General features: G+C 43.6%; 2 protein-coding genes across 2 annotated transcripts; one reads left to right on the top strand and one right to left on the bottom strand.

The window, feature by feature from the left end:
• The first annotated feature begins 36,218 nt into the window (after positions 1 to 36,218).
• On the top strand, positions 36,219 to 37,473 carry LOC123440540 (agamous-like MADS-box protein AGL23). Its single transcript, XM_045117104.1, has one exon. It carries the CDS (start codon positions 36,286 to 36,288, stop codon positions 37,291 to 37,293), a length of 1,008 nt encoding a protein of 335 aa, XP_044973039.1. The 5' UTR covers positions 36,219 to 36,285; the 3' UTR covers positions 37,294 to 37,473.
• Positions 37,474 to 48,802: 11,329 nt separating this feature from the next.
• On the bottom strand, positions 48,803 to 55,023 carry LOC123444927 (transcription factor MYB3R-2-like). The gene is made up of 9 exons (XM_045121811.1): positions 54,790 to 55,023; positions 54,472 to 54,665; positions 52,942 to 52,993; positions 52,531 to 52,588; positions 51,950 to 52,044; positions 51,754 to 51,857; positions 51,459 to 51,587; positions 49,479 to 50,703; positions 48,803 to 49,351 (listed from the first exon to the last, which is right to left on the bottom strand). The coding sequence occupies exons 2-8, from the start codon at positions 54,636 to 54,638 to the stop codon at positions 49,494 to 49,496; spliced, it is 1,815 nt and encodes a 604-aa protein (XP_044977746.1). The 5' UTR covers positions 54,639 to 54,665; positions 54,790 to 55,023; the 3' UTR covers positions 48,803 to 49,351; positions 49,479 to 49,493.
• Positions 55,024 to 72,089: the final 17,066 nt, after the last annotated feature.

A 72,089-nucleotide genomic window follows, 5' to 3' on the forward strand; every position in this document is an offset into this window, starting at 1 on the left:
TCGATCCGCCCCGCGAACAATCCCGCGATCAGTCCCACGATCTAGTACCGAACGGACGGCACCTCCGCGTTCAGCACACGTACAGCTCGACGATGATCTCGGCCTTCTTGATCCAGCAAGAGAGACGGAGAGGTAGAAGAGTTCTCCGGCAGCGTGACGGCGCTCCGGAGGTTGGTGATGATCTCGTCTCAGCAGGGATCCGCCCGAGCTCCGCAGAAACACGATCTAGAGGAAAAACTATGGAGGTATGTGGTCGGGCAGCCGTGAGAAAGTCGTCTCAAATCTGCCCTAAAAGCCCCATATATATAGGAGGAGGGAGGGGGACCTTGCCTTGGGGTCCAAGGGACCCCCAAGGGGTCGGCCGAGCCAAGGGGGGGAGGACTCCCCCCCCAAACCGAGTTGGACTTGGTTTGGTGGGAGGAGTCCCCCTCCCTTCCCACTTATTCCCTCTTTTTTTTTCTTTTCCTTTGATTTTCTTATCTTGGCGCATAGGCTCCCTTGGGGCTGTCCCACCATCCCACTAAGGGCTGGTGTGTCCCCCAAAAGCCTATGGGCTTCCCCGGAGTGGGTGGCCCCCCTCCGGTGAACTCCCGGAACCAATTCCTCATTCCCGGTACATTCCCGGTAACTCCGAAAACCTTCCGGTAATCAAATGAGGTCATCCTATATATCAATCTTCGTTTCCGGACCATTCCGGAAACCCTCGTGACGTCCGTGATCTCATCCGGGACTCCGAACAACATTCGGTAACCAACCATATAACTCAAATACGCATAAAACAACGTCGAACCTTAAGTGTGCAGACCCTGCGGGTTCGAGAACTATGTAGACATGACCCGAGAGACTCCTCGGTCAATATCCAATAGCGGGACCTGGATGCCCATATTGGATCCTACATATTCTACGAAGATCTTTATCGTTTGAACCTCAGTGCCAAGGATTCGTATAATCCCGTATGTCATTCCCTTTGTCCTTCGGTATGTTACTTGCCCGAGATTCGATCGTCAGTATCCGTATACCTATTTCAATCTCGTTTACGGGCAAGTCTCTTTACTCGTTCCGTAATACAAGATCCCGCAACTTACACTAAGTTACATTGCTTGCAAGGCTTGTGTGTGATGTTGTATTACCGAGTGGGCCCCGAGATACCTCTCCGTCACACGGAGTGACAAATCCCAGTCTTGATCCATACTAACTCAACGAACACCTTCGGAGATACCTGTAGAGCATCTTTATAGTCACCCAGTTACGTTGCGACGTTTGATACACACAAAGCATTCCTCCGGTGTCAGTGAGTTATATGATCTCATGGTCATAGGAATAAATACTTGACACGCAGAAAACAGTAGCAACAAAATGACACGATCAACATGCTACGTCTATTAGTTTGGGTCTAGTCCATCACGTGATTCTCCTAATGACGTGATCCAGTTATCAAGCAACAACACTTTGTTCATAATCAGAAGACACTGACTATCATCGATCAACTGGCTAGCCAACTAGAGGCATGCTAGGGACGGTGTTTTGTCTATGTATCCACACATGTAAATGAGTCTTCATTCAATACAATTATAGCATGGATAATAAACTATTATCTTGATATAGGAATTATAATAATAACTATACATTTATTATTGCCTCTAGGGCATAATTCCAACACCTTTTGCACATGGTCTCTCAAGAAATGATACCTAATATCAATATGTTTTGTGCGAGGGTGATCAATGGGGTTCTCGGAGATCTTTATGGCACTTCCATTATCACAGAGAAGAGGAACGTGTCGATACGTGATACCATAATCCTTTAGTGTTTGCCTCATCCATAGCAGTTGGGTTGCACAGCTTGCGGCTGCAATATATTCGGCCTCGGTCGTGGAGAGAGAAACACAGTTCTACTTTTTCGAGGACCAACTTACCAAGGAGCGTCCAAGAAACTGACATGCACCGGAAGTGGATTCCCGTCCCACTTTGTCACCGGCCCAATCCGCATCGGAGTACCCAATAAGATCGAACTTTGCATCCTTGGGGTACCATAAGCCTAACTTTGGGGTGTGAACAAGGTATATAAGAATATGCTTAACCGCCGTATGACGGCTTTCCCTAGGGGAAGCTTGAAATCTATCACATATGCCTACACTTAACATGATGTCCGGTCCAGATGCGCAAAGATAAAGTAGAGAACCAATCATGGAGCGGTAAGTAGATGGGTCAAAAGGAATACCGTTTGTGTCTTCATTTAGAACCACATCTGTGGCCATGGGTGTCTTCATTGTTTTAGCATTTGTCATATCAAATTTTTCAAGAATGTCCTTGAGGTACTTAGTTTGAGACAAGAAAATCCCTTCTTGAAATTGTTGTATTTGAAACCCAAGAAAGAACTTCAAGTCCGTGTTGAGTGACATCTCAAAGGTCTTGGTCATGGAAGCCGCAAACTTCTTGCATAAATGGATGTTAGGAGAACCAAAAATGATGTCATCTACATAGATTTGGCATAAGATCAAATCACCATTTTCCCTCTTAGTAAAAAGAGTGGGATCGATCACCCCCACAACAAAGCCATCATCGAGTAGGAACTTCTTAAGATGATCGTACCAAGCACGAGGTGCTTGTTTGAGGCCATACAGAGCCTTGTGAAGTTTATATACATGGTCTTTGTGGTGTGGGTCAACAAACCCAGGTGGTTGTGATACATATACCTCTTCTTGTAGAGGACCGTTAAGAAAAGCACTTTTCACATCCATTTGATGCAAAGTAAAACCATTGAAAGCAGCATAGGTCAATAAAATGTGTATGGACTCAAGACGAGCAACAGGGGCAAAAGTTTCACCAAAGTCCAAACCTTCAACTTGGGAGTACCCCTCTGCTACTAACCTTTCCTTGTTGCGTAGGACAGTCCCATTCTCATCTTCCTTGTTCTTGAAAATCCATTTAGTTCCAATGACATTATGTTCCTCAGTTGGTCGTTCTACCAATGACCATACTTCGTTGCGTGTAAAACTGTTTAGCTCCTCTTGCATAGCAAGGAGCCAGTCATTGTCACACAATGCATCCTGAACCCTGTGTGGCACAGTACTAGAGACAAACGAAAAGTGAGCACAAAAGTTTGTTAATTGTTTACGAGTCACTCTACCTTCCGACACGCCGGTGAGGATTTGATCAATATCAACACGACCGGCCACACGTGGCATGATGGAGGTCAAGGTTTCACGAGGTTCGACTTCGTTTCCATCATCAACATCCTCAACATATGGATCATTTATGTGCAGAGGAAGATATTCCTCTTCGCGTTGCACTTGTTGAGGTTCATCATCAAACATACCCATACTTTGGTCTACCTCTTGAAGATCAACTTGTTCTTGAGTGTGATCAGGGTGAGAGACATGTTCTCCCACTTGATCCTCAACAACTGGCATGATGTGTGTGCTAGTATCTTGTGGAGGTACGGGTAGTGAACTGTCTTGAGGATGAGAAATACTCTCATCATCTTCATCATCATCATGGGGTCTTTGTTCCATGGGAAGAAGTGCACCTACTCCCATGTTTAAGATATCTTGTGGGGAGTCTTCTTCACCTGCATCATTTAGATCAACTTGCTCCCCATGGGAGCGGTTAAATTCATCAAATGTCACGTCACAGGTTTCTATAACACATCCAGTGGATTTGTGGTAGACTCTGTAGGCGTGAGAGTTTGACCCATAGCCAACAAAAATCCCTTCAGTTGTTTTGGATTGAAATTTTCCTAACCGTTCCCGTTTGTTGAGGATGAAACACTTGCATCCAAACACACGAAAGTACTTAACATTTGGCTTGTTCCCAGTTAGGAGCTCATATGGAGTCTTCTCCAATATTGATCGAAGGAAGAGCCGGTTTGATGCATGACATGCTGTGTTGACGGCCTCAGCCCAAAAACTATGTGGTGACTTGTATTCGTCTAACATGGACCTTGCCATTTCCACAAGTGTCCGGTTCTTCCTCTCTGCCACACCATTTTGCTGAGGGGTGTAAGGTGCAGAGTACTGATGTTCAATTCCCTCATCACTAAGAAATTCTTCTAGGGTGTAGTTCCTTAACTCAGAGCCATTATCACTTCTTACTGCCTTGATGTCCTTGTCAAACTTCCGTTGGGCTTGTTTGGCAAAATCAATGAAGGTGATCTTCGTCTCGTCCTTGGACTTGAGAAAGAACACCCATGTATATCTTGAGTAATCATCAACAATGACTAGGCCATACTTTTTCCCTCCAAGACTTGCCCATGAAGGAGGCCCAAACAGATCCACATGAAGGAGCTCTAACAGCCTCGAAGTGGATACAATGTTCTTGGGTGGATGTTTTGATTGATGTTGTTTCCCAGCTATGCATGCAATGCACACACGATCTTTCTTAAAAGATACATTTGTTAGTCCAAGGATGTGATTTCCGTTTAAGAGATTTTGAAGATTTTTCATGCCAACATGGGCAAGCCGGCGATGCCACAGCCATCCTATGTCGGCCTTGGCCATTAGACAAGTTGTATGGAAGGTGCTCTCTTTCGAGAAATCAACCGTGTAAAGGTTGCCATCCAACTCTCCAACAAAGGCCACTTCGAGAGTGTCTCTCTTAAAGACTTTCACATCCGTTAGTCCAAATAATGTGTCATAACCGACGGAAGCCAATTGGCGAACTGAAAGTAAATGATATTGAAGAGATTGGACAAGCATGACATTTGCAATAGACATGTCATTAGTGATTGCCACCTTGCCCAACCCAATTACCTGCCCTTTCGACCCTCCACCAAATACAATGCTCATGTATGGTCGAATGGCTTGCATGAAGTCATAGAGCAAGTTACTATCTCCGGTCATATGATTGGTGCATCCACTGTCGATCACCCATTTGGCTCCTCCGGAGAAAACAACCTGTAACGAATTAAGACTTGGTTTGAGGTACCCATTTTGTCATGGGGCCTTTCACATTAGTTACAAGAGTCTTAGGGACCCAAATAGCATAGAATCGGAATGCATTACGGGGACCAACGAATTTAGCATAAACCTCTCCTTCCTTTGATTTGCGTAGTACATAGGATGGAGGCATGAATTCGGTTGTCTTGTTGTGAGTAGGCGAACCCCTAGTGGCCGATCCACTCACAACCTTACCTTTCTCCTTGTGTCCCTCTCGTACAAATATTTCTTTAAGCGGAGTGGTACACTTGAGAGGAGATGCACTTTTCTTGGCAGTGCTTGGGTTGAACCCAAGCCCTTCCTTGGCGAAGCCTCCATTGTGTCGACTTAAGATCTCATTGAGAGTCTTCTGTCCTTGTGCACATGTCATGAGACCTCTGTCTAACTGTGCCTTTAGCGAACAGTTTTCCTCAAGGATAGATGTCAGTTCACTACTAGAGTTAGTAGTGCAGGTATCAACATTAATGATAGATGAGTAGTAGGCCTCAGCTAAAGTGTCAAGATAAGTAACCTTAAGTGCCTCAAAGCTCTTTGTAAGAACAGTGAGTTTCTCTTCCTTGTCTTTGAGAGACAACGATAGACGCTCACAGTCCTTAGAAAGGGAAGCATGAGAGTTCACAAGTCGGGTTTTTATCATTTAGTAATTCTTTGCACACAGATTCAGCCTTTTTCAAGGAGGCAAGATCATTAGCATGTTTATCAAGATTTTAACCTACTTTTGAGCATAATGCATCATTTTTTGCTTCCTCATACAGGACTTTCTGCTCAAGGATTTCATTTCTTTCCTTCTCCTCAGTGACGAGGGTTTCGAGTTCCTTGATGGTATTGGTGTGCTTACTCACCATTTCCATAAGTATGCAAAACATAGTGAGCTTCTTTCCTTTAAGAGAGCACATAAATTTGTTTATTTTAGCAAACATGGGGTGATCTAAGTCATTCTCCTCATAGTGATCTTCCGCATCAAGATACTCATCAGATGGAGTAGAAGCTAGACTGAAAGAGTTTAACCGTGTAGTTACCTTAACCTTATCATGGGAGCTTTGGTCTTCCTCATCTCCCATGGCAGTCTTTGCCATCAAACACTTGTGAGCGTTGCCCTTGTAGTCCTTCATATAGTTGTAGTGAACAACATCACCACTTTTGTTGACTAGCCTCAAGGTGTTTTGTGTATCCTGAGCTACTCCGGCAACTCCACCAACATCCTCTGGATCTAATTCTTCTTGTGCAACCATTGCTCTTCCATCTGTCCTCTTGAGCTTGGAGTTCATAGGGTTTGGCAATTTCTTCTTTACAAAGGTCTTTGGAAACCTTGGTTTGTCTTCTCTCTTCTCATAAGGACAGTCATTGGAGAAGTGGTTGGTTTCCTCACAGTTATAGCATTTCCTTACCTTCTTCTTTGGGAATCTTCCCTTGAACTTTCCTCCACTGAACTTCTTTACAAAGAGAGCAATGTCCTCATAAGATGGGCTTTCATCAGAGTCAACATCATCACCATCTTCGCAGTCATCATCACCTTCTTCTTCTTCACTTTCTTCTTCGTCACATTCATGCTTGGCTTTCAAAGCAAGATTGATCTTTGATGTTGAAGTGTCATGCATGGCAAGGTGCTTTGTTGCATTTGCCTTTGACTCTTCAAATAATTGGAAAGTGGATATGATGTCATGTGGAGTCATTTCTTTGAACCCATGGTGCTGCCTCATGTCCCATACCATTTGATGGTGATACGGAGCAAGAGTGTGAAGTAACTTGTCCACAAGAAATCTCTTGGTCAGATTGAAACCATCTTGTGTCTTGTCACAGTCACATGACTCAATGTCTGCGGCGAGAGTCATGAGCCGTTCTAGTAGTTGCTTGGGAGATTCACCCTTTTCCATACAGAAATTCTGTAATTGTCCCTTGGCAATTTCATATTGAGAAAGCCGAAGAGTGGAGGTACCGGTCTTGGTCCTTATAATGCTATCCCATAGTTCCTTGGCACTTCTGATGTGAATGTAAGGTCTCCGTTGCTTGTCATTCATTCCTTTTCTTATGCACATGATCGCAGTGTCATTGATATGCTTGTCATAAGTTTCTCTGGGAGTGAGGCACCTTGGATCTTCAGGATTGTACCCATGCTCGAGGATGTCTAACATCTCATCATTGGCGTACCTAAGATGATCCTGCATACCAACTCTCCACAAAGCAAAATCGGAATTGTCATCAAGCAAGGGAGGTTTTCCTCCAGGATTGTACTTAGGTTTCTCAATTTGAGATCTAGCATAAAGCCATGGAACACTGGTTTGGTTCCTTTCCGGAGGTTGTTGGCCAAATGAAGTACCATGCACATGTGGCCGTGAGGCCCTCGGGGACGTGGTTTTCCCTGTGGTTAGTGATGCCAGTCTCATTTGGACCATGGCCTCAAGAGAAGCATCATGCTCCTCTTTTTGCTTGGCAAGGGTCCGTTCCAGGTCCTCAGAGGTGAAAGACTTGACTTCCGTGGAAGTCCCGTCCCTCTGCACTGGAGCTATCGAAGATGGAACCTCATCCATCTCGCTCTAGGGCGGTTAAGCCACAAGAATAGAGCACGAGGCTGTGATACCAATTGAAAAGGATCGAGATGGACCTAGAGGGGGGTGAATAGGTACAAATCCAAATTTTAATAATTACTTAGCAATTTTAGGAAAAAGTGTGAAATATGAGTGTAGGCCTAATAATTGCTACCACAAGGAGTAAGCTATTTAGAGTGAAGTAAGACAAGCGGTAAACAATAATCAAATACAAGTACGTAATAAGGATTAACACAAGTAGAGAGTTAGGGTTAGGAATAACCGAAACTCCAAGAGAGACAAGGATGTATCCCGATGATCACTTCCTTGGAGGGAAACTACGTCACCGTTAGAGGGGCGGATGTTACCACGAAGGCACACCAACGCCACGAAGGCTCACCCTATTCTCCCTTTGAGATAACTCCACGAAGGCGTTTCTCAACCACTAGTGGTAAGCCTTGAGGTGGCTTCCAAACCTTCACAAACTTTCCGGGGGAAATCACAATGGTTTAATTCCTCTCCGAAGACTCCTACCGCCTAGGAGTCTCCAACCTCCAAGAGTAACAAGATCACGGGGATTGCTCAAAACTTTCTCAAATCACAAATCACTTTGTGGGAAGGAGGAGAGGGAGACGATCTATCTTTTGATTGGAACAACACTCAAAGGGACTCACAAATGCTCTTGGGATCTAGGATTTGGTGTAGACAAGAGTGAGTGAGAAGAAAGGTGTTCTTGGATGTATTCTAGCTGTGTTGAACAACCTTTCACGAGGTAGGAGAAGAGTATATATAGTGGGGAGTGAAAAACAGCCGTTGGGGACACTTTAAGTCACACAGGGTCCGGACGTCCGACAGTTGCCGGAAGTCCGGGCGTCCGCGAGGGGTCGGACGTCCGACAGGGGTCGGTCGTCCGAGGCCTGTAGATATGACTGAAAATACTGTGAATTGAACGGCGACCGGACGTCCGGAGAGGACCGGAAATCCGAGTTATTCGACTCAACTTCTTCTCGTGGGAGGTTCCGGATTTCCGAAGGGGAACGGACGTCCGGCCCTCGGACGTCCGGAGAGAGCCGGAAATCCGAGTTATAGAGCTCATGCTCCACTGGTGCAGGGCTCCGGATTTCCGAGGCTGGCCGGACGTCCAGCCCTCGGATGTCCGGAGGGAGCCGGAAATCCGAGTTATATGACTCACAAACTTCTGGTGAAGGGCTCCGGATTTCCGAAGCCTGCCGGTCGTCCGGCCCTCAGACGTCAGGAGGGAGCCGGACGTCCGAGGCAATAGACCTGTTTTGAGATAAGAACAGAGTGGAGAATATGTGGTATTGGGTATGACAGTGAAGATGTGGTATGAGCAAGTTCATCGCAAAACCTGTGATCCCCTCTTAATAGTGCGGGATCCCTATACTCAATATCAGTAAACTCATAAGTATAATCCAGATCATCTTTTCTTAATCCCGAGCCTTCTCGAAGTATAAATCCCGATCTTCTTAGACCACCTTTGGCACATAATTCTCAACCTACTAAAGTACTTGCCATCCTGAGATACACTCAACAAATAGGATTAGTTTCCTATGTATGTGTTGTCATTAACACCAAAAGTCGATTAGGGGCATAGCATGCACTTTCAGCTGCCACGGGAGGGATGTACAATAGATGTCATGCAAGTTCTTTTCCCTAAGCACGTATGACTACATACGGGATTCATGCCTACATTAGATTGACGAACTGGAGCTAGTTACTTATCTCTCCGTGTTATAACTGTTACATGATGAATAGCATCCGGCATAATCAACCATCACCGATCCAATGCCTACGAGTCTTTTCCTACTGGTCCTTGCTATGTTACTTTGCTGCTACTATTGTCACTGCTGCTACTGTTACTCTGTTGTTGCTGTTGTTACTTTGCTACTACCGCTGTCACGTTGCTACTACTGGTTACTGTTGCTACTGTTGCTATTACACTACTCTGCTATTGATACTTTGCTGCAGATACTAAATCTTTCAGGTGTGGTTGAATTGACAACTCAACTGCTAATACTTGAGAATATTCTTTGGCTTCCCCTTGAGTCGAATCAATCAATTTGGGTTGAATACTCTACCCTCGAAAACTGTTGCGATCCCCTATACTTGTGGGTTATCAAGACCTTTTTCTGGCGCCGTTGCCGGGGAGGCACATCTATATTCTCCGAGACACTTGGGATTTACGTCTGCTGATCCCTATGAGGAATCCGATATATCCAAGAACTAAAGTCTTGCCCTCCACTACGAGGACAGGTAAGGAACTGCCATCTAGCTCTGCACTTGATTCACCTTCAGTTATGGTAAGTTTGGGACACCACCTCCTGCTAGAAATCTTGATATGTCGCATGTGCTTGATGATGCTACTTCTGCTGTCCATGATACTTGTGATGATGCAATGCTTGATACTGCTTTGCCACTAGGTGCATTCCTTGATGCACAAATTGCTAGAGTTGCTGCTAGATGTGATCATACTTCTGAAACTGCTGATACTATTGAAGTAGAACCTGCTATTTTGCCTACTAGAACTAGCTCTCCTAGACATGAATTGCCTGATATGCCTGAGTGTTATGTTATGAAGGGAGAGATAGCTGATGAATTTCTTGCTTCTAAGGATAGCTATGATGTTGAGAAATTACTGCTCAAGTGGAAAGAAAAATCTGTGAACGCTAGGATGAAATACGACCCGAAGTTTGCTACTTCGCCTATCTTTGTGACCGATGAGGATTATGAATTCTCTGTCGACCCTGAGTTAATCACTCTGGTCGAATCTGATCCTTTTCACGGTTATGATTCTGAAACGGTTGTAGCCCATCTTACCAAACTGCACGATATAGCCACCCTATTCACTAGTGAGGAAAAGATCCGCCACTACTATATCCTCAAGTTGTTTCCTTTCTCGCTAAAGGATGATGCTAAGACTTGGTTCACTTTTATTGCTCCTGGTTGCGTGCGTAGCCCCCAGGATATGGTCTACTACTTCTCTGAAAAATATTTCCCTGCCCATAAGAAGCAAGGTGCCTTGCAGGAAATATACAACTTTGCTCAAGCTCGAGAAGAGAGTCTCCCACAAGCTTGGGGGAGGCTCGTCCAACTACTAAATGCTTTGCCTGATCACCCTATTGAGAAGAATGAAATACTTGATATCTTCTATAATGGACTTACCGATGCCTCTAGAAACCACCTAGATAGTTGTGCCGGTTGTGTTTTTAGGGAACGAACTGTAGAACAAGTCTATTATAGAACAATGAGAATAAAACTGTGTTTTTAGGGAACGAACTGTAGAATAAAACTTGATTTCTTCTATAATAGACTTGCCGAGCATTGTGTTTTTAGGGAATGGACTGTAGAACAAGCTGAGATTCTATTGAATAACATCTTGTGCAATGAGAATGCTTGGAATATTCCCGAACCACCTCCTAAGCCAACTCCGAAGAAAAGAGGTATTCTATTCCTTAGTCCTGAAGATACGCAAGAAGCCAAGAAATCTATGCGAGAGAAAGGCATCAAATCTGAAGATGTCAAAAATCTACCACCTATCGAAGAGATCCATGGTCTCGATAACCCGATACAGGTAGTAGAAGTAAATTCTCTGCGTAGGTTTGATGAGAGTGATATTCCTTTTGATAAACCTGCTAGCTTATGCCTGGATGAATTTGATAACTTCTTTGCCAAACAACAGAGTTTCAATGATTATGTTAGCAGACAATTGGAACACAATGCTCGTATGCTTAGTCATTTAAGTGCTTGTGTGGATAGAAATGTCAATGATCTTAAGCTCCTGAGTAAACATGCCTCTATGGTTACTACTCAAGTAGAACAAGTACTTAAATCTCAGAATGACTTGCTCAACGAGTTGAATGACAATTCCGTCAGAGTCGTTACTAGAGGCGGTAGATTGACTCAGGAACCTGTGTATCCTGAGGGTCATCCTAAGAGAATTGAACAAGATTCTCAAGGAGTTAGCACTGATGCACCTAGTCATCCTAGAAAGAAGAAGAAAGATGATAGGAACTTGCACGCTAGCAACCCTGTTGCTGCTACACCTGAGAGTCCAAATGATGCATCTGCCTCTGATGCTGAAACACAATCTGGTGATGAACATGAGCCTAATGATAATATCAATAGTGATGTTCATGATGATGCTCAGCCTAGCAATGATAAGGATGTGGAGATTGAACCTCTTGATCTTGATAACCCACAACCTAATAATAGAAGGTACGATAAGAATGACTTCACTTCTAGGAAGCATGGTAAAGAAAGGGAACCATGGGTTCAGAAACACATGCCCTTTCCTCCCAAACCATCCAAGAAAAAGGATGATGAGGATTTTGAGCGATTCATTGAAATGATCAGACCTGTCTTTCTGCACATGCGTTTGACAGATATGCTCAAAATGTCTTTGTATGCTAAGTACATGAAAGATATTGTGACTAATAAGAGGAGGATACCTGAGGTTGAGATTTCCACCATGCTTGCTAATTATACCTTTAAGGGTGGAACTCCTAAGAAACTAGGTGATCCCGGTGTGCCCACTATACCTTGCTCCATTAAAGGAAACTACGTTAGAACTGCTTTATGCGACCTTGGAGCTGGTGTTAGTGTTATGTCTCTCCCTCTTTATCGTAGACTTGAACTGGATAAGTTGATAACCACTGAAATCTCTCAGCAAATGGCCGACAAGTCAACTGCTTTCCCTATCGGCATTTGCGAGGATGTGCCTGTTGTGGTTGCGAACGTCACCATCTTAACAGACTTTGTTATCTTGGATATTCCTGAGGACGATGCCATGGCGGTCATCCTCAGAAGACTCTTTTTAACCACCGCAGGGGCTGTTATAGATTGCAACAAAGGCAATGTCACTTTCCATGTCAACGGTAATGAGCATACAGTGCACTTTCCGAAGTAACAATATCAAGTATTGCATCAATGCTATCGAAAAAACTTCATCGATTCTTATTGGGAGCTTTGAATGCCCTATTCCTCGTGTCAAGATAAAGTATGATTTGCTTGTTGGGGAGATACACATCCCCATTGAGGTGACCTAGTGACTATTCAGAAATTCTTCGTTCTCTTTTGCGATTCGAAAAGGTTTGTCAAAGAGACTTGATCAACTTCACTGACGGATTTCTTTCGATGACCATGAGATGGATGAATCGAGGAGTCACAAGCCTCTGTTCCAAGCTTTTACCTTCGGTTGCTTAGAAGAAAAATGATAGGTTTTGTTTAGTTTTCCCTGTTTTCTGTTTTAGCGTCCCGTAGAAAAGTACCCCGAAAATAAAAGTTCTCCGAACGTCCTGAAAATCAAGTATGATTTTTTCTGGAATTTTTGAAAAATTCTGAGACAAAGAGCTTGTCTGGGGGACACACCAGTGGGCCAGAAGCCCTAGGGACGCGGCCACCCCCTGGCCGCGCCACCCAGGTTTGTGGGGCCCACAGGCACCTCCTCCACTCATTCTTGCTCTCATCTGGTTCTCCTACGTCCAGAAAAAATCGTTTCGCAGCTCAAACCCGTGTTCTTGCTCCTCTTGCTGGGATTTTCGATCTCTTTGCTCAAAGCACCGTTCTCCGAACTATTTTGGGGAAATTACTCCTTGGTAACTGACTCCTCCATAGGTCCAATTAGTTTTTGCTCTAGTGCCTTATACTCCGCGTATTTTTGCTGCCTGTGTGACTATGTTCTTGAGCTTTGCATGCTGATTTTAGCCGGTCCCAAGTAGTTTTGATGCGTAATATGGCCTCTAGGCACTTGTTGGAGTAGTTGCTACGAGTTTCGTTGAGCCTTATTCACTTTTCCTTAGAATCACTAAAAAATTCAGAAATTTTGAGATATAGAAAAAGGGAAAAGATGAGGAGGTTCTTAAGAGGCTCTTCAAGTCGTGACCCCAAGATGATGGAATTGAGAAGAAGCCCAAGTATCTGGTCCCTCGAGTCATGGAAGTTCGAGCGTGCGAGTGGCCAAGCGACGTGTTCTTACGCGCCACTAGAATTTATGAGGACTTTTATCACTTGGTGGAGAACGCAGGCCTTACTACCTTCGTTGAAGATAAGTGTCTGCAATACCTCCTCCTCACTAATATCTTCGTACAATGCTTTAACTTCTATCCGAGGAAAAATCCTCCTATGGTTGAGTTCAAACTTTATGATATCCCCCAGCGCATGTCACTCCAAGATTTTTGCAATGTTTGCAAATTACCTTACGTTGGGGATATTCATGAACCTCGTCCACGGGACTTGGAAGCTATCATCGGTATAATTGTTGTAGGAGAGGAGAGAGGAGTTTCTTGCGCTAGAGCTGCTAGCATTCATTTTCTCGTGGTTCGGTACTTCTCATTATTTGTGGAAAAATGTTTGATTTGCCGTGGGAAGGCTGGGTCACTTAGTTCCCCAGATCTTGCGGTCTTGCGCGAAGCCCTTTATAACGATAAAACTTATAGCTTGGGCGCTATAGTAGCTCAATGGTTGAACCTGAACCGTTCTAAAGGTGTTGTCTATGGAGGTATCTATGTTACTCGTCTTGCCAGACACTTTGAGATACCCATTAGACTGGAGGAGGAAGAAGAGGTTCTTCTTCCCGAGAGATATCTAGATTACGATAGCATGGTTCGCCATGACTTTCTTGATAGAGGTATAAGTAGAAGGATGATTTATAACCTGGTATTTAGTCAGGGTACTCGTGAGACTATTACTTTGCCTGCTCCTTCTTTGTTCAATCTTCATGCAGGCGGTACATTATTATGCCCTCGGACATCTACGCATATTGGGGCCTAGCCCAACCACACGTGCCCGTGCCCGAGCCACCAGTCGAGTACCAGACGCCAGTTTATCAGTGGGAGTCGGAGGAGCTCACATAGCAGTGGCATCCTCGGTCCACTCCGGAGCACCCCGGAGCTGGTTATTTCCCTCCTTGGGAGTAGACCAACTTAGGCCAAAAGCCTAAGCTTGGGGGAGCACGTGTTCTCACCGACTTTACATTCTTGCTTATGCTTTCACTTTGTTAGCTGGTGTTCACACTTTGCCACTGTATCATCCATGCTAGTTTGTTTTCTTTTTCTCGTTTTCTTTTCGTGTGTCTGTCTAGTTTGAATAAAAAACTAAAAAGATTTTCTTTTTCTTCTTTTGCTTGTTGGGAGCTTTCCCGTGTAAATAGTTTTCTTTTTCTTTGGGTCAAGGTAGAATATATTGGTTACAATGTTTAGTGGCTCTTGCATGCATACCTGTTTAGCTTTCAAAGATCCATATTACTTTGTCTTCTCCTTTGTGTTTGCCTGCAGATTCCAGCGTAGTCCAATGCACGAGCGCTCTTATCATTGTTCACATCGTTCGGTCGTGCAAGTGAAAGGCAATAATGACGATATATGATGAAGTGACTAAGCCTGGAAAAGCTGGTATGAACTCGATCTATTTTGTTTTTGTAAATATGACTAGCTCATCATGCCTGATTCAGCTTTGTTGTGAGAGAAACATGTTTGCAATGACAACTTAGAGATCATAGTTGCTTATACCATGCTTACTTAGCTAGGAGCTTATAATAGTTTGTCTTGGATGCTCACATGAATTTTGAGATGACTGTGTTGTAGTATGATAGGATGGTATCCTCCTTTGAATGATTCAAGTGGTTTGACTTGGCGCATGTTCACGGATGTGGTTGAAACAAAATCAACATAGCCTCTATGATATTCTTGTTCATGGTGATTTATGTCCTACTCATGCTTGCACTCAGTTTTAGTTAATCTCAATGCATTTTGATGACTGTTGTCGCTCTCTAGTTGGTCGCTTCCTGGTCTTTTGATAGCCTTCACTTGTACTAAGCAGGAATACTGCTTGTGCATCCACTTCCATAAACCCAAAGTTGTTCCATATGTGTCCACCATACCTACCTACATGCGGTATCTACCTGCCGTTCCAAGTAAATTTGCATGTGCCACTCTCTAAACCTTTAAGAAATAATCTGTTTTGCATGCCCGAACCGCTCATGTGGTGACAGGGGGCTATCAGTATCTTCCATGCTAGGCGTGTTATCCTCGATATGTGTTTATTCACTATCATTCACGAGAAAGGGTCCGATAATTGGAATTCCCAGTTCCATGATCAAATCGAAAAGATAATTGCAAACAAAACTCCCCAAGGATTTATGTTGGTATGGACGGTACCCGAGGATTCGGCTAGCCGTGGAGTGTGATTGATTGGTGGTGGGGGAGTCAAAACTTTACTTTTCTGTTTGGGAACCGCCTATAGCATGTGTAGCATGGAAGATGTTGAGAACTCTTAGTCATTGCGTTCACAATGAGAGCATGCCACCCAAAATAATTATTTCTGTTTTAAAAGCTTGAGCTCTGGCTCCTCTGCAAATCAATGCTTCCCTCTGCGACGGGTCTGTCTATTTATGTTCCTGTTGAGTCATCCTCCTCTTACAAAAGCACCAATTAGAGAGCACCTCTGTCGTTTTTATGCTTTGCTTTTAAATGTGTTGAGTATGACTGTGACTGGATCTTCATTGCCATGAGTTACAATGTTTAGTCAGTCCTTGGTCTTTGAAGGTGCTCTGCATTTATGTTGTCTGGTCTCAGAAAGAGCTAGCGAGATACCATCTATTCGTACTGCTTCACATTGTTTTGATTGAAGTGTTGACATTTGAGGCTTATTATTATTTGCTCGCTAGTTGATTATGCCATTGATATGAGTTTACCGTGAGACCTAGATGTCATTTGCTTATGTGGTTTGCTTGTGATCTTGTTGAAATTCTGGTTATGAGTTAGACATAGTTGCAACAACAAGATCAAACAGAGTTCGTCAAAGTTTTTCGAACTCTTTTGCCCTTGTTTTGGACTCTAACTTGCATGATTTCAAGGGAACTAACCCGTACTAACGCTGTTTTCAGCAGAATTGCCATGGTGTTGTCTTTGTGCAGAAATAAAGTTCTCGGAATGACCTGAAAATTTACGGAGAATTTTTCTGGAATTAATGAAAAATACATGCGCAAAGATCCACCGGAGGATGTGTGCCAGTGGGGCACAAGCCCGTGGGCCGCGGGCACCCCCCTTGCCGCGTCGTGAGGGCTTGTGGGGCCCACGTGGCGCCACCTCCTCCAAACTCAGCTCTATTTATTCCGTCTCGCCCGGAAAAAAAATCAGAGAGAAGGTTTCATCGCGTTTTATGATACGGAGGCGCCGCCACCTCCTGTTCTTCATCTGGAGGGCAGATCCGGAGTCCGTTTCGGGCTCCGGAGAGGGGAAATCGTCGCCATCGTCATTATCAACCTTCCTCCATCGACAATTCCATGATGCTCTTCATCGTTCATGAGTAATCTCATCATAGGCTTGCTGGACGGTGATGAGTTGGATGAGATCTATCATGTAATCGAGTTAGTTTTGACGGGGATTGATCCCTAGTATCCACTATGTTCTAGATTGATGTTGCTACTACTTGGCTATGCTTAATGCTTGTCACTAGGGCCCGAGTGGCATGATTTAGGATCTGAACCTATTATGTGTTCGTCAATATGTGTGTGTTTTAGATCGTATCTTGCAAGTTGTAGTCACCTACTATGTGTTATGACCCGGCAACCCCGGAGTGATAATAGCCGAAACTACTCCCGGAGATGACCATAGTATGAGGAGTTCATGTATTCACCGCGTGTTAATGTGTTGGTCCGGTTCTTTATTAAAAGGAGAACCTTAATATCCCGTAGTTTCCATTAGGACCCCGCTGCCACGGGAGGGATGGACAATAGATGTCATGCAAGTTCTTTTCCCTAAGCACGTATGACTACATATGGAATACATGCCTACATTAGATTGACGAACGGGAGCTAGTTACTTATCTCTCCGTGTTATAGCTGTTACATGATGAATCACATCCGGCACACTCATCCATCACCGATCCACTGCCTACGAGTCTTTTACTACTGGTCCTTGCTATGTTACTTTGTCTAGGCTTGTCCCTTAATACAAAAGGGATTGGGCCACTTTGTTACTACTGTTGTTGTTGCTGTTATTCTGTTGCTACTGCTGTTACTCTGCTGCTACTGATGTTCCTTGCTACTTCGCTGTTACTTGTTGCAAGACCTTTTTCGTCTACGTTGCCGGGGAAGAATAGTTCCCCGTCCACGTGCAATTTACCGACGCCATTGATACAACAGTTAGGAATAGTCTGCCGTCAACAGTTCTCTTTCTGACACCGTTGCTAGCATACTACTTTGCTACTGATAGTTTGCTTACACACACTAATCTTTCAGGTGTGGTTGAATCTGACAAACTCAGATGCTAATACTTGAGAATATTCTTTCGTTTCCCCTTGAGGCGAATCAACAAATTTGGGTCGAATACTCTACCCTCGAAAACTGTTGCGATCCCCTACACTTGTGGGTTATCAACTGGCTCGTTGATCAAAGATGGTCAAGGTTTCCTGGCCATAGACAAGTATTGTCACTTGATAACGGGGTCACATCATTAGGAGAATGATGTGATGTGATGGACAAGACCCAAACTATAAACGTAGCATATGGTCGTGTCAGTTCATTGCTACTGTTTTCTGCATGTCAATGTATCTGTTCCTATGACCATGAGATCATGCAACTCCCGGACACCGTAGGAATACCTTGTGTGTATCAAACGTCGCAACGTAGCTGGGTGTCTATAAAGGTGCTCTACAGGTATCTCCTAAGGTGTCTATTGGGTTGGTGTGAATCGAGACTGGGATTTGTCACTCTGTATGACGGAGAGGTATCTCGGGGCCCACTCGGTAATACAACATCACAATAAGCCTTGAAAGCAATGTGACTAAGGAGTTAGTAACGGGATATTGTATTACGGCACGAGGAAAGAGACTTGCCGGTAATGTGATTGAACTAGGTATGGAGATACCGACGGTCGAATCTCGGGCAAGTAACATACTCATGGACAAAGGGAACAACATACAAGATTAAATGAATCCTTCACATGGAGGTTCATCCAATGAAGATCTTCGTAGAATATGTAGGAACCAATATGGACATCCAGGTCCTGCTATTGGTTATTGACCGGCGAGTGTCTCAGTCATGTCTACATAGTTCTCGAATCCGCAGGATCTGCACAATTAAGATCCGGTGATGATATAAGTGTAGTTGAGTTGTTATGTTGGTGACCGAAGGTTGTACGGAGTTCCGGATGAGATCACAGACATGACGAGGTGCTCCGGAATAGTCCGGAGGTAAAGATTGAGATATGGGATAATAGTGTTTGGTCTCCGGAATGGTTTTGGAATTCAACGGAAGGGGTTTCAGATGTTTCCCGAAATGTTCAGGTACGAGAACACATTTATTTGGGCCAAGGGGTAAAGCCCACGAGGCTTTAGGAAGGTGCAAAAGGAGTTTTTCGAAGGCCACGGGCCAGAGGCCAGGGACCCTGGCGTTTGGGGCCGGACGTCGAGGACCATTGCGTTTGGTCCTGGAGTCCGAGGAGGACTCTTGCCTTGCGTGCCAAACCGACTTTGAGGAGGCTATTTGTCCAAGAAACGACCCCAGGTCTCAACATATAAATAGAGGGGCAGGGCTAGCACCCGGGAAACATAAAGATTACCCCAAGCCGTGTGTCGGCAACCCTGCCCCTCTACTTCATCCTCCGTCATAGTTTCCGTTGTGCTTAGCAAAGCCCTGCGGAAATATTTTCACCACCACCGCCACAACGTCGTCGTGCTGCCGGAACTCATCTACTACTTCGCCCCTCTTGCTGGATCAAGTAAGCAAGGACGTCATCGAGCCGTACGTGTGCTGAACGCGGATGTGTCGTCCGTTTGACACTAGATCGGGATGGATTGTGATGGGATCGCGGGACGGATCATGATGAGATCGCGGGATGGACTGCGATTTGGATCGTGGAGATGTTCGACTACATCAACCGCATTATATACACTTCCTCTTAGCGATCTACAAGGGTATGTGGATCCGAACTCTCCTCTCGTAGAGCATCATCACCATGGATAGGTCTTGTGTGTGCGTAGGATAGAAAATTACATGCAACATTCCCCAACAGTGGCATCATGAGCTAGGTTTATGCGTAGATGACATCTCGAGTAGAACACAAAAGATTTTGTGGGCGTTGATATTCAGATTTCTGCCCTCCTTAGTCTTTTCTTGATTAGGTGGTATTGTTGGATGAAGCGGTCCGCACCAACATTACTCGTACGCTTATGAGAGATCGGTTTCATCGAACGACATGCAACTTGTTGCATAAATATGACTGGCGGGTGTCCATTTCTTCAACTTTATTTGAATCAGATTTGACCGACGCGGTCCTTGGAGAAGGTTAAATAGCAATTTGCATATCACAGTTGTGGCTTTGCGTAAGTAAGATGCGATCATACTAGATACCCATAGCAACCACGTAAAATTTACAACAACAAATTAGAGGACGTCTAACTTGTTTTTGTAGGGTATGCATATGATGTGATATGGCCAAAGACATGATATGATATATTGTATGTATGAGATGATCATGTTATAATAGTTAAATGTCGACTTGCACGTCGATGCTACGGCAACTGGCAGGAGCCATAGGGTTGTCTTTAATTATTTTGCGCTTGGTGATGCTTTGCTTTATTGCTACTAGTAGATTTAGTAGTAACAGCATAGTTAGCACGACAACCTCGATGGCAGCTCAATGATATAGATCATGGTGATGGAGATCATGGTGTGGCGCCACTGGCGATGGAGATCATGTCGGTGCTTTGGTTATGGAGATCAAGAAGCACAAGTTCATGGCCATATCAGTCACTTATGATCTGCATGTGATGTTATTCCGTTTATGCACCTTGTTTTGCTTAGGACGACGGTAGCATTTTAAGGTGATCCCTCACTAAACTTACAAGATAAAATTGTGTTCACCCCGACTGTGCACCGTTGCGATAGTTCGTCGTTTCCAGACACCACGTGATGATCGGGTGTGATGGACTCTATGTTCACATACAACGGGTGCAAAACAGTTGCAAACGCAGAACACTCGGATTAAAATTGACGAGCCTTGCATGTACACACATGGCCTCGGAACACAAAAGACCAAAAGGTCAAGCATGAGTCATATATTGGATATGATCAACATGGACACGTTCACCATTGAAGCTAATCTTAACTCATGTGATGATCGGACTTGAGTTAGTGAATTTGGATCATGTACCACTCGAGTAACCAGAGGGATGTCAATTTGAGTGGGAGTTCTTAAGTAATATGATTAATTGAACTCATTATCATGAACATAGTCAAAATGTCTTTGCAAATTACGTTGTAGCTTGCGTTGTAGATCTACTGTTTTTGATATGTTCCTAGAGAAAATTTAGTTGAAAGATGATAGTAGCAATTATGCGGACTAGGTCCGTGATACGTCCCAAACGTATCTATAATTTCCGTTTGTTCCATGCTCTTTTGGGTGACATTGTTATATGTTTTGCTACACTATTATACCTTTTTACACATATTTGGGCTAACCTACTAACTCGGGGCACCCATTGACAGTTTATGTCTGCTGATGTCTTTTTTGCAGGGAATTTTACCCCAATTTAAAGAGCCCCAAAAATTCCGAGAAAAATATATAAAAATCAGCGTGACGGAAGCTTCACAAAGCATCAAGTGGGGCCAGAGGGGAGCCAGGGCTCGCCCAGGCGGCCACCCTACGCGGGGCACCTCCTGGCCGCGCCACCAGGCCGCCTGGGTGGGGCCCACCCCCTCCGGTGCCCTCCTTCGGCCTGTATTTACCTCTCCGACAGAAAACCCTATCATCATATCCAGAATCATGAATTTCACCATCATTCCGCCGCCGCAGCGCCTCCGAGATCAGGAGTGCCAGAAGACCTCTTCCCGGCACCCTTCCCAAGGGAGGATTGACCTCCGGGAGCTTCTCCACCACCATGGCGCTTCCCGGATGTGCCATGAGTAGTCCTCCTTGGACAATGAGTCCATGACCAGTAGTTATGTGATGTCTTCTCTCCAATCTTGTGCTTCAATGCTTAGCCTTTGTTAGCTGCCCTACATGATCAAGGCATCTATGTAATTTGCCTGTTGTTTCTATGCTGCATTTGCTCGGATCCGATGGATTATGAAATTATGTTCATATTGTGATGAGTTATATATTTGGTTCTCCTTTTATATTATGTTCTTGAGTAATTCATGCATGTTCTCCGTTGCTTTTTATTGCTTTGCCGAGTAGTAGATTGTAACTCCAATAGGGAGCGTTATGCATGATTGTGGGTTCATGCCCCCTGATGTCTAGCTTGAGTGACACAAACATGAGACTAGGGGATGTGTTGTTGCCACCAGGAAGAAAACAACGGTGCTTGTAATCACGGTTTCAAGGATTGTTTACCTTATGCAAAGTTTATTAATGCAGTTGTCCGTTGCTTTGAGTTTACACTTTGGGTGGGGCTTGCAACTTAATACCAGCAAGATGTTTTGGATAGATATCTCAAGGTGGATGATTAAAGAGTAGATCAAAGTTGTCAGAATCGTGACTCAAGTCTTATAATCTTACGATCTTACGATCCAAACTAGCTCCTCCGATTCTACAATTTTGCTAATAGAATCTAAGTTTCTACGATCCTGATAGTTAAGATTCTACGATTCATGATCCTAGCAACGGAGCTCCGATCCGATTCAGAATCGCGATTCTGACAACTTTGGAGTAGATGCTCATGGATAAACGGTCTACTTGTCTTGGAGCACTTCTCATTACTTTTGAGCCTCTAACTTTCTAGTAGCATGATTAGCATTGCGGTGCGTTTATAATTCTCTCAATGGCCCAGCTGTAATTTGTTTGCCCAGCATAGTTGTTTATCGTCTTTTGGGAGAGAGACATCACTAGTGAACATCATGGGACTCTGGTTCATATTACCACCATTGTTTACACCTCCACCATTTTCTGCTTTTATTTACTTTTCCGTTGCAATCACTATCGCTATTCCCGCTTGTGTTTTGATCCTTTGCAAACTACAAGGTCGGAGAGATTGACAACCTCTCTGAACTCGTTGCGACAAAGTTATTTGTTGTGTGTGCAGGTCCACGTCTTCTGCTAGCGCCACAGCAGCGGACACCTACTTGTTGATGCTTGGAGTCCTCCTGGTTCGATAAACCTTACAGTACCCGTGTAAGAGAAAACTGCTGGTGACTATATCTCCACCTTCCACTTGGGGTAACCAACGAGGGGCGAGAAGTATATCCATCAACTCATCATCAAGCAAATTTCTCGCGTCGTTGTCGGGGACTCCAGTCTTCAAGATAGGGGAGTTGCTCACTGTCTTCTACCTTTGCCTTTATTCTTATTAGTTTGCTTTCTAGTTTTTGCTTTAGAGTCTTATACCAAAAACCACAAAAAAAGAGTAGTTACTTTGCTTTTCTTAGTTAGTATGTCTAAGTCCTTGGCCTTTGGCGTTGGACCCAAAGGAGGGATTCCCACCTTCAAACAAAGGATTGGAGAAAGTTTGAAAGATGCTTGGTATAGAATTAAAGATTCTCAAGATAGAGCCACCAAGAAGCAATCCACCACTATTTTGCTTAGAAATTTTGATGTTGGTATTACTTCTTGGAATAGGTTTGTTCTAGACACAGCAAAGGTGGGAATTTCTTGGAAGCTCCCGTTTGGGCGGCTCTTAACGTTATGGAAAATCTTGTCGGAATCCCACCTATTGTGGACATAGAGGATGATATCACTTTAGCTCACATTATGAGTAAACTTGAGAATATAGAGCTAGAGATGCCAAGCATGGGTAAAATGAATAAAGTAGATTGTAGGATTCAAGGGAACTTAAATAGACTTGATAGCTCCATGCACAAAATTTACAAAACTTTGGAGACCCATAAATCCCATAATGTGGATCCTTCTAGGATTGATAAAATCAAGGATATTACTGAAACTTTAGGAACTACTCTATCCTCCATCTAGACTAAAAAGTTAGAAACCCCCGCAAGGAAGGGACCTAAGTTCGTTCACATACCCAAGGTTCCTCAACCCAAAACGAGTATACCTATTGCTAAGGTGTTGAAACTCTGAAGAACTTGGAAGAGATACCTCTCTTAAATAGAATTAGAAATGAAATTCCAATTGGTCTTACTACCTTTGCTTTTGTTCCTAAAAGTGTTGCCCCTAGGCCTCTCTTTGAGATTCCGCTTAAAATTAGTTGTACTATTTAAGGGCTATTTGATGATCTTTGTGATGGTTCAATTGATACAACTTGATCTTTTTGCATCATGCCTAGCTCAAAGGCATAAAAGAAAGCGCTTGTTGGGAGGCAACCCAATTTGTTCTTACTTTCAGTTTTAGTGGTATTGATGTTTTTACTACTGTAGCAAGATCATTGTATCTTTATTTTCAAGCTTTGTGCCAAGTTTTAGCCTCCGATTGCAAAAAAGTTCAAAAGTTGTGACATGCTGTCGAGAAACAGATTTTTTCTGCTTGACAGAAAAATTCGCCAAAAATCACCACTGCATCTTTTGATCTGAAATTCTTTGACAGTATGCTCTATATAATTGTCTTTCTGGAATTTGTTCTAAGTTTTTTTATTTGAGTTGCAGAAGTGCCCCGAAAAAATTATTTACTACTTGTTGTTCTCCTTTTCCCAAATTCTGCCCTGTTTTGCGTTTTCATTGTTTTGCAAATCTTAAGCTTGCTTTTTCTTTGCAAAAACCATTTGAAAATCTTGAGAAACAGTAGCTTTTCATGAAAATCTTTATTTCCAGTAGAGAAAAAATATATTTTATTATGGGCACTAACCACTCTAATCAGCTTATGATGAGTTTCCTATGAAGGGAGTTTTCAAGTATGCGATGGAAGATGATGAAAGAAGATCCAGCAGTGTCAAGCTCTCAAGCTTGGGGATGCCCCCATGCACCCCCAAGAAATATTCAAGGAGACTCAACCGTCTAAGCTTGGGGATGCCCCCGTGCATCCCCTTCTCCGTCAACAATCATCAGTTCGTCCTTCTCCATGCTATATTTTCATCACTTCATATGTTATGTGCTATGCTTGGAGCGTCCCGCTCTTTACTTTTTAGTTTGTTTTAGTTTCCCTTGTTGTTCATAACAAGTTGGGACCTAGCCTTCTTTGTTTGGGAGAGAAACATGCTCCACTCCACCCTAGAACACAACATAGGTTTTCATGCTTATATTTTTTGTGTGTTCTTCATCTTTTCATAGCTGTTGTCAAGCTTAGCTCTTAGTTTTCATGCTTTATCTTTTTAAGAGATTTTATTTAGGTTGCTTTTGGAACTCTCTTGAGTTATCATGCTTATCTTGTTTAGAGAGTTGGTTTGTTGCACCGAGTTGTGTGTCTTGCATTAGTAGGTAACTGAGGTTGCTATTTAAGTGTAGTAATAACTTGCAATAGTTTTGAGGTATTGATTTGAGTAATGTTTGGACTATTGGTGTCAAGAGCTTGAGCCTATTAGTGATAGGTGTCGTATTTTTGGAAATCCGTGTGTATTTTCAAAAACTAAAAATATTAGTTGAGAACTCTAGCTACTAGATGGATCGCTAACCTCTGGAGGGGTTGGAATATATAGAGTACCCTCACGTTACCATGGGTCGAGGATGCGCAGGAATAACCAAACCCCCAAACACTCCACCTCGGGGTACTTGTCTCTTTGTGAATCTCCTAACTAGATAGAGAGTTACCGATAATAAGTGCATGAGTTTTTCAGACTAATGCGAGTATTCGATTGTTGGCATTTCCACCATCCATATTTTGCTAGCCTCTTTGGTACCGAGCATTGCCCTTTATCTTCTTGAGAGTTGGTGCAAACTTTGCCGGTGCATCCAAACACTTGTCATGATACACTCTGTCATCATAAGCCTCATTATATCCTTCCTCAAAACAGCCACCATACCTACCTATTTAAGGCATTTCCATAGCCTTTCCGAGATTCATTGCCATGCAACATCCACCATCTCATGACTTGATCTTCATGTCATACATGATTTTCCTTGATCGAGGAGTCGCATGCTAGTTGGGCCTTGCCCTTATTATTGCTACATGACGCTCTAGTTTCATTGCATATCCTGCTACACTAGCAGAGGCATACATTTGCATACATCATGATAGTATTTATTTGTCTTTATGTTGAGTACTTCTTATAAAGTGTGAAGATCTTCTTTTTATTCTTGTAGAATATAGAGTGTTGCCCTTAAGTGAGGAAAAGATGCCAAAGAGGACAAAATAATAAATCCCAAAAGAGGACACATGAAAAGATCCCAAAAAGGACAAATGAGAGATAAATAGAAAGAGCCAAAGAGGCAGCAAAAAAGAAATAAAAAGAGATAAGGGGGCAACACTAATATTCCTTTTGAAAGATCCACACTCGTACTCCATTGTTATATTTGTACTCCATAGAGATTATTATTCATGCATAACTATGTGGGGACCCTTAAACTATAGAACTTGGCTTGTATATTCCAATGATGAGCCTCCTCAAATGAGCTCTAGGTCTTCATGAGCAAGCAAGTTGGATCCACCCCCACTAGTTCCATTAGAGAGCTTACCTTAGCTCATATGTGCATCCGTTGCATGGCAATCCCTACTCCTCACATCATATCTATCATTTGGCTTTCTCTCGCCTATGATTGTCCTCATTGATGCGAGCCTTTCACGCCTATTTTTGTTCCTTCCACATCATTATTCTCTTTGTCGTCCTAAGTGCCAACATATCTTGCTTGCGCTCATCCATTGCATGAGTGCTCAAAGTCAAAAGGGAGAGGATCATTTTGACTTTTGCGTGACTAGTGGTCTCGGGATGAGTCAAATTAAGATTCCGAAGGAGACCAAGTGTGAAGTCTTAGTAGATTGAGTTCTCAATTAAACTATATAATATATTTTTATGATCTAAACCCATCTCCCAATTCTTGCACGCAAACACCATTTGGAGACATTCGAGTCACGGACAGCGAGAGCTCTTGCACCTTTATGTTCTTACTTTTCTATTTTCAATACTAAATATAGACTCTTGCTTGTTATTGTCTTGACTTGAATTGCATATATTACTTGATTTACTTTGAAGTTCTTATATGTGTGTTAGCATGTCACCACAGAAATTATTTGTGTTATCATTTACCTACTCGAGGACGAGCAGGAATTAAGCTTGGGGATGTTGATACGTCCCAAACGTATCTATAATTTATATTTGTTCGATGCTCTTTTGGGTGACATTGTTCTATGTATTGCTACACTATTATACCTTTTTACACATATTTGGACTAACCTACTAACTCAATGCACCCAGTGCCAGTTTCTGTCTGCTGATGTCTTTTTTGCAGGAACTTTTATCCCAATTTACAAAGCCCCAAAAATTCCGAGAAAAATATATAAAAAACAGGATGAGGGAAGATTCACGAAGCATCAAGTGGGGCCAGAGGGGAGCCAGGGCTCGCCCAGGCGGCCACCCTGCACGGGCCACCTCCTGGCCGCGCCACCAGCCCGCCTGGGTGGGGCCCACCCCCTCCGGTGCCCTCCTTCGGCCTGTATTTACCTCTCCGACAGAAAACCCTATCATCATATCCAGAATCATGAATTTCACCATCATTCCGCCGCCGCAGCGCCTCCGAGATCAGGAGCGCCAGAAGACCTCTTCCCGGCACCCTACCGGAGGGAGGATTGACCTCCGGGAGCTTCTCCACCACCATGGACGCTTCCCAGACGTGACGTGAGTAGTCCTCCTTGGACCATGGGTCCATGACCTGTAGCTATGTGATGTCTTCTCTCCAATCTTGAGCTTCGGTGCTTAGCCCTTGTGAGTTGCCCTACATGATCAAGGCATCTATGTAATTTACCTGCTGTTGTTATGCTGCGTTTCCTAGGATCTGATGGATTATGAGATTATGTTCAGATTGTGATGAGTTATATATGTGGTTCTCCTTTTATATTATGTTCTTGAGTAATTCATCCATGTTCTCCGTTGCTTTTTATTGCTTTGGCCGAGTAGTAGATTGTAGCTCCAAGAGGGATCGTTATGCATGATTGTGGGTTCATGCCCCCTGATGTCTAGCTTGAGTGACAGAAACATGAGACTAGGGGATGTGATGTTGCCACCAGGGAGAAAACAACGGTGCTTGTAACCACGGTTGCAAGGATTGTTTACCTTTCGCAAAGTTCGTTAATGCAGTTGTATGTTGCTTTGATTTTACACTTTGGGTGGGGCTCGCGACTTAATACCGGAGAGATGTTCTGGATAGATACCTCAAGGTGGATGATTAGAGAGTAGATGCTGATGGATAAACGGTCTACTTGTCTTGGCGTACTACCCATTACTTTTGAGCCTCTAACTTTCTAGTAGCATGATTAGCATTACGGTGCATTTATAATTCTGTCAATTGCCCAGGTGTAATTTGTTTACCCACCATAGTTCTTTATCGTCTTTTGGGAGAGAGACATCACTAGTGAACATCATGGGACTCCGGTCCATATTACCACCATTGTTTACACCTCCACCATTTACTGCTTTTATTTACTTTTCCGTTGCAATTACTATCGCTATTCCCGCTTGTGTTTTGATCCTTTGCAAACTACAAGGCCGGAGAGATTGACAACCTCTCTGGACTCGTTGGGAGCAAAGTTATTTGTTGTGTGTGCAGGTCCACATCTTCTGCTAGTGCCAGAGTAGCGGACACCTACTTGTTGATCCTCGGAGTCCTCCTGGTTCAATAAACCTTACAGTCCCCGTGCAAGGGAAATCTGCTGCTGACTACATCTCCACCTTCCACTTGGGGTAACCAACAAGGAGCGAGAAGTATATCGATCAACTCGTCATCGGTCCGTAAACTGAGGATTGTCCTCATTGCTGCACAGAAGGCTTATGTCCTTAATGCACCGCTCGGTGTGCTAAACCCCGAGCGTCATCTGTAGATGTTGGCAACATCTGACATACATGTTTTTGATGACTACATGATAGTTCAGTGCATAATGCTTAAACGGCTTATAATTGAGGCGCCAAAGACGTTTCGAATGTCACGGGACATATGAGATGTTAAAAGAGATGAAATTGGGATTTCAGGCTCGTGCCCGTGTTGAGAGCTATAAGACCTCCGACAATATTCTTTGTCTACAAAGTAAGGGAGAAAAGATCAATCGTTGAGCATGTGCTCAGATTGTCTGGGTACTACAATCGCTTGAATCGAGTGGGAGTTAATCTTCGAGATAAGATAGTGAATGACGTAGTTCTCAAAAGTCACTGCCACCAAGGTACAGAGCTTCGTGATGAACTATAACATATCAGGGATAGAGATGATAATACTTGAGCTCTTCGAAGTGTTTGACACCACGAAGGTAGAAATAAGGTAGGAGCATCAAGTGTTGATGGTTAGTAAAACCACTAGTTTTGAGAAGGGCAAGGGTTAAAAGGAACACTTCATGAAATGTCAAACTAGTTCCCACACTAGTAAAGAAACTCAAGGTTGAACCCAAACCCGAGACTAAGTGCTTCTATTATGAGGGGAACGCTCACTGAAGCAGAACTGTCCTAGTTACTTGGTAGATGAGAAGGCTGGCAAAGTCGCCAAAAGTATATTGGATATACATGATATTGATATGTACCTTACTAGTACTCCTAGTAGCACCGGGGTATTAGATACCGGTTCGGTTGCTAATTGTTAGTAACTCGAAATAAAAGCTATACGGAATAAACAGAGACTATCTAAAGGCGAGGTGACGATGTGTGTTGGAAGTGTTTCCAAAGTTGATGTGATCACCATCGCACGTTCCCTCTAATTTCGAGATTAGTGTTGAACCTAAATGTTGTTTGGTGTTTGCGTTGAGCATGAACATGATTAGATTGTGTTTAGTGCAATACGTTTATCCATTTAAAGAGAATAATGGTTATTCTGTTTACTTGAATAATACCTTCAATGGTCATGCACCTAATAGGAATGGTTTATTGAATCTTGATCGTAGTATTACACATGTTCATAATATTTGATGCCAAAAGATACAAAGGAGTAATGATAGTACCACTTACTTGTGGCATTGTCGCTTGAGTCATATTGGTATAAAACGCATGAAGAATCTCCATATTGATGGATCTATGGACTCACTCATTTTTTGAAACGTTTGAGACATGTGAACCATGTCTATTGGTGTAAAGGCATGAAGAAACTCCATGCAGATGGACCGTTTGGACTCACTTGATTTTGAATCTCTTGAGACATGCAAATCATGCCACATGGGCAAGATGACTGAAGGCCTCGTTTTCCAGTGACATGGAACAAGAAAGTAACTTACTGGAAGTAATACATTTTGATGTATGCAGTCCAATGAATGTTGAGGCACGCAGTGGATATCGTTATGTTCTTACTTCACTGATGATTTGAATAGATACTAGTATATTTACTTGATGAACACAAGTCTGAATTGTTGAAAGGTTCAAGCAATTTCATAGTGAAGTTGAAGATCGCCGTGACAAGAGGATGAAATGTCTACGATATGATCGTAGAGATGAATATCTGAGTTGCGAGTTTGGTACACATTTAAGACAATGTGGAAATTGTTTCACAACTAATGCCACCTGGAACACCATACTGTGATGGTGTATCCGAACGTCATAGTTGTGCCCTATTGAATATGGTGCATACTATGATGTCTCTTATCAAATTACCACTATCGTTTTTGGGTTAGGCATTAGAGGCAACCGCATTCACTTTAAATAGAGCACCACATAGTTCCGTTGATATGACACCGTATGAACTATGGTTTGGAGAAACCTAATCTGTCGTTTCTTAAAAGTTTGGGGCTTCGGTGCTTATGTCAAAAGGCTTCAGCCTGATAAGCTCAAACTCAAAGTGGATAAATGCATCTTCAGAGGATACCCAAAATAGTTGGGTATACCTCATATCTCAGATCCAAAAGCAAAGTGTTTGTTTCAGGAAACGGGTCCTTTCTCGAGAAATAGTTTCTCTCGACAGAATTAAGTGGAAGGATGGTGGAACTTGATGAGGTTATTGAACCGTCACTTCAAACAATGAGTAGCAGGGCGCATGAAGATGTTCTTGTGACGCCTACACTACCAAACCCCGTAGGTCGACACGGAAATGTACTGCTCCAGAGTAGTATGATAAACCTGTCTTAGAGGTCATGTTGGTGGTCAACAATGAACCTGCGAGCTATGGAGAAGCAACGGTGGGCCCGTATTCTGACTAATGGCTGGAGGCCATAAAATCTGAGATAGGATCCCTGTATGAAAAAAAGTGTGGACTTTGGAAGAACTACTTGATGGTCGCAATACTGTTAAGTGCAGATGGATTTTTATAAGGAAGACAGGCGATGATGGTAAATGTCACCATTTACAAAGCTTGACTTGTTGCAAAGAAGTTTCCGACAAGTTCAAAGAGTTGACTATGATGAGACTTTCTCACTCGTAGTGATGCTAAAAGTCTGTTGGAATTATGTTAGCAGTTGCTGCATTATTTATGAAATCTTGCAGATAGGATGTCAAAACATTGTTTCCTCGACGGTTTCCTTGAGGAAAGTTTGTATGTGATACAACCAGATGGTTTTGTCGATCCTAAGGATGCTTAAAAGTATGCAAGCTCCAGCGATCCTTCTATGGACTGGAGCAAGCATCTCGGAGTTGGAATAAACGCTTTGATGATCAAAACTTTTCGTTTTATACAAGGTTTATGAGAAACTTGTATTTCAAAGGAAGTGAGTGGGAGCACTATAGAATTTCTGATTAATATATGTGGTTGATATATTGTTGATCGGAAATGATGTAGAATTTCTAGAAAGCATATAGGGTTGTTTGAAAAGTATTTTTCAAAGGAAAACCTGGATTGAGCTACTTGATTAAAATGCTTAATAGAACTTTCACCTTGACAAGATTTTGAAGGAGTTCAAAATAGATCAGCCAAAGAAAGAATTCTTGGCTGTGTTATAAGGTGTGAGTATTGAGTAAGACTCAAAACCCAACCATGACAAAAGAAAGAGAAAGGACGAAGGTCGTCCCATATGCCTTAGCCGTAGGCTCTAAAGTATGTCATGTTGTGTACCGCACCTGATGAGTGCCTTGCCATGAGTTTGTCAAGGGGTACAAGAGTGATCCAGGAATGGATCACTGGACAGTGGTCAAAGTTATCATTAGTAACTAGTGGACCAAGGAATTTTTCTCGATTATGGAGGTGATAAAAGAGTTATTCGTAAAGGGTTACATCGATGCAAACTTTGACACTAATTCGGATGACTCTGAGTAGTAAACAGGATTCGTATAATGGAGCAGTCATTTGGAATAGTTCTAAATGGCACATGGTAGCAGCATCAACAGGATAACATAGAGATTTGTAAAGCACACATGGATCTAAAAGGTTCAGACCCGTTGACTAAAAATCTCTCTCACAAAGCAAGACATGATCAAACCCCAAAACTGTATGGGTGTTAGATTCATCACAATCACATAGTGATGTGAACTAGATTATTGACTCTAGTGCAAGTGGGAGACTGTTGGAAATATGCCCTAGGGGCAATAATAAATAAGTTATTATTATATTTCCATGTTCATGATAATCATTTATTATCCATCCTAGAATTATATTGATTGGAAACTCAAATACATGTGTGGATACATAGACAAACACACTGTCCCTAGTGAGCCTCTAGTTCACTGGCTTGTTGATCAAAGATGGTCAAGGTTTCCTCGCCATAGACAAGTGTTGTCACTTGATAACATGATCACATCATTAGCAGAATGATGTGATGGACAAGACCTAAACTATATACGTAGCATATGATCGTGTCAGTTTATTGCTACTGTTTTCTGCATTTCAATGTATCTGTTCCCATAACCATGAGATCATGCAACTCCCGGACACCAGAGGAATACCTAGTGTGTATCAAACATCACAACATAACTAGGTGACTATAAAGGTGCTCTACAGGTATCTCCGAAGGTGTCTGTTGGGTTGGCGTGAATCGAGACTGGGATTTGTCACTCCGTATGACGGAGAGGTATCTCAGGGCCCACTCGTTAATACAAACATCACAATAAGCCTTGCAAGCAATGTGACTAAGGAATTAGTCACGGGATCTTGTATTACGGAACGAATAAAGAGACTTGTCGGTAACGAGATTAAACTAGGTATGGAGATACCGACGATCGAATCTCGAGCAAGTAACATACCGATGGACAAAGGGAACATCATACTGGATTAACTGAATCCTTGACATAGAGGTTCAACCGATGAAGGTCTTCATAGAATATGTAGGAACCAATATGGACATCCAGGTCCCACTATTGGTTTTTGATCAGAGAGTGTCTCAGTCATGTATACATAGTTTCCGCAGGGTCTGCACACTTAAGGTTTGGTGACAATATAAGTGTAGTTGAGTTGTTATGTTGGTGACAGAAAGTTGTTCAGAGTTCCGGATGAGATCACGGACATGACGAGGTGCTCCAGAATAGTCCGAAGGTAAAGATTGAGATGTGGGATAATAGTGTTTGGTCGCTGGAATGGTTTTGGAATTCACCGAAAGGGGTTTCGAATGTTTCCCAAAATGTTCGGGTACGAGAACACATCTATTTGGGCCAGGGGGTAAATCCCATGAGGCTTTAGGAAGGTGAAAAAGGAGTTTTGCGAAGGCCACGGTCCAGAGGCCAGAGACCCTAGCGTTTGGGGCCAGGCGCCGAGGACCTTGGCGTTTGGTCTTGGAGTCCGAGGAGGACTCTTGCCTTGCGTGCCAAACTGACTTTGAGGAGGCTATTTCTCCAAGAAACGGCCCCACGGCTCAACATATAAATAGAGGGGCAGGGCTACCACCCGGGATACATCACGATTGCCCCAAGCCGTGTGCCGGCAACCCAGCCCCTCTAGTTCATCCTCCGTCATAGTTTCTGTTGTGCTTGGTGAAGCCCGACGAAAATAGTTTCACCACCACCGACACCATGTCGTCGTGCTGCCGAAACTAATCTACTACTTCGCCCCTCTTGCTAGATCAAGAAGACAAGGACGTCATCGAGCCGTACGTGTGCTGAACGTGGAGGTGTCGCCCGTTCGATACTAGATCGGGATGGATCGTGATGGGATCGCGGGACGGATCGTGATGAGATCGCGAGACGGACTGCGATTTGGATCGTGAAGATGTTCGACTACATCAACCGCGTTATATACGCTTCCGCTTAGCGATCTACAAGGGTATGTGGATCTGAACTCTCCTCTCGTAGATGATCATCACCATGGATAGGTCTTGCGTGTGCGTAGGAAAATTTTTGTTTCCCATGGAACGTTCCCCAACGGTACTATCCCAATTATATCTCGTATAGCATCATTCCGGACTCGATCCTTCTTTGTGTGGCCACACATCAATATGCGCATCTCCACCACTCCTAACTGATGCACGTCTCTTCTTTTAGATGGTCAACACTCAACGGCATACAACATTGCGGGTCGAACCGTTGTCCTATAGAACTTGCCTTCAAAATTTTGTGGCACTCTTTTGTTACACAGAATGATAGAAAATTGATGCCACCTCATCCATCCGGCTTTGATTCTATGATTCACATCTTCATGGATATCCCTATTCTTCTGCAACATTGACTCCAAATATCAAAAAGTGTCCTTCTGAGGCACCACCTACCCATCAAGGCTAACCTCCTTCTCCTCCCCATGCCTAGTACTACTGAAACCGCATCTCATGTACTTGGTTTTATTTCTACTAAGTCTAAAACCTTTCAATTCCAAGGTTTGTCTCCATAGCTCTAATTTTCTATTGACCCTCATCCGACTATCATCGACTAGCATCACATCATTTGCAAAGACCATACACCATGGGATATCTCCTTGTATACCCCTTGTGACCTCATCCATCACCAAGGCAAAAATATAAGGGCTTATGTTGACCCCTGGTGCAGTCCTATTTTAATCGGAAAGTTATCAGTGTTGCCATCACTTGTTCGAACACTTGTCACAACACTATCATACATGTCCTTGATTAGGGTAATGTACTTTGCTCGGACTTTGTGATAAACAAAACAAAAATAGATCTTGTCACCATAGATCTTCTCTAGCTTCATCATATTCTCTTCTTTCTCAAAGATGTTGGGATCATGTTTACATTATCATTAAACATAGTATCAAAATGCAAGAACAAAATTGATTATGCACACAATAGGGAGAAAAATCACCTTGATCTTCTTCATTTCCGCCCATGTTGTCTTCCCCTGTTGGGCTCGTCGTGCCCCTTCCCCTTGCTGATTACCATCCTCGTCGGCATGCCCCTTCTCCTTGCTAATTACCATCCTCGTCGGCCTCCTCCTTCCCGTGGCCATCAACATCCTTCCCTCCCCCTCCCGAGCAGCTCCACCCCACCACGAACACCTTTTCGTTTATGCTCCCACAACAGTTACCTGACCCCATCCGGAACCACGGCAGGGGGTTGGAGAGGAGGAGGCGGCTGCATGGTGGAGCACTAGAGGATAGAGGTGGGGTCGCATGGTGGCTTTAGAATTGAGGGAAAGTGGTCTAGGTTTTATATCAAAATACCAATGGACTTCTCACGAAGCAAGTCATGCTCAAAGAGAGGATTGGCCAAAATCTTTCCGCACCTTCTCAACGTCCCACACATCCTATAAGTTCCTCAAACAAGCCCACCAGTCATAGTCAAGGGAATGTTACTGACGAATGAAAACCAGAATTGTCGAGATGTAGGGATGAAAATGGGGTGGAAATTTTTGCTTTCCCGGAGTAAAAATGCAAAAGGAGAGGAAATATGAAAACAAAAACAGAAATTTGCAAAACGGAAGTGGAAATTGAATTTTTTATGCGGGAACGGAAACAAAAAATAGAACAGTGTTTTTCGGTGGAGCATGCGTGGAAACGGAACTTTCCATTTCCGTGAATATGGACTTTTTTGTTTTTACTATAGACATATGTCTGATATATAGCCCAACGCCCCAATCACCAAACAACCCACAATGACACAATGGGTAGACTAAAACATTTGAGGCCTAACTTCTACTATCACACATGTACTCAACTAGACCCTATATGCAGTTATCTAATACTACTACAATACTATGCTAAGTTGCTAACATAACGATACGTTAGTAATTCATTAAATTTGTTTGTTTTTGTGTTTATTTCTCTATGATGCAAGGAGTTTTTATGTTCCAATCAACACCTACTTCTGTTTATGTGTCTGCTTTGTATGCGCTCCAGGGCTGTTTCTGTTAGTATTTGTTTTCGCATTTATTTTTGAGGTTTTTATTCGTTTCCGCATCTGTAAAAGTATATGAAAATAAATGTGATAGCACTAAATTCCGTCCATTTTCATCCTTGCCAGGAAGTGCATACCTGATGGATCAGGCCCAAAACGAGGACGATCTGACGGCCAAGAACACCCTAATCAGAGGAACTCCGTGAGGGCCGAGTTGGCCAGCCTCCTTAAATGTCAAAATAAGAAATAGAAGGAAACAAACGCAGGTACATGAGGCAACCAATTGTGTGGAGGTTCTCAGCTGCACCCTACAGCAGGCCAGGCACTCGTTCTTAATCCTTGCCTAATTAAAATACACACCACACCGGGTCCATAGAAAAAGAGTTACTTGAAATGCTAGAGCGTACTGGCCAAGTAACGCCTATACGCGTGACAACTCACGGGCAGAGAATACCGAATAACACCTCTTTGCCTATCATGAGTTGTCAACAGTTTCAATGCGTAGGCCGGGCTAGCGATTCCCCAATCCTCATCCTCTTCTCTCCGCTACTATATAAGCTCATACGACCCCGAGACGAAGACGTAGCAGCTAGACTAGACACGCATCTACCTCCTCTCCTCTTCCTTTCTCTGAGCCACCGAGCAAGCGACGTACGAGAGAGCAATGGTGGGGCGAGCAACGACGGCGCCAAAGCGGAAGGGTGGCAATGGGCGGCAGAAGATCGCCATCCGGCGGATCGAGAAGAAGGATGCTCGGCAGGTATGCTTCGCTAAGCGTCGGCAGGGCCTGTTTAACAAGGCCGCCATGCTGGCGGCGATGTGCGGCGCCCAGGTGGCCGCCGTCACCTTCTCGCCCGGCGGAAAGGCCTTCTCCTTCGGCCACCCCTCAGCTCAGGCCGTCATCGATCGCTTCCTGGCGGGGGCCAACGCGTTGGTGGTCCAGGGCGCCACCGACGACAACGAGCTGAAGAAGCTACACCTGCAGCACGGCGAGCTGCGCACGCAGCTCAAGGAGGTGAAGTTGCGGAAACAGTGCGTGGAGGAGGCCATGGCAAAGGAGCGCGCCGCGGGGGATCAGATTGCGGCGTGGCTCGACCCTGAACTGGGCGACATGGGGGAGGAGGAGATGATGGCCTTCGCCGCCGAGTTGATGACGGTGCGGGCCGCCGTCTCGGAACGCGCAAACCAGGTGCTCTTGGAGGTGCAGAATGTGAGCCTCTTCGGTGGCAGTACCTTTGAGCTTGGTAGCAGCAGCAGTGCCAACGCTAGGATGGAGATGCAACAGATGCAGAATGTGAGCCTCTTCGGTGGCAGTACCTATGAGCTTGGTAGCAGCAGCAGTGCCAGCGCCAGGATGGAGATGCAACAGATGCAGATGGTGATTCCTTCGACGCAGGGGTTCGCCGCCGGGATGCATATGCACATGCACCAGATGCTAATGACAATGCCTCCGCCGCCAGGCTTGTCCTACGGGGTGGATATGCTGCAGATGCTTATGTCGAGTCCTCCATCACCAGTTTTTGGCATAGGGGTGAATATGCAGCAGATGGTTATGACGATGCAGCCGCAACCAGAGTTCGCCGCTGAGACGGAGATGCAGCCGCAACCAGAGTTCGCCGCTGAGACGGAGATGCAGCAGGTGACTATGACGATGCCGCCGCCGCTGGGATGAAAATGGTGCAGCAGGGGGCCGGGCCGAATATGGGCTTCCCCTGCTGAGGAGAAAAGGAGAAGTTACATAACCGAGTCTGAGTCACTCTATCTATTAATCCATCAAATGCATGGATGGACACCGATCTCTTAGTTCATTGTCAATCTATTTTTATTATAAATCGTGCTTGCAGATGATCATCCTGGGTGCAAGATTCATTTTTATAGTATCAATTAAATTAATGGCTTGCAATCTATTTGTATTGGTGGCGCCGTGACAAAATATTAAAGAATGAAGAGATCCACTACACAGCGGTGCCGCATAGGTGTCTTCCGGTGCGGCGGCTGCTGGGATACACTGTGTAAAAAAACATTTTATTTTAGAGGCCACTATGTAGCGGCGCCGCACCTTTGTTTTCCGGTGCGGCGGCTAGTAGCAACCCCACAAATCGTATCTTTACGTGTCATTCAAAAATAACATATGTCTATATTTCAGATGTACAGCACAACGGTCTATGCGCTGATAGTGCATGCATGTCAGCATCTTAAAAAATAGAAAAAAAAGACTACATGCATGCAAAGCATAGCACAGAAAAAAAAAGATGGTGGCATCGTTAGCTTAGTACAAATATTAGTAGGTAGGCATTGTTAGCATAGACAAAATGTTTTATCTTACAGATTAATAATTTGATTGGAGATTCGCTTTCATCATTAGGTTCGTCTCGAGGAGACCTTCAAAATATGATCCCATGTTGACATGTTTCGTTGATTTTTTTTCGTCGTGCCTAGTTGCCACATTTATGTCATTATAGTTGCCATTTTACGGGTGTATGATTGTCATAAAAATTATACATAGTTACCGAAACAATAATTTTATACTTTTAAGTATTCCAGTGTTATGTGAAGCTAAAAAAATAGGTATTAAAGCACTAACAATAAGCAAGTAAATGCATGAACCAACACAACCACAATGAATCAAGTTTTTTGGTGGGGGTATATCAACATTCATAAACCTGATAACCAAGTTAATTTAATATGAGAACTATATGACAATTAATGTGACAAGTAAGTGATAATAATCTGACAAGTATACACGAAAACGAAAGTTACCGAAACATGTCGACATGGGATCTAGTTTTGAAAATCTCGTCGCGGTGGTGAAAACGGATCATGAATTGAGGTAACGGTTTGAAAGATAAATCTTTTCTAAAATGCAACACCGCTAAGCAAGCTTTCCGAGTTGCGCGCCGCACGGAAAAGCGGCTATGCATTGCATGCAGTTTAGATTTTTCCTTTGTTTTATAACTATTTGTTCATTGGTGGGACATGCATGAGCCAACTTTTGTCTGTTGCTTTTACCTCCCCACTCGTACTTCTTTTCCATAACGAAAAAGCTTCACCTATGATCCCGTGTCGCTTTCACCATCTCTAACCATTAGCTTCTTCTCCAAGAGACTTCACCAGTGATGTTGGTCATTAGATCTGCTTTCATGAACAAAACATTAGAAAGGAAGGAAACCAATGGTAAAAATGAAGGTTTTGAAGGAACGAAGACAGTGCAAGTTGCACAAATTTGATTTTCGTACTTACCTACTCCCTAGTTTTCAGATAAATTGTATCAAATTTTCAGATTATTTACATCAGGTTGTCAGATTAACTGTTGAGCTTCATTCGCAAAAAGGAAAAAATATTAGTTGTTGAGCTTGTCATGCTTGGATTTTATTGCTACTCCTAACTACCAAATTAATCTAATCAGGTTGCCAAATTGGTTGAGTTCCGGTTGCCAGAATAGTGGCTGAGATTCCCATACTCAAATCAGATGTACGTGTTTATCCTCTAATTTCTAGATTAGTTGTATGAACTTATTAGATTAGATAAATCAGATTGTCAGGTTAGAGACTGCTTACTTCTCAGAAATAAAAGTATGTACTTGCCAGATTAGAACTTCGTAGTAGCCGTTGCAGAGTAAATTAGTTGCCAGAATTCGTTGTGAATCCTAAAAATGGTCATGCTAATTAAAATAGAGGGGAAAAGGTGGATAAAGGAATATCAGATCAAAAATGGATAGCCCAAGCTCAAAATCATAACATGCCATATCATTTTGCCATCCAATGCTTGAATGAGGGCATCATCTTTGGGGCCTTTTTTGCATACCTATGATGGCAGCGTGGTGTGGAGTTAAGAGAGAGATTGATTCGTGAAGGAAGAAGGTAGTGTGGGGTGGTTGTAGCAGAGGATCTACAGAGAAAGCATCCATGGAGGTGGAGGGGGACATACGAGAAAGAACGAGGAGGGGAACAGGCAAAAGAGGTGGGGACACGCGTGAGAGAGAGGGAGGGAGAACGACATGTGGATAAAGTTGACTCGAACTAGTACGCGGCCTTCTTTGTGAGCCACTGCATGAAGCGCACGTCACCAGCGTCCCGCCGCACGGAAGGGAAGGCGTGCGCACACTGCTAGTTAGATTTTTCCAAGAATGAATATTGTCACGCATTTCCTTCTATTCTCTCTGGTGCCAAAAGAACAAAAGATTTATGGTTATTAATTGTTCGAAAATCTTATAAAAAGTTTGTGCGCTAGACCATAGCTTATGGGTCGGCGCCTATCTAATGAGCCACGTCACATCAACATCTACTCCCTCCGTCCGGAAATAATTGTCCTATAAATGGATGAGTCTAGACTTATTTTAATTATAGATACATCCATTATATCAATTTTTAGGACAAGTATTTTCGGACGGAGGGAGAAACATTTATTTGTTAGAATTCAATTTTAATGCGGAATAACCTTTTATGTAGTCTTCCTTTATGTCATGGGCTTTGCCGGCCAGGACCCGACTCGCATTTGTAGAAACTATATAAATATGAATAATGTTTCATAGAAATTTGCTTCTGAATCAAACTGAGGAAGTCAGATTCATTGTTTGCATTTTGGATCATGGCATTATATTGGTATTAATATGGATGCTAATACACATATGACCTTCCCTCATAAGGGTGGCCAGAGTGAACGACCGTTCCCCAGCAAGGAGGAAACGAGTGAAGCCTTCCGTTCGCTCGAAGATGCCCCCAGCGTGACAGGTCCCCTCCTCGGCCTCCCAAGCACCAACTAGCTGGAAAAACAATTGAAGTTAAATAAATGGCCATTGAAAAAAGGGGAAATGTCATCGAGAAAAATTGTCATACAAAAAAAACACCTCACACTCCTAATGTTTCTTTTAAGGTACCCAAAACTGTCCAGAAGCGATGCTACATACAAAATAATCACATGATATAGACAATAATTGTGTTTTCTTTTTGCGATAGAAGGAGAGTTTTATTCCATATGCATAGGGTTACAATCAAGAGGCACCAACTCCTCAATATAAGGTGGGCTCCTCCCCAACCATACAGCAGTAGTAAACTCTGTAAGGCTATACAATGTCAATCGATGTGCTACCCTATTTTGCTCACGCTTAATTTTTTATGGAACAAACTCTCGAGCCTCCATGTGATGCTGAATTTCCGCTACCAAGTGTCCATATGCAGACCTGGATAAGCTTTTCCCGATCATTGCAACCAATGCCATAGATGAGTCTGACTGAACGACAATTGGCAGGGAACAATGTTGCAAGGCTAAGGCCATACCCTGCATTATTGCATGTAGTTCCGCTTCCAACGCATTGTTACAGTTGAAAATGCGCATGTACGCCGCGAAAATCACACTTCCATCATGGTGCCGTAGTATCATACCCGCCGCCGCAGACCTGTCCTCTTGCATGAAAGCCCCATCCACCGAAAGAGCAGCTCAGTCCGCCGGCGGTCGCGGCCATTGAAGAGGGATGCTAGGGTTAGGGACCTCGATGGTTGCTTCCCGCACCATTGGCATCTTCCCTTTGAGGATTTCTTTCATGGAGAATCTGCTACATAGGTTCAGAGAGTTCATATAGCTTAGAAGATAGTCGGACGTTGCCGACTTGCCATCACGGGGAAACTCCTTTCCATGTGTTAGGTCCGAGTGCAGTGACCAGATCCTCCATATCAGCATGATCGTGCAATCCTGCATGTGATCATCACAGTTTGCAAGAACGTTTAGAAGCCAATCCTTTCCTGTATCTTGAAAAACATCGTGACTAGGGAGTCTCCATACCGCTCTCATCTGAGTCCAGGTCCTCCTCGCATGCTCGCAGGACACAAGAGCATGCAAGCTAGTCTCCTTCTCTCAGCCGCACACCGGACATCAATCTCTAGTTGAGATATGTCGGTACTTCTTAGATTCATTTGTAGCGAGAGAACCCGAGACAGCCTTCCACGCCATGATTCTCATCTTCAGAGGTACTTGTGAGCTCCAGATCCGCTGCCATATGGGCCTCCGTCCTGAAGGATTGCTACTGGAAGAGCTGAGCTGCAGCGAGTACTGGACGTCCGTGACAAGGTGATACGCGCTCCGGACAGTAAACTGCCCATTCCGCTATGGAAACCAAGCGACGAAGTCCTGTCCATTCCTCGGAGATGTGTGAATCTTCAGAATCTCCCGTACATCCAAGTCCCAAAAATGCTCCCGTAGCCGTTCAACATTCCATGCACCATGCTCATTCAAAAAATCAGCCACCCAATTGAAGCGACAATTCCTCTTAGGAGTGACCGGTCTGAAATTGTGTCCTCGCGGGATCCAAGCATCTCTCCAAGTCTTTATCGGTGTGCCATTGCCAACTCGCCATATAATGCCTTTCTTCACAAGCTCAAGTCCGTGAACAATACCTTTCCACACCGCCAATGAGTTTGATGAAAAAACAGTATCCAACAAGTTCCCCCTCGGGTAGTATTTAGCCTTCAATAATCGTGCGCATAAGCTATTCGGGCAATCCAGAAGGGGCCAGGCTTGCTTGGCCAACAGAGCCTGATTAAAGGCCCTCATGTCTCGGAATCCCATGCCCCCCATAGCCTTTGGTAGCATCATCCTCTCCTAGCTTAGCCATGCCATTTTCATGTTGCCATTTTCCACCCCCATGAATACTACCTCATCATCTTGGTTAGATCATCACATGCTAAAGCAGGTAGTCGGAACACACTCATAATGTAGGTGGGTATTGCTTGCGCCACGGCCTTAATGAGAATCTCTTTGTTTCCAACTGACACGTATTGTTCACTCCAGTCAATTAGTCTTTTCCTCGGCCTATCTTGCAAGGTCTCAAATTGCCCCTTGTGGACTCTTCCTTCAGGAACCGGGAGGCCAAGGTATTTTGGTTCGAACACCTGCTGTGTTACCTCCAATATATTCATGATCTCCTCCGCTACTGACTCTTCGCAATTTTCAGAGAAAATGATGGAACACTTCTCGGGATTTATGAGTTGACCCGTCGCCAAGGAATAAGTGTTCAACAAGCCTTTAACAACATCTGCATGCTGGCCAGAAGCTTCAAAAAACAGCATGGTGTCATCTGCAAACAAGAGGTGAGATATCTCCGGTGCTCCACGGCATATGCTCACCCCGTTCAAACTCCCCTCATTAACTGACTATGACAGAAGAGCAGATAAAGCATCAGCCACAAAGAGAAATAGGAACGGAGACAATGGGTCACCTTGTCGAAGGCCTCTAGAAGGTCAAAAAACTTCCAATAGCTTCCCATTAAATTTGACTAAATATCGGACTGATTTAACACACGTCATAATCCATGCAATCCACTGACTGGAAAACCCCCATTTGCTGAGGGCCTTCTCCAAGAAATCTCAGTCGACCCGATCATACGCCTTCGAGAGGTCCAGTTTGTATGCGCAAGCTGTATGACTATTGCTCTTCAGAGATTGTATGTGATGAATGCACTCAAAGGCGATGATAGAATTATCCGAAATGAGCCGTCCCGGGATAAAAGCACTTTGGTTCTCAGATATCAACTCTGACAGCAAGGGACGGAGACGATTAACCAAACATTTAGACACAAGTTTGTAGATAACATTGCATAAGTTAATCGGCCTGAAATCCTTGAGCTCCTTGGGGTGAGGAACCTTCGGGATGAGGACAACCGTTGTATCATTCACACCTTCCGACATAGCACCAGAGACAAAAAATTCCAACACTGCTGCAGTAATTTTGGATTTTAGAGCTGACCAGTTCCGTTGGTAGAACCTTGTTGGGAAACCATCCGTGTCAGGAGCTTTCAGAGGACCAATTTGAAACAGAGCGTTGGACACTTCCTCCTCAGAAAATGGAGCGCTCAAAATGTCGTTCATCTGTTCAGTTACCTTCGGCACAATACCATCAAGTACGACGACCGGTGTTGGAGTTGGATCTTTGGTGTATACTTCCTTAAAGTAGGAGGTCGCCATGAGTTTCATGTCCGTCAGAGAAGAGCACCATGAAACATCAGTGCGACGTAATTTCTGGATATAATTCCTGCGCGCATGCGACAATTCCCGCCTATGCAAATATGTCGTGTTTCGTTCACCTTCTTTCAGCCATGTAATGCGCGATCTCTATAGCCACATCATCTCTTCCCTATACAGTAGTTCATCAAGCTGAAACATCTTTTGACGGATCAGCGTTCTGCCAGCATCTCTTAGCTGTAAAATCAGCCAACTCAGCCCTTAGCTTCTCAAGTTCTGTAGCAACATGGCCAAAGTTTTCTTTACTCCAAGCCCGAAGGCCATTCATCATTTCACGCAAGGCGTCCCACACAGCCGCAAGGTTGCCGCCGGGTGACGTTCCCACATAATCTCACATCTGGGTGAGGCCCTATTCCTCTTCGGATCCACGAGAGTAAGTTGAACCAAGATCAGGATGTGGTCAGAACACGATGAAGCAAGATGAAGAACTTGCGCGGCAGGGAAGAGCTCCCTCCAGTTTTCATCCGCACATGCTCTGTCGAGGCGAACTCGAACGTTCCTCTCACCTGGTTGCCCATTATCATATGTGAAAGGAAACCCCAAAAAACCGAGATCCCACAACTCACATGCCATCAAACAATCTCGGAACATCACCATCTGATTCTCAGACCGCTGGGTTCTAGACATATGCTCGTGCTGCCACATCGCCTCGTTGAAGTCGCCACACACTAACCACGGCTCTGAGGAGATTGCACGGAGCTGGGAGAGTGAACTCCACATGTGATGACGGTTCTCCACCCGAGGTTCGCCATAGACAAACATCGTTCTCCAGCTCTTGTCGCTTGCCACATCCTCAATGCGCACGTCAATGTACCGTGCGCAGGAGTCCAACACTGTCACTTGCAACTTCTCATCCCAATAGAGCTCAAGCCCACCACTGAGACCATCACTCGACACACCCGCAAAACCCTCCATATGTAACCTCCATTTTAGTTTCTCCATCTTTGAAGAGGCTTGTCTTGTTTTTGAAAGAAATACAAGCCCCAGGGACAGCTCACGAACTGTCTGACGGTCCCCCCCCCCCCCCTCGGCAGTTCCGTACTAAGATATTCATTGCTCTCGGCGGTCCTCCTCGAGGGAGGCCGCCGATCTATCTCCTGACACACCACTTGAGTCAACACGGGCTCTCTTGCTGTTACTGTTGCTGGTAAGCGAGGACTGTTCACCGTCCTCACCCTTCCCCTGAGTAAGCGCCAACACACCACTCGGCCTTGTACATGTTGTGTTATCGGACAAGGGTGCTTCATCTTCCATAGCAAGTCTCTTACGAGCAGCAGGATTCACTTGCATGTTTGTGTGTCCTTCCTTGGACGGGCTTGAGGTCGTATCCAAGGTCTCCGGGTCGATCACAGCTATCCCTGGCGATTTCTTCTGTTGAGATTGAGGTGCAGGTTGCTTCTGACTTCTTCCCCGGCCAAAACTTTCATTGGACGGGGGCTTATTCAGCCCATCTGCATAGAGCCAAGTACCATATTTCTTGTCCTTCTCCTCATGCACACCTGATCCGCACTCCTTACGATCATGGCCAATCAGCCCACATACGCTGCAGAAGCGCGCCAGTTTCTCATATCGCACCAAGTAAACTTGGCGCTCTTTCCCCCTCAAAATACTGACAAACTTGGTGAGAGGGCGACGAACATCATGCCGAACCCTAACCCTAATGTAATCACCACGGGTGTTTTCGTTTAGCCTGAGTCCCTGAGCAAAATTTTCCACTATTTTCTTCTTGTAGAACCCCTCTGGTATCTTGTGAATCTGCAGCCAAATTGGCATGAACACCATTGGCACCTCCTCTGCCTTTGTGAACCCATCATATGGAACCATCAACACAAGCAAATTCCTAAAGAGCCATGGCCATTGATCCATCTTACGTTCCCAATCTCCCAAACATGATGCATGCACAACAAATAGCTTCGGACCAACCGGACGAAACCTCACCGGCTGCGCAGGGTTCCAAGCCACACGCATATCCTTGTAGAAGGTCGTCTGGCTGAAAGATTTGTCAGTGTGAACCCTAGCCAACGCAAGCCATCTCACGTTGTCATTGATCTCCGGATCAGCCTCATCTATCACCAGATCATCAAAGACTTCATCTTCTAGGTTGAGTTGCTCCATGAAGTCCCTGAGATCCAGCGTTCCAATGGAGCCGCCGCCAGCACTAGTGCCCGACAGGGCATCTGCAGGGGGATCCATCGCTTCCAAGGAGGAGGAGGATCGAAGGATGGCCGATCGAAGTTCCCACTCGAGGGGAGGGGGATCGATCGGGACGGGAAACTCACAGGCGACGGAGTCGCCAAAGAGGAGGAGAAACCCTAGCCTTGCGGAAGGGGGAAATGTTAGTACATAGACAATAATTGTTGCCATGGTGTGCACAAATAATTTGTCGTGGTCCACTATAGTACCAAAAAACATGCATGGTATATTCGCCATGAATATTAAAATGCATGTAAGTGTGATAAAAAAAAGGCTGCCATGTTGTGTAGTCAAGCATCTCCTCTGTATGTTAGAACTATCAAAAAAATAGTTGATGTCCTCTTGATAATTAATTTGCCATTATATATGTAATAAAACCAGAACCGGTCTATACACTCAGACATGGAGCAAAACACACACAAAACACCAACAAAATGTCATAATTTACAGAAATAAATGTTGTACAAAGTTGTCATGCGACAATTCCAAAAGGTAGTTGAAAGCACATATGCTTCCTTGGTGATTTTGTTAATTCATGACAACATACATTGTCTTTTGGACTAACACTTTTACTTAGTATATTTCAGGTATAGTTCAGAGAGAGCATTGGCCAAAGGATTGTGAAGAGAAGCCCCTTGATGCAAGGAAAGGAATAGGATTGGCTCAAACTTGAAGGAAGAGGACTCTACATTTTATATTTGTGAGAAATCACTTTTGAATCCATAGGAAAGTCAATACTATTAAAAGGGGGTGAAGTATTATGATGAATTGGTTGCTCAAGTGCTTAGAGATAACCACTAAAAATATTCAGTCATTCTCCCACAAATATCTCTGTCCCAAGCCAAAACAGCAGAATTAGTGCCACCATTTTTCCCACTCGGCCCTACCGATTTTCCCAGCGATAGATCATTTGCCAAACCCGAATCTCCCGGTACCACCAAGTTTCATATTGGTGTCACCGAAAAGTTGTGGCCAACTTTGTGTTGAGCAGATTCCAAGAATCGGAATTTTCGAGTTTGAAATCAGTTCACCGAGATTTGGAAAGTTCCCTAGGTCATCGTATCGGTATCACCGACATTCATATATCAGTCTCACCAAGAATTCAAAAGTTGCCACATTTAGTGCAACTCGATACCACCGAGATTCATTTCGGTGTCACCGAGTTGGGCAATAATGTTGTAACGGTTGGATTTTAGGGGTGCCTATATATACCCCTCCACCTCCTCTCATTTGCAGAGGAAGCACTCAGAGCACACACACACACACTTGCCAGATCCATTTTTCTGAGAGAGAGTCACTTACTCATGTGTTGAGATCAAGAGATTCCAATCCAACCATTGAAACTTGATCTCTAGCCTCCCCAAGTTGCTTTCCACAAAATCAATCTCTCCTACCCATGCCAAATCTGTGAGAGAGTGATTGAGTGTTGAGGAGACTATCTTTTGAAGCGCAAGAGCAAGGAGTTCATCGTTCTAGCGCATCTATTACCTTTTGGAGGGTGATGCCTTCTAGATTGGTTAGGTGTTGCTTGGGAGCCTCCTACTTTGTGTTGTGGAGTTGAACCAAGAAGTTTGTACGGACAAGGAGATCGTCTACTTCGTGAAGATCTACCTTGAGTGAGACTAATTCTGCGTGGACGTAAGCCATGGTGGAATAGACAAGGCCGCTTCTTCGTGGACCCCTTGTGGGTGGAGCCCTTCGTGGACTCTCGTAGCCGTTGCCCTCCGTGGGTTGAAGTCTCCACTAACGTGGACATACGATAGCACCACCTATCGGAACCATGCCAAAAATCGCCATGTTCATCTTTGCGTTTGATCTTCCTAAACTCTACTCCTTACTTACATGTGCAATGTTTTTACTTTCTGATGCCACATTTATTGACTAACATGTGTAGGGTGCAATAACTTGTTAGAATTGCTAAAATCTGCCAACCATTAAAATTGGAAAAATGCTAGGATTTTAATTTATGCAAGTAGTCTATTCATCCCCCTCCCCCTTCTAGACACCCTTTCTATCGATCCAACGGTAGTCTAAAAGTTGCCATGTGACCATAATAGTATTGAAGATTTCCAAAAATTATGTATACACACACAAAAAATGTTGCCATGGCAATTGTAGAAAAACAATAAACTAAGTTTTGCCATGTCAGTAGTAGGCATGCTGACAATCTATCTTTCTTTGTAGGAAATGTTGAAAAAGGTGATATATTGGTACAAGAATTGGCATATGTGTGCATATTTTTCTGTATATAGTTGAGAAAAAGAGTCACATGGTCATATGGAAAATTCAGAATTATTACTATATGGATCGCGGCAATTCTAGGATAATTGGTATTTGATGCATGGCAATTTAACAATTTTGTTGTTTCTTAGCAATCATGTCAAATTTGTCGTGGGAACACATGTGAACTGGCTAATAGAAAAGAAATGCAAAAAATATGTAATTTCAAGGGGGAAAAAACATGGCAACTTTATACATTGAAGCATGGCAAAAAAAATGTGCTCGTTAATCTGGACAACAAACCCACGCAGCAAGCTATGCACTTTAGACACTAACAATAACAAAGAAGGGACCAAAGCTCAACCGTGTAGGGCATGCAGACCCGGGCGCTAGGAAGCAGCCCTCGACGGCGGCGAGCGAGGAGGCTCATCCAGAATATCATGCCCCGTTACCTGACCTCCTCTTCCTCCCGGCAAGCACACGTCGACGGCGGGTAGGAGAGTGGAGAGAGGCTGCATCAGCACCACCACCAATTCCCCCATGGCTGTCGGCAAGAAGAGGGACTCACCCTAGCTTAAGTGTAACAAGTTTCCATGTTCTCCTTTCATTCGTGCCACTCAAGGTACAATCAATAGTATTGAGGCCAAGAAGGCATCATTGAGGTGTGAAGTGTTCATCCATATCACTAGCAAAACCATATTCATTCTCGGAAGTAAAAAGGGAAAGCATCATCTACCAGGTATTCATCCTCAGGAATAAACACTGAACATCCGCCACATATTTGATTCATGGAACGCCTCAAATCAAGCAAACAGTCTATCGACAAAAATTTGCCAGATTGAAACAGTAAAACAACCTCTATAATCATTATTACTATTACAAAGAGAAGAACAAACTAGACACCCCTTCCAATGAGACCCTTATTCAGCTATGAGTTGCTAGCTCCTATGGTTTATAAATCTTTCTACAGTTGGGCTTCTTCTATAGCTGAATTCCTATCTGTCAAGTATACAAGCTGCAACGAGCAAAGTAAAATCTTCTATAGAGCTGCCATCAAATCAAATTTAAAAACCATGTTTGTACACCCATTGTTAAGAGAAATGGCAGGGTGGGCATGCATGCATTGGCCCTTCTCTGTTCAGTCCTTCGATCCAATTCCGCTAGTCGTTTTCCTCCACGAGCTGTGTTTGATATGCGTTTTGGTTTGATCACATACATACACCAGAGCCGATCAGGCGATCCCATCAGCGAGCTCTCACGGCCTTTCTGCTCTACTGTCATATTTCATCAGATTGGCATCAGCTCCTACGAGACAAGGGAGAAAATCAATTATGCACATGTTTGATGATCAGCATAAAACCAAGTGAACGCTGCATCAAAGAAAATGCATTGCATGAGGAGTACAATGTTCAATATATCTGCGGCGGTATACCTGCACAATGTAGGATTAGGTTACATCCATGTTTGTCGTATACGCTATGTTCTTGGTTGCAGTTTCCAGCTGAATGACATGCCCGTTAAGTTCCTTTTCCTTCATTACTGAGGCTTCACTCAAACTATGCGTGCTTTGAGAATTCTGGTGAGGTGAGTTCAGGACCTCAGAACCACAAGTGCCCAATCCATTTGATGAAAAATCTAGATGTTTCTCAACAGATTTTGTGAGAGACATTCTCTTTGCCCTTATCCGGTATGGAGGTGAAACATCAAAGCCCCTTGCAGAACTCGATAGCCCATCAAGAGAACCCAGTGACAGAAAGGATGCAGTTCTAAATGACTCTGGAGTGTCTGTCGCAGTGCGCTTCCCAGCAGGGGTGTAAAAGCTATCAGTATTTGGTTCACCAAACTTCAAATCACTAGCAGGTGTCGGTCTTTCTCGTTTTCTTCTTCTTAATATTGAAGGGGTGACTGGGAAGCTGTCAGCAGCAATCTTCAATATTGAATCAACACTTAACTGGACTGACATTGTTCCCTTCGTTGGCGTCGTGCAACCATTGGGGGATAGTGCTCCATTCCTGCAATGTTCAGATGTCTGATGCACGGTTTGATGTTCAGAAAAGAGTGAGGGGCTGGCAGGGGCTACATCATTCATGTTAGGAATCTGGTAACAAAGAGGACCAAGGCTAGACTGTGCATCATTCTTCAAAGATGATTCTTCACCTTTAGCTGGTACAGCTTCTAGCTGAGTGCTACCAGATTCCCCCAGGGTACCAAGTGTGGCATCAACCTCGAGTCCCTTCTCATGAACAGAAACAATTTCCAAACCCTTGTCACGAACAGAATCACTTTCCAGGCCTTCTGCCACTGAAGTAACAGCTGAGCCATTGACCACTGATGACACTTCATATGAAGTTAGTGGCTGCACAGTTGGTAAAAAAGAAATGGATAGGAACCCTGAGCAGTCCTTGGCATGATCCGGTTTGTATGACTGTAGACGTGAGCTAAAATTTGAATGATGGGCTATTTCAGGCAGGTTTTTTGAAGTGATGCTGGGCACTCTGTTCAGATCAAGATGGTCCTCAGAAGCCACCGGCTTCTGTTTATCCTTGAAGTCATTATGACCAACTAGTCTTGGAATTGCCAAAATATTTCTGGTGCCATAGACATCTAACTTCTTTCTCAAAGAACTATTCCAGTGATTCTTTATAGAATTATCAGTCCTGGAAAGAGCAACATACTATCAGCACGAATACATTATCTTGTGAAGTGAACAAGGAAAACTAAGGTGTACAGGATGCAGACAGTAAAGACACAACTCGTACTTACAAGGAAACAATCAAGAGTTGATGACCATAACAAAGCTATGCACAGTTATAAAGTGCTTTAACATTGTTCAGCTACAGAAACCTTGTAGTTAGTTTTTGGAGAATTCAATTTTATTCAAATTTGGCAGATCCACTGTATTCCATTTATGATAATCTTGTAACTGCAATTCTGTTTACCAGAACCAACAGTAGAGGGTTTAAAAGAATTACTTATTCAGGTTTATTCGCATATAGTCAACAATAGAGGTGTTGGTGGTGGTTGTGCATCTTTATTTAAAAGAAAATCCAATAGTTAAAAAGTTCAACATAACGAGTTAACGCAAAAAACTACAAATGGCCCATGTTATTTTACATCATGGCAGGTCTAATAAAATGGGGTGATCACTGAATAATACATACTCCCTCCGTTCCTAAATATAAGTCTTTAAAGAGGTTTTATTAATGGACTACATACGGATGTATATAGACATACTTTAGAGTGTAGATTCACTCATTTTGCTCCGTATGTAGACTTCTAATGAAATATCTTAAAAGACTTATATTTAGGAACGGAGGGAGTAGTTTGTTAGCAGCAACTCAATGCCATTTCAACATCATGCTGCTAGGTTTTGAAGAAAAAATCCAACAGGATGCAAGCTGTTCGGCAGTACCTTCCAGGAAGAACTTTTGCTATTTCTGCCCATTTATTCCCATATTCCCGATGGGCATTAATCAGTGCCTGTTCCTCTTCAGCAGTCCAAGCATCTTTCCGTATGTCTGGATTCAGATGATTATGCCACCTACGATGTTTTGTATGAATTCAAAATCAGCTTTACATTTACCAATCAGCTCTTTATGTAACCAGTATTATGTTTCTGAATTAGCAAACTTCGCCCCGTTTGTCTTGCACAAAGTGGGAAATGCATATCAGCAAACCATATAAAAATAAAACAATCAAAAGAATACCTCTCTCGACATTGCTTGCCTATACGTCCAGGTAGTGACCTTGCGATGACGGACCATTTTGTTGCTCCATACGTCTTTACAAGATCAATAATTTTATCATCTTCCTGTAGAAAAATTATCATGAATATGTAAATATAACGATAAAATGTGCAAAAGCTTTTTTTTGTCAAGCAAAATCAAGAGTACAGAGACAAACCTCTTGAGTCCAGGGACCTTTGATGAGTTCAGGGTTAAGAACCTTCTGCCATCGATGTAAACATTGTACCTCTGTCCTATCCGGAAAGAATTCAGCTGCGTAGGCAGATACCGACACAATAAATGAGCAAACCACACTTGCATATACAGAACAACGTCCAAAGAAGTATGCCATTACTATATTACTATATAATTAACTAAAATGTGGGATATTCATTCATAAGGTAACCATTACAAGCCCTGAGATAAATATCATGCTTCAGCAATAAACAACTGGTCGAACGGCGACTACTCTTAATTTCTGCTATCCCTTTTTCCTCGAACGCTGCTGCAAATATATAAGATGCAACAGGGGCCCACACCAGTGCAAAAAGTCATCAACAGTTTAACCCCTTTTTGAGGTAGTATACAGAATGAACAATGTAAAAATGCATTTCAAAGTCTATCATGTTTGGTAAGTTGCATTCCGGACTTAAGATTAGTACAACGTCATACTGCAAAAGATAGCAAATATAAATAGCAGTTTAGAAATTCAAGGAGACCTGAGCATATGAGTTGGTACTGAGCAAAGAAGAGGCAAACCTATTTTCTTCCAGCTTCTACCATTGAAAGTTTCAACTGCCTTCCGCAATGTTTCATCCTGTTGTCATTTGTTGATGCCAAATTAGCAGCAATCCATATGTGTGTTGGAATCGGTAAAAATACTTTTCAATAGGAAAAAAAAGAAGAAATTTCTTGCGATATAATAATCTAGTCTTCCAATGGCCAGACCAAGAATGAAAGACATGGCAAATTGATTGAAAAAATTACGCACTGGATGATGTTACAGCTGACTTTGTTTGCACTAGATAGATAAATTAGATATACAAACCAGACTATATATCTATATTGTACATTGGCATATATACATTATGAATACCTGACTATGAATATAGTTTTGCATTGCATGTAATAATAGACTAGTCTTGGTAATAGAGAAAGTGAGATAGTTACCTCTTGTGATGTCCAGCCACCCTTCGCTCTCCTTATAGGCCCACTTGTTCGCCTAATATAAGTAAGTTTTTGTCAGCAAAATTAAGGTGAATATTGTCAGTTCAAGGTAATAAGGAACACCATACTAGTCCAAGAAGATGCATATGAAGCACAATCTGCTGATATACACTAGCATACAATAACAACAAAAAATGTGGGTTTTGCAGAAGGGGACTACATAAGGAAGCCTTGTAGCGTGCACCTGAAACAGGGATGCTGACTAATGTACTGCTAGTCCTACCATGTGAATCGCGCCTGTGGAGCCTTTTATCTTTATAAATTTTCAGATACTTAATTCTCATGAACAATATGCTAGTAATGTAAATTTTTCCTATAGATGAATACTCACGTCCTACCTGGAACCTTAAAGATGCCAGGGATCCTGCATATTCTGGTTGAGATAATTACCAAGTAAAGTCTGGCATACAAGTATCACAGGAACCAGTTTTTGATGACTGAGTGATCCAGGGCAGGAAATATTGTGATCAAGTCACCACAAACAACACAAATGAATGCCCTCAGATATGAACACGCATCATTAAATTCATACCAAAAGCTAGGAAGCTTTATCACAATTCCCATATAAGAAACTGCATACCGGTGCTCAATCATGGAAACTGTTCCAGAGCACATTTCAATCAATAAAGATTTCCAATACAAGAAATTGCTTAGCAATATAAGCACACCATAGATGAAGCATTTCAAAATGTGACTACTAAAACCATGAAGCTAGTAAAGAAAAGAAAAAACTCCATCCCTATTTTGTTGAAACAGCTGCAGCCAAAGCACAACTAAACGGTATCTCCAGTTATGCAAGCCGGGGATACTAATACTAAAGCTACTAAAAGCCTAAAACCTCAGCACGCATGACAGAACCCATACAAACTTTTCCATCACGATAACAAGTATTGCACGGCGCCACGACCATGGTTAAAATAACTCGGCACTCAAAGCAGGCATCTTTTAAGCTAAACTAAGCCAACCAAATGAAATGACTGAGCCTTCAATAACAAGAGCATGGCAGACAAGAACATGTTTAACACGGAATTGACCACTACAACATGCTTAAATCATGCTTGAAACTCTGGATGAAAACAGTATGCTGATATAGTAGTTCATGGAACCTATAAGAAGCCAGAATGCCTAAAGAACCTAGTGTATCGCCCCGAAGAATCCACCTTTTCACCCAAACAACCACGATACCACTCCTGTGCCACTCCTTGACCAAGAAAATAACCCTGGTGGATTTCTTTTCACGGAATTACTGCCAAAGCGCCCATCAAGCGAGGCAATTGTCGCGGACAGAAGCACGAACCGCAACCAAATCCACAAACAGGTGAATTTTTCTCACCCCGAACACCCAGCAGGCCAGGAGCACGGCCCAAGCAAGCACCATCCGACCCGGCACCAGGTAAAGCTAACGGTAACGGTAACCCAACCAACCGGCCCAGATCCCTCCCGTCGGACCAATCAAAGAGAAAGCTTCCTCACCTGAGACCGGAGATGGAATTCACCGAGCTGGACACGGGCGGCGACATCCGCGCGGGCCCGCCGCCACCGCCATGGCTGCTGCCCTCCGACACGGACTCGCTCGACGCGGCGAGGGGCTGCCGGTTCTCCACGCAGCCCTCGTGCTCGGCGTCCGCCATGGCCCCCATCTACCGCCCCCTCATCGCCAGGAGGACCTACCAGCAACAGCGCGAAATCACCACACGGAAAACGAAGGGGTTCAGATCAAGAAAGCCCCGGAAGGGACCGCCGCGGGCAGATCGAGCCGAGAAGGCGCCTCGCGAATCTAGCAAGGCGTACCAGATCGAGCGGGCCGGGGGATCGAATCCTGGAGGGGGCGAGCCGATCGGGGCGTGCGGGCGGGCGGGAGATGGCGCGAAGGGAGGGCGGGGAGGGCGCGCGGTGGCTCGAAACCCTAGGGGGCGGGCGTTAAAGAGCAGAGCTTTTTTATCCCCCCGGTTCCGCCCTCGCGCTACGGCTGCCGTTGGGTGTCGGGGGCAGTTGTTGATGGAGAGGAGAGAGAGGACGCTTTCAAAAAACCTCGCCCGTTGAAGCAATGGGCGAAGGGGAGGAGGCGACGGCGGCATTAATAAATTACTGCCGTTTCCCGAGTCGGTCCCTGGGTTTGCTGCGTATCAGACAGATCCGATCGGATGTGGAAAATAAAGGGCCGCGAGTTTCCGTTACAACTCTTCTAATAAACTTCTCTAAAATCACACCACAAATTGTACAGAGGATAACCAGGACCCTCCGATCAAAAGAACTTAAACACATCCTGCTGTTCATATTACACGAATGGTCACACCACCGAAATCAACGACTCAGATCAAATGTTCTGCCGAGCAGATGAGGTGGTCTGCCAATCGTCTGCGCTCCGCGTCCCTGGATTCCCGCGGCCCATCCTGATTTTCGGATTCATTTCTACCTGAATCGTGCCTCCCCGACCTTCTCCAGATCGAGGACAGATCCGCAGCCATCGTTGTCTCTTCATGTTGGGGAACGTTGCATGGGAAACAAAAAAAATCCGACGCACACGAAGACCTATCATGGTGATATCCATCTATGAGAGGAGATTTGGATCTACGTATCCTTGTAGATCGCACAGCAGGAAGTGTTAAAAAACGCGGTTGATGTAGTGGATCGTCTTCACGTCCCTCGATTAGCCCCACGAACCGTCCCACAAATCGTCCCGCGATCTGTCCCACGATCCGTTCTGATCTAGTGTCGAACGGACGGCACCTCCGCGTTCAGCACACATACAGCTCGACGATGATCTCGGCCTTCGTGATCCAGCAAGCAAGACGGAGAAGCAGATGAGTTCTCCGACAGCGTGACGGCGCTCCGGTGGTGGTGACGATCTACTCCTGCAGGGCTCCACCCGAGCTCCGCAGAAATACGATTTAGAGGTAAAACTATGGTGTCTAGATCTGAGTTGCACGTGGCAAAAGTTGTTTCAAATAAGCCCTAAATCACCACTATATATAGGAGGGAGGGGGAGGAGGCTTGCCTTGAGGGCCAAGCCCTCAAGGGTGCGCCGACCAGGAGGAGAGGAGGAATCCTACCCAATTAGGATTGGGGACTGATCTGCGCCGACGCGCCGACCGAAACTTTCGGCCGGCCGCGCGCGGGCCGCATGATCCACCAACCCTCGCGCGTCCGCACCATTGGATCTCCATGCAACATTCCCCCCCCCCCCCCCGATGCAGCAAATTTTCGACGCGATGCAGCAATTTTCAACGGTTGCAACAAAAACAAAATATGTAGCAAAAAAAATATCTACGTGATCGTAGCAAAAAAACGAAGCTGATGGTGCGTGGTAGCAAAAGTCAAACGTCGGTTGTAACAAATATTTACGTGACGTGTATGCAACTTTTTTAGTGAACGGTTGCAGCAAAAAAAGATGTCGGTTGTAGCAAAAATTAACACGGTTGTAGCAAAAGTAAAAAAACATCGATTGTAACGAAAAATCCGACGAACTGGAGTTGCAACCAAACATATATGCAGCTTTTTACTAGACAAAATGTAGCAAAAATAACGCTTGCAGCAAATATGTCGCTAGTTGCAACAATTTAAACGAAAAAAATGTGCATGCCCAGTCAGCGGGCGCGCGCGGTCGCGTGCGGCCGGCCGAACGGTTCGGCCGGCGCACCGGCCAGAAACGTTTCCCATTAGGATTGAAAAGTGGAGTCCTTCTCTTCCTTCCTACCTCCCTTTTTTTCTCTTTGATTTTTCTTCTCTTGCTGCCAAGGCCCTCTTGGGCTGTCTCACCAGCCCACTAAGGGCTGGTGCGCCACCCCTAAGGCCATTGGGCTTCCCCGGGTGGGTTGCCCCCCTCCCGGTGAACTTCCGGAACCCATTCGTCACTCCCGGTACAATGCCGGTAATGCCCGAAAACCTTCCGGTAACCAAATGAAACCATCTTATATATCAATCTTCGTTTCCGGACCATTCCGTAAACCCTCGTTACGTCCGTGATCTCATCCGGGACTCCGAACAACATTCGGTAACCACACATATAACTCAACTATACTAAAACATCGCCGAACCTTAAGTGTGCAGACCCTGCGGGTTCGAGAACTATGTAGACATGCCCCGAGGCACTCCTCGGTCAATATCCAATAGCGGGACCTGGATTCCCATATTGGATCCTACATATTCTTGGAAGATCTTATCGGTTGAACCTCAGTGTCAAGGATTCATATAATCACGTATGTCATTCCCTTTGTCCTTCGGTAAGTTACTTGCCCGAGATTCGATCATCGGTATTCGCATACCTATTTCAATCTCGTTACCGGCAAGTCTCTTTACTCGTTCTGTAATACAAGATCCCGTGACTTACACTTAGTCACATTGCTTGCAAGGATTATGTGTGATGTTGTATTACCGAGTGGGCCCCGACATACCTCTCCGTCACACGGAGTGACAAATCCCAGTCTTGATCCATACTAACTCAACGGACACCTTCGGAGATACCTTTAGAGTACCTTTATAGTCACCCAATTACGTTGTGACGTTTGATACACACAAGGTATTCCTCCGGTGCTAGTGAGTTATATGATCTCATGGTCATAGGAATAAATACTTGACACGCAGAAAAAGAATAGCAATAAAATGACACGATCAATATGCTACGTATATAATTTGGGTCTTGTTCATCACATGATTCTCCTAATGATGTGATCCCGTTATCAAGTGACAACAAATGTCTATGGCCAGGAAACCTTGACCATCTTTGATCAACGAACTAGTCAACTAGAGGCTCACTAGGGACAGTGTGTTGTCTATGTGTCCACACATGTATTTGAGTTTCCAATCAATACAATTCTAGCATGGATAATAAACGATTATTATGAACAAGGAAATATAATAATAACTAATTTATTATTGCCTCTAGGGCATATTTCCAACAGTCTCCCACTTGCACTAGAGTCAATAATCTAGTTCACATCACCATGTGATTTTAACGAATCCAACACCCATATAGTTATGGGGTCTGATCACGTCTTGCTCGTGAGAGAGGTTTTAGTCAACGGTTCTGAATCTTTTAGATCCGTGTGTGCTTTACAAATCTTTATATCATCTACTACGTGCTATTCGGATTAGTGTCAAAGCTTGCATTAACGTAACCCTTTACGACGAACTCTTTAACCACCTCCATAGTCGAGAAAAATTCCTTAGTCCATTAGATACTAAGGATAACTTTGACCGATGTTCAGTGATTCAATCCTGGATCACTCTCTGTACCTCTTAACAGACTTGTGGCAAGGCACACATCAGGTGCGGTACACAGCATGGCATACTGCAGAGTCTACGGCTAAGGCATAGGGGACGACCTTCGTCTTTTCTCTTTCTTCTGCTGTGGTCGGGCTTTTTGAGTCTTACTCAAATTCACACCTTACAACACAACCAAGAACTCTTTCTTTGCTGATCTATGCTACGGCAACAGACAACATCGCCAGAAATTGGCACGTTGACGGAGACTGGGTTTGCGTTGGTTTTTCCCTTGAAGAGGAAAGGGTGATGCATCACAAGAGCAGTAAGTATTTCCCTCAGTTTGAGAACCAAGGTATCAATCCAGTAGGAGAATCTCGTCAAGTCCAGAGTACCTGCGCAAACACAAAAGAGCTTGCACCCAACGCTTTAAAGGGGTTGTCAATCCCTTCAAGATTGATTGCAAAGTGAGATTTGAAGGCGGAAAGTGCAACGAAGTAAAAAGTGTAAGGCTGAAAATATGGTGTGGAGTAGACCCGGGGGCCATAGTGTTCACTAGAGGCTTCTCTCAAAATAGCAAATATCACGGTGGGTGAAAAAATTATTGTCGAGCAATTGATAGAACCGCGCAAAGTCATGACAATATCTAAGGCAATGATCATACATATAGGCATCACGTCCGAGACAAGTAGACCGATACTTTCTGCATCTACTACTATTACTCCACACATCGACCGCTATCCAGCATGCATCTAGTGTATTGAGTTCATGACGAACAGAGTAACGCCTTAAGCAGGATGACAAGATGTAGAGGGATAATCTCAAATGAATGATGAAAACCCCATGTTTTTACTGTTGGAATTATGCCCTAGAGGCAATAATAAATGTATAGTTATTATTATAATTCCTGTATCAAGATAATCGTTTATTATCCATGCTATAATTGTATTGAATGAAGACTCATTTACATGTGTGGATACATAGACAAAACACCGTCCCTAGCATGCCTCTAGTTGGCTAGCCAGTTGATCAATGATAGTCAGTGTCTTCTGATTATGAACAAGGTGTTGTTGCTTGATAACTGGATCACGTCATTGGGAGAATCACGTGATGGACTAGACCCAAACTAATAGACGTAGCATGTTGATCGTGTCATTTTGTTGCTACTGTTTTCTGCGTGTCAAGTATTTATTCCTATGACCATGAGATCATATAACTTACTGACACCGGAGGAATGCTTTGTGTGTATCAAACATCGCAACGTAACTGGGTGACTATAAAGATGCTCTACAGGTATCTCCGAAGGTGTTAGTTGAGTTAGTATGGATCAAGACTGGGATTTGTCACTCCGTGTGACGGAGAGGTATCTCGGGGCCCACTCGGTAATGCAACATCACACACAAGCCTTGCAAGCAATGTAACTTAGTGTAAGTTGCGGGATCTTGTATTACGGAACGAGTAAAGAGACTTGCCGGTAAACGAGATTGAAATAGGTATGCGGATACTGACGATCGAATCTCGGGCAAGTAATATACCGAAGGACAAAGGGAATGACATACGGGATTATACGAATCCTTGGCACTGAGGTTCAAACGATAAGATCTTCGTAGAATATGTAGGATCCAATATGGGCATCCAGGTCCCGCTATTGGATATTGACCGAGGAGTCTCTCGGGTCATGTCTACATAGTTCTCGAACCCGCAGGGTCTGCACACTTAAGGTTCGACGTTGTTTTATGCGTATTTGAGTTATATGGTTGGTTACCGAATGTTGTTCGGAGTCCCGGATGAGATCACGGATGTCACGAGGGTTTCCGGAATGGTCTGGAAACGAAGATTGATATATAGGATGACCTCATTTGATTACCGGAAGGTTTTCGGAGTTACCGGGAATGTACCGGGAATGACGAATGGGTTCCGGGAGTTCACCAGCGGGGCAACCCACCCCGGGGAAGCCCATAGGCATTTGGGGAGTCACACCAGCCCTTAGTGGGCTGGTGGGACAGCCCACAAGTGCCCAATGCGCCAAGAGAATAAAAATCAAGAGGAAAGAAAAAAAAGGAAGGAGGTGGGAAGGAAGGGGGACTCCTCCCACCAAACCAAGTCCAACTCGGTTTGGGGGGGGAGTCCTCGCCCCTTTGGCTCGGCCGACTCCTTGGGGGTCCTTGGACCCCAAGGCAAGCCCCCCCCTCCCTCCTCCTATATATATGGAGCAATTAGGGCTGATTTGAGACGACTTTCTCACGGCTGCCCGACCACATACCTCCACGGTTTTTCCTCTAGATCGCGTTTCTGCGGAGCTCGGGCGGAGCCCTGCTGAGACAAGGTCATCACCAACCTCCGGAGCGCCGTCACGCTGCCGGAGAACTCTTCTACCTCTCTGTCTCTCTTGCTGGATCAAGAAGGCCGAGATCATCGTCGAGCTGTACGTGTGCTGAACGCGGAGGTGCCGTCCGTTTGGTACTAGATCGTGGGACTGATCGCGGGATTGTTCGCGGGGCGGATCGAGGGACGTGAGGACGTTCCACTACATCAACCGCGCTCTCTAACGCTTTTGCTGTACGATCTACAAGGGTACGTAGATCACGCATCCCCTCTCGTAGATGGACATCACCATGATAGGTCTTCGTGCGCGTAGGAAAATTTTTTGTTTCCCATGCGACGTTCCCCAACATTTACCCGTGATGGCAACAACATGATGCGTGCCTCGCTACCCCTTCTGTCACTGGGTGAGGGCACTGCACGGTATGAACCCAAAACCAAGCACTTCTCCCATTGCAAGAATCATAGATCTAGTTGGCCAAACAAAACCCACAACTCGAAGAGAATTACAAGGATATGAAATCATGCATAAGAGAGATCAGAAGAAACTCAAATAAGATTCATAGATAATCTGATCATAAATCCACAATTCATTGGATCTCAACAAACACACCGCAAAAGAAGATTACATCGGATAGATCTCCATGAAGATCATGGAGAACTTTGTACTGAAGATCCAAGAGAGAGAAGAAGCCATCAAGCTACTAGCTATGGACTCGTAGGTCTATGGTGAACTACTCACGCATCATCGGAGAGGTCATGGTGTTGACAAAGAAGCCCTCCGTGTCCGAATCCCCCCTCCGGCAGGGCACCAGAACGTGCCCCGGATGGGATCTTGCGGGGACAGAAGCTTGTGGCGACGGAAAAGTACTTTCTATGATCTCCTGATTTTTTCTGGGATTTTAGGGAATATATAGGCGCAAAACCTAGGGCAGAGGTGGCCCAGGGAGCCCACAAGCCAGGGTGGCACGGGCCCCCCTAGCCGCGGCATGAGGGCTTGTGGGGTCCCTGCAGGCCCCCTGCCCTGATTCTCCGGCTTCACGATCTCTTTCTGTTTTGGAAAAAATCTTTTTGGCAATTTCATTCCGTTTGGACTCCGTTCAAAATCCTCGTGTGGAAGGGATCAAAAACATGGAAAAACAGGAACTGACACTTGGCACTGAGTTAATAAGTTAGTCCCAAAAAATATATAAAAGGCATACAAAACATCCAAAGTTTGACAAGATAATAGCATCAAACCATAAAAATTATAGATACGTTGGAGACGTATCAAGCATCCCCAAGCTTAACTCCTGCTCGTCCTCGAGTAGGGAAGTGATAAAGAATGAATTTTTGATGTGGAATGCTACCTAGCATAGTTGTCCTTTGCAACTTCTTTCATGTGACATGAATGTTCACATCCGTAAGATTCAAAACAATAGTTTTTTATTGACATGAAAACAATAATACTTCAAGCAAACTAGCAAGGTAATCATGAACTTTCAAAATAACAAGGCAAATGAAAGTTATCCCTACAAAATCATATAGTCTGGCTATGCTGCATCATCCTCACACAACTACTGTAAATCATGCACAACCCCGGTATTGGCCAAGTAATTGTTTTCGCACTCTTACTTTCTCAAAAAATTTATAACTATCACGCAATACATGAGCGTCAGCCATGGATATAGCACTATAGGTGGAATAGAGTGTGGTGGTGGTTGTGAGTCAAAAAAGGGGAGATGGTCACATTGACTCAGCGTATCAAAAGGCTATGGAGATGTCCATTAATAGATATCAATGTGAATGAGTAGGGATTGCCATACAAGGGATGCACTAGAGCTATAAGTGTGTGAAAGCTCAAAAGGATAACTAGTGGGTGTGAATCCAACTTGCTTGCTCACGAAGACCTAGGGCAATTTTGAGGAAGCCCATCATTGGAATATACAAGCCAAGTTATATAATGAAGATTCCCACTAGCATATGGTAGTGACAAAGTAAGAAGCTCTCAATCATGAAGAACATGGTGCTATTATGAAGCACAAGTGTGGAAAAAGATAGTAGCATTGTCCCTTCTCTCTTTTTCTCTCTTCTCTCTTTTTTTTATTTGGGCTCTTGGGCCTCTTTTTTCTCTTTTCTCCTCTTTTTTTTATTGGGCACTTTGGCCTCTTTTTTATTTTTTATTTTTTTCTCACATGGGACAATGCTCTAATAATGATGATCATCACACTTTTATTTACTCATAGCTCAAAGCTTAGAAATGACTCTATAGGAAATGCCTCCGGCAGTGTAACGGGATGTGCAACGATCTAGCTTGGCGTATGACGTTGAAACATCTCGCTAGCTATATTACGATCATGCAATGGCAATATGAGAGTGATGGCACAAGTCATGAGACGGAACGGTGGGAGTTGCATGGCAATCTATCTCGGAATGGCTATGAAAATGCCATAGTAGGTAGGTATGGTGGCTGTTTTGAGGAAGGCATATGGTGGGTTTGTGTACCGGCGAAAGTTGCGCGGCACTAGAGAGGCTAGCAATGGTGGAAGGTGAAAGTGCATCTATACCATGGACTCACATTAGTCATGAAGAACTCACATACTTGTTGCGAAAGTTTTTATTAGTAATCGAAACAAGGTGCTAAACGCATACTCCTAGGGGAAGGGTTGGTAGGTGTTAACCATCGCGCGATCCTGACCTCAACACAAAGGATGACAATCAATAGATCAATTATGCTCTGACTTCCTAACATAGCGGTTCACCATACGTGCATGCTACGGGAATCACTAACTTCAACACAAGTATTTCTAGATTCACAAAACCCTACTAACATAACTCTTAATATTACCGAATCCACGTCTCAAAACTAATTGAGAGGAATCAAGACTTCTCTTTCTACTCAACGCACATGAAGATGGAGGTTTTTGTATCCTCTTTAGGTACCTATCACCTTTGGGACTACTTTCATAGCATAATACAACTACCAAGTCACGCACCGCCGTGCCCTAAAAGATATAAGTGAAGCACATAGAGCAAAATTATCTAGCTCAAAAGATATAAGTGAAGCACTATGAGCATTATAGCAAAATCACGATGAGTGCATGTCTCTCTCTCTCTCTCAAAGAGGTGTGCAGCAAGGATGATTGTGACACAACAAAAAGAAAATACTCCTAAGATACAAGATGCTCCAAGCAAAACACATATCATGTGGTGAATAAAAATATAGCTCCAAGTAATGTTACCGATGGATTGAAGACGAAAGAGGGGATGCCTTCCCGGGGCATCCCCAAGCTTAGGCTTTTTGGTGTCCTTGAATTTGTCTTGGGATGCCTTGGGCATCCCCAAGCTTGAGCTCTTTCCACTCCTTATCTCTTTTTCCATGAGAACATCACCCAAAACTTGAAAACTTCACAACACAAAACTTAAACAGAAACTCATGATAACATTAGCACAAGAAAACAAACTACCACCTCTTTTGATACTATAGAAAACTTGAATTCTATCTATATTGGTGTTGGGCTACTGTATTCTCACTTTTCCATGGCTAGTACCCCCCCCCCCCCCCCCCGATACTAACCATAGTTTCATTAAAACAAGCAACCAACTCAACAAAAACAGAATCTGTCAAAAACAGACCAGTCTGTAGCAATCTGTATACTTCGTATACTTCTGGTACCTCAAAAATTCTTAACAATTACGACTGTCTGGGGAAAAGGCATATCAACCAGCAGCAAAAAGAATCAACTCAAAATCTCTTTCTTAATAAAAATGAAAAGTCATCTCGTGAGCAAAAAGTTTCTGTCTTTTTCCAGCAGGATCAAACAACCATTACCAAGACTAGTCATAAAGGTTTTGCTTGGCTCAAACACAAAAAGAAACACAAAAAACACAATCACAACAGAATTATGAAAGTGTGGACGCAACAAAATAGAAAGAAAAAGATAAATTCATTGGGTTGCCTCCCAACAAGCATTATTGTTTAACGCCCTTAGCTAGGCATAAAAGCAATAGAATCACGTATCGTCGTCTTTGGTGCTCAAACGTTAAGTGGCCCTCATCATGGATTCATAAGGAAATCTTATTTTCTTTCTAGGAAAGTGCTCCATGCCCTTCTTTAAAGGAAATTGAAATCTAATATTCCCTTCCTTCATATCGATGATAGCACCGATAGTCCTTAGGAAAGGTCTACCAAGAATAATAGGGCATGTAGGATTGCAATGAATGTCAAGCACAATGAAATCCACGGGTACATAGTTCCTATTTGCAATAATAAGAACATCATTGATCCTTCCCATGGGTTTCTTGATAGTAAAATCCGCAAGATGCAAATTAAGAGAACACTCTTCAATCTCATTAAAACCCAGAACATCACATAAAGACTTTGGAATCGCGGAAACACTAGCACCCAAATCACACAAAGCATTGCATTCATAGTTTTTGATTTTGATTTTGATAGTAGGTTCCCACTCATCATGAAGCTTTCTAGGGATAGAGACTTCCAATTCAAGTTTCTCTTCAAGAGATTTTATCATAGCTTCGACGATATGATCGCTAAAGGCCTTGTTTTGGCTATAAGCGTGTGGAGAGTTTAACATGGATTGCATCAAGGAGATGCATTCAATCAAGGAGCAACTATCATAATTGAATTCCTTGAAATCCAAGGTAGTAATTTCATTACTACTCAAAGTTTTAATATCTTCTACTCCACTTTCAATGCTTTTAGCATCAAGATAGATGAACTCCGAATCATTAGGTCACTTTTCAACCAAAGTGGATTCATATCCAGCCCCATAATCATTAGGTTCGACACAAGAAAACAAAGATTCAATGGGAGTCACACCAAGCACTTTAAGGTCTTCATGATTCTTATCACGAGAACATGCCTTTTTAAGCCATTCATGTCTAGCACGAATTTGGGCAGTTCTTTCTTTGCTCTCAATCATGGAAACACGCATAGCTTTCAAAGTTTCATCCATATTGATCTTGGGAGGAGCACATCTAACTTTCAAAGCATCAATATCACTAGACGTTCTATCAACGCTCTTAGCCAAATCGTCAATTTTGAATAGTTTTTCCTCCATGGACGCATTGAAAATCTTTTGTGAGTTGATAAACTCTTTGATATTACTCTCTAGATCAGAGGGTAATCTATTGTAATTTCCATGAGTATTGTTGTAGGAGTTGCCAAAGTTATTAGAGGAGTTACTAGGAAAAGGCCTAGGAACATAGTTTCCTCTAAAAGCATTGTTGTTGCCAAAATTATTCCTACCAACAAAATTAACGTCCAAGCTAGCGTTGCTACTCTCAATCAAAGAAGACAAGGGCATATCATTAGGATCTAAAGGAGAACTTCTACTAGCAACTAAATTCATTAACTCATCCATCTTAGCACTCAACGAGTTAATTTTTTCTATAGCGTGTACCTTCTTACTAGTAGGTGACCTTTCAGTGTGCCACTGAGAGTAGTTCGTCATGATATTGTCTAGGAGCTTTGTGGCCTCCCCTAACGTGATTTCCATGAACGTTCCACCTGAGGCGGAGTCCAAGATATTTCTAGAAGCGAAATTCAAGCCAACGTAAAAGATTTGAATAAGCATCCAAAGACTCAAGCCATGAGCGGGACAATTTCTAATCATCAATTTCATTCTCTCCCAAGATTTTGCAACATGTTCATGATCAAGTTGCTTAAAATTCATGATATCATTACGAAGAAAGATGATCTTAGCCGGCGGAAAATTCTTGGAAATATAAGCATCTTTGCACTTATCCCAAGAATCGATACTATTTTTGGACAAAGACGAAAACCAAGTTTTTGCGCGATCTCGCAACGAGAAAGGAAAAAGCTTCAATTTAATCACATCATTATCCACATATTTCTTCTTTTGCATATCGCAAAGCTCAATGAAGGTATTGAGATGGGATGCGGTATCTTCACTAGGAAGGCCAGAGAATTGATCTTTCATAACAAGATTCAGCAAAGTGGCATTGATTTGGTATGAATCCGCACTAGTGGAGGGAGCAATCGGAGTACTAATAAAATCATTATTATTAGTATTCGAGAAGTCACAAAGTTTGGTATTTTCATTCATGGTGACTTCAGCAAGCAAGCAAGCACACAAACGAACAAAGAGCAAGCGAGGAAAAAGGGTGAACGAAAAGGCGAATGAAAAAGGCAAACGAAAAAGGCAAATTGGTGAAGTGGGGGGGGAGGAAAACGAGAGGCAACTCGCAAACAAAGTAAATGCAAGAGATGAGTTTGCGACACTTACTTGGATGAGTTCTTGACTTGATCCTCCCCGACAACGGCGCCAGAAATCCTTCTGCTATGACAACAAACAATAGCGCCAGAAATTGACACGTTGACGGAGACTGGGCTTGCGTTGGTTTTTCCCTTGAAGAGGAAAGGGTGATGCAACACAGGAGCAGTGAGTATTTCCCTCAGTTTGAGAACCAAGGTATCAATCCAGTAGGAGAATCTCGTCAAGTCCAGAGTACCTGCGCAAACACAAAAGAGCTTGCGCCCAACGCTTTAAAGGGGTTGTCAATCCCTTCGAGATTGATTGCAAAGTGAGATCTGAAGGCGGAAAGTGCAACGAAGCAAAAAGTGTAAGGCTGAAAATATGGTGTGGAGTAGACCCGGGGGACATAGTGTTCACTAGAGGCTTCTCTCAAAATAGCAAATATCACGGTGGGTGAACAAATTACTGTCGAGCAATTGATAGAACCGCGCAAAGTCATGACGATATCTAAGGCAATGATCATACATATAGGCATCACGTCTGAGACAAGTAGACATATACTTTCTGCATCTACTACTATTACTCCACACATCGACCGCTATCCAACATGCATCTAGTGTATTGAGTTCGTGACGAACAGAGTAACACCTTAAGCAAGATGACATGATGTAGAGGGATAATCTCAAACCAATGATGAAAACCCCATCTATTATCCTTGATGGCAACAACACGATGCGTGCCTCGCTACCCCTTCTGTCACTGGGTGAGGTCACTGCACGGTATGAACCAAAAACCAAGCACTTCTCCCATTGCAAGAATCATAGATCTGGTTGGCCAAACAAAACCCACAACTCGAAGAGAATTACAAGGATATGAAATCATGCATAAGAGAGATCAGAAGAAACTCAAATAAGATTCATAGATAATCTGATCATAAATCCACAATTCATCGGATCTCGACAAACACACCGCAAAAGAAGATTACATCGGATAGATCTCCATGAAGATCATGGAGAACTTTGTATTGAAGATCCAAGAGAGAGAAGAAGCCATCTAGCTACTAGCTATGGACCCCTAGGTCTATGGTGAACTACTTATGCATCATCGGAGAGGTCATGGTGTTGATGAAGAAGCCCTCCGTGTTCGAATCCCCCCTCCCGCAGGGCACCAGAACGTGCCTCAGATGGGATCTTGCGGGGACAGAAGCTTGCGGCGGCGGAAAAGTACTTTCGATGATCTCCTGATTTTTTCTGGGATTTTAGGGAATATATAGGCGCAAAACCTAGGGTAGAGGTGGCCCAGGGAGCCCACAAGCCAGGGTGGCGCGAGCCCCCTGGCCGCGCCATGAGGGCTTGTGGGGTCCCTGCAGGCCCCCTGGCCTGATTCTCTGGCTTCGCGATCTTTTTCTGTTTCAGAAAAAATCTTTTAGGCAGTTTCATTCCGTTTGGACTCCGTTCGAAATCCTCCTCTGAAAGGGGTCAAAAACATGGAAAAACAGGAACTGGCACTTGGCACTGAGTTAATAAGTTAGTCCCAAAAAATATATAAAAGGCATACAAAACATCCAAAGTTTGGCAAGATAATAGCATGAAACCATCAAAAATTATAGATACGTTGGAGACGTATCAATCTATTTTGAACTCCTTCAAAAACTTGTCAAGGCATGCATTTCATTTGAAAGTTCTGTTTAGCATTTTGATCTATGTGCATAGATCTTGATGCTCAATGTTCAAGTAGCTCTATCCAGGTCTTCCTTTGAAAAACCCCTTTCAAACAACCTTTATGCTTCACAGAAATTCTACATCACTTCTCATCAACAATATGTCTACCACATATACTTATCGGGAATTCTATAGTGCTCCCACTCACTTCTTTGGAAATACAAGTTTCTCATAAACCTTGTACGAACCCAAAAGCTTTGATCATCTTATCAAAGTGTATATTCCAACTCCGAGATGCTTGCACCAGTCCATAGAAGGATCGCTGGAGCTTGCATACTTGTTAGTAACTTTAGGATCGACAAAACCTTCTGGTTGTATCACATACAACCTTTACTCAAGGTAACCGTCGAGGAAACAATGTTTTGACATCCTATGTGCAATATTTCATAAACAATGCAACAACTACTAACATAATTCCAACAGACTTTTAGCATCGCTACGAGTGAGAAAGTCTCATCATAGCCAATTCTTTGATCTTGTCGGAAACATCTTTGCGACAAGCCGAGCTTTTCTTAATGGTGACTTTTCACCATCATCGTCTGTCTTCCTTTCAAAGAGCCATCTTTGCTTTAATAGTCTTAATAGCATCAAGTAGTTCTTCCAAAGTCTACACTTTGTCTTCATACATGGATACTTTCTCGGATTTTATGGCCTCCAGCCATTTGTCGGAATCCGGGCCCACCATCGCTTCTCCATAGCTCGTAGGTTCATTGTTGTTCAACAACATGACCTCCAAGACAGGGTTACCGTACCACTCTATAGTAGTACGCGACCTTTGTCGACCTACGAGGTTTGTAGTAACTTGATCCGAAGCTTAATGATCACCATCATTAGTTTCCACTTCAATTGGTGTAGGCGCCATAGGAACATCTTCCTGCGCCCTGCTACACATTGGTTGAAGTGACGGTTCACTAACCTCATCAAGTTCCACCACCCTCCCACTCAATTCTTTTGAGAGAAACCTTTCCTCGAGAAAGGACCCGTTTCTAGAAACAAACACTTCACTTCCGGATCTGAGATAGGAGATGTACCCAACTGTTTTGGATATCCTATGAAGATGCATTTATCCGCTTTGGGTTCGAGCTTATCAGATTGAAACTTTTTCACATAAGCATCGCATCCCCAAATTTTTAAGAAACGACATCTTAGGTTTCTCCAAACCATAGTCTATACTGTGTCATCTCAACGGAAATACGCGGTGCCCTATTTAAAGTGAATGCGGTTGTCTCTAATGCATAACCCATAAACGATAGTGGTAATTCGATAAGAGACATCATAGTATGCACTATATCTAATAGGGCGTGGCTATGACGTTCGGACACACCATCACACTATGGTGTTTCAGGTGGCATGAATTGTGAAACAATTTCCACATTGTCTTAACTGTGTACCAAAAACTCGTAACTCAGATATTCATCTCTATGATCATATCGTAGACAATTTATCCTCTTGTCACGACGATCGTCACTGTGAAATAGCGTTGAACTTCTCAATATTTTAGACTTGTGATTCATCAAGTAAATACCCCCGTATCTACTCAAATTGTCAGTGAAGTAAGAACATAACGATATCCATTGCGAGTCTCAGCACTTATTGGACTATACACATAAAAATGTATTACTTCCAACAAGTCACTTTCTTGTTCCATGTGGTATTATTTTGCATGTCTCAAGTGATTCAAAATCAGGTGAATTCAAACGATCCATCCACATGGAGTTTCTTCATGCGTTTTATACCAACAGGTGTAGTTTGCATGTCTCAAACGTTTCAAAAATGAGTGAGTACAAAGATACATCAGCTTAGAGCCTCTTCATGCATTTTACACCAACATGACTCAAGTGGCAGTGCCACAACTAAGTGGTGCTATCATTATTACTTTGCATCTTTTGGCACCAATATTATGAACATGTGTAACACTACGATCGAGATTCAATAAACCATTGAAGGTAATTATTCAAGCAAATAGAATAACTATTACTCTTTTTAAATGAATAATCGTTTTGCAATAAACACGATCCAATCATGTTCATGCTCAACGCAAACACCAAATAACAATTATTTAGTTTGAACACCAATCCTGATGATAGAGGGAGTGTGCGATGTTTGATCACATCAACCTTGGAAACACTTCCAACACGTATCGTCACCTTGCCTTTAGCTAGTCTCTGTTCATATCGTAGCTTTCATTTCGAGTTACTAATCACTTAGCAAGCGAATCGGTATCCAATACCCTCGTGCTACTAGGAGTACCAGCAAAGTACACATCAATATCATGTATATCAAATATACTTTTGTCGACTTTGCCAACCTTCTTATCTACCAAGTATCTAGGGTAGCTCTGCCTGAGTGACCGTTCCCCTCATTACAGAAGCACTTACTCTCGGGTTTAGGTTCAATCTTGGGTTTCTTCATTAGAGCAGCGACTGGTTTGCCGTTTCATGAAGTATCCTCTCTAGCCCTTGCCCTTCTTGAAACTAGTGGTTTTACTAACCATCAACAATTGATGCTCCTTCCTGATTTCTACTTTCGCAGTGTCAAACATTACAAATTGCTCAAGGATCATCATAGTTATCCTTGATATGTTATAGTTCATCACGAAGCTCTAGCAGCTTAGTGGCAGTGACTTTGGAGAACCATCACTATCTCATTGGAAAATTAACTCCCACTTGATTCAAGCGATTGTTGTACTCACACAATCTGAGAACATGCTCAACGATTTTAGCTTTTTCTCCTTTATTTTGTAGACAAAGAATCTTGTCGGAGGTCTCATACCTCTCAATAAGGGCACGAGCATGAAATCTCAGTTTCATCTCTTAGAACATCTCATATGTTCCGTGACGTTTCAAAAACGTCTTCAGTGTCTTGCTTCTAAGCTATTAAGTATTATGCACTGAACTATCACGTAGTCATAAAAAACGTGTATGTCAGATGTTCGCAACATCCACAGACGATGCTAGAGGTGCAGCACATTGAGTAGTGCATTAAGGACATAAGCCTTCTGTGCATCAAGACAATCCTCAGTTCCACGGACTCAGTCCGCAAAGTTGCTACTATCAACTTTCAACTAAATTTTCTCTAGGAACATATATAAACGGTAGAGCTATAGCGCAAGCTACATAGTAATTCGCAAAGACCATTAGACTATGTTCATGATAATTAGTTTAATTAATCATATTACTTAATAACTACCACTCAAAAAGTACATCTCTCTAGTCATTTGAGTGGTACATGATCCAAATCTACTAACTCAAGTCCGATCATCATGCGAGTTGAGAATAGTTTCCGAGGCCATGTCTGCACACGTTAGGCTCGTCAAGCTTAACCCGAGTGTTCCGCGTGTGCAACTATTTTGCACCCGTTGTATGTGAACGTTGAGTCTATCACACCCGATCATCATGTGGCGTCTCGAAATGACGAACTGTAGCAACGGTGTACGGTCCGGGAGAACACAATTTCGTCTTGAAATTATAGTGAGAGATCACCTCATAATGCTACCGTCGTTCTAAGCAGAATAAGGTACATAAAAGGATTAACATCACATGCAATTCATAAGTGACATGATATAGCCATCATCATGTGCTTCTTGATCTTCATTACCAAAGCACTTTCGGTGAACTTTCGGAACCCA

The sequence above is a fragment of the Hordeum vulgare genome, chromosome 3H, assembly GCF_904849725.1.
Source record: "Hordeum vulgare subsp. vulgare chromosome 3H, MorexV3_pseudomolecules_assembly, whole genome shotgun sequence".
Lineage (NCBI taxonomy): Eukaryota > Viridiplantae > Streptophyta > Magnoliopsida > Poales > Poaceae > Hordeum > Hordeum vulgare.

Excerpts from the sequence above, each read along its gene's own strand:
- LOC123440540 (XM_045117104.1), top strand. The coding sequence starts at position 36,286 with ATGGTGGGGCGAGCAACGACGGCGCCAAAGCGGAAGGGTGGCAATGGG.
- LOC123444927 (XM_045121811.1), bottom strand. The coding sequence starts at position 54,638 with ATGGGGGCCATGGCGGACGCCGAGCACGAGGGCTGCGTGGAGAACCGG. Across the intron at positions 52,994-54,471 it reads AATTCCATCTCCGGTCTCAG|GCGAACAAGTGGGCCTATAA; the intron begins GTGAGGAAGCTT and ends TACTTATATTAG. Across the intron at positions 52,045-52,530 it reads TAGAAGCTGGAAGAAAATAG|CTGAATTCTTTCCGGATAGG; the intron begins GTTTGCCTCTTC and ends CTGCCTACGCAG.